This window comes from Amblyomma mixtum, chromosome 9 (assembly GCF_055824585.1).
Source record: "Amblyomma mixtum isolate Tamu chromosome 9, ASM5582458v1, whole genome shotgun sequence".
Classification (NCBI taxonomy): Eukaryota; Metazoa; Arthropoda; class Arachnida; order Ixodida; family Ixodidae; genus Amblyomma; species Amblyomma mixtum.
This window is the reverse complement of record NC_143020.1, coordinates 80146915-80218853: the sequence shown is the minus strand read 5'-3', so window position 1 is coordinate 80218853 and position 71939 is coordinate 80146915. Positions and strand designations below refer to the sequence as shown.

The following is a 71939-nucleotide window of genomic DNA, read 5'->3' as shown; positions in this document are numbered from 1 at the left end:
CAGACAAGATCAAGAACGCCTTGATCCGCAACCTCAGCGACGAGGCGATCGACCAGCTCACGGCGTACCTCAACACGCTGTGGGCAGAGGTAGTGGTGCCGAAGGAGTGGAAGCACGCTGTCGTGGTTATGATACCCAAACCCGGCAAGAAGCTTCAGATTGAGAACCTGAGACCCATTTCCCTCACGTCGTGCCTTGGCAAATTGTACGAGAGAATCGTCACCAGGCGAATTCAACTATACCTGGAAGACGAAGAACAGTACCCGCACAGCATGTTCGGCTTCCGGGCGAACCTGTCGACGCAAGACGTCCTGCTGCAGATCAAGGAAGAGATCATAGACACGGCACCTAGAACTGGCGAAAACATTATCATGGCCCTGGACATCAAAGGGGCCTTCGACAATGTTAGCCACGAGGCCATTATGGAAGGCCTAAACAACGCCAACTGCGGAAGAAGAACCCACGACTACGTAAGATCCTTCCTGTCAGAACGCACTGCGACAGTGGGATTGGGAGACCTGCGAAGCGACACCTTTACCACCCCACGTAAGGGCACGCCGCAAGGATCCGTAATCTCACCAGTGCTTTTCAACATTGCAATGATCGGACTGGCCTGAAGACTCAGCAAGATCGATGGCATCCAGCACGCGATGTACGCCGACGACATTACGGTCTGGGTGAATCGAGGCTCGCTAGGACAAAAGGAAGAGAGACTGCAAGAAGCAGCAACGTGTGTAGAAGAGTACGTGAGGGAAAGGGGCCTAGCCTGCTCCACAGAAAAGTCGGAACTTCTTAGGGTAGGGTCCAACCCTACCAAGGAGGAACTGACAGTAAAGTTAGAAGGCGAAAATATACCAGAAAGGGATATGATACGCATCCTGGGCATGTGGATCCAAGGAAGCAGGAGATGTACCTACACAATTAGCCTACTCAAGAAGTCAACAGAACAAATAAGCCGCATGATAAAGAGGGTATCACAGAACAGAAGCGGGATGAAAGAAAGCGACACGATCAAGCTCGTCAGAAGCCTGATAGTCAGCAGAGTCACGTACTCGTTGCCATACCACCGCATGACCAAGAAAGACAAAGAACAGACGGAGGCGCTGCTAAGAATGGCGTACAAGACGTCACTCCACCTGCCAAGAAACACATCAAATGAAAAGCTGCTACAAATGGCCTAAACAACACATTCGAAGAACTAACGGAAGCCCAGCTAAGTGCCCAAATAGCCAGGCTCCAGCAGACAGCCACCGGCCGCAAGCTCCTAAACAGATTAGGGCACAATGTACAAGGGATCGCAGATAGAACAGCTAGCATTCCAGACGAGGTCCGCCAGACACTGGACATCAGCCCTCTGCCGAGAAACATGGATCCCAACCTCCATGCCGCTAGAAGGCAGGCCAGGGCAGACTATGTGAAGCGGAACCTAGCCACAATGGAAAACACAGTATACACAGACGCGGCCCTCTATCCATGGGACCACAGGACCAGAAAGTTCCGAGTCGCGGCAGCAGGGGTAGATTACATGGGGGAACCAATTAGCAGCGCGACATTAAGAAACTGTACGGTAACGGAGGGGGAGGAAGCTGCCGTAGCTCTAGCGGCGGCCGAAGGTTACCGTAGGAACAAGTCTTTGATAATCCTAACAGACTCCAAAGCAGCATGCAGGAACTACATACAGGGCAAAACAAGCAAGGAAGCGCTGAGCATCCTCCTCGAAGCAAAGCTTCCAAATAAAACCTTAAGACACAGGATTTTCTGGATACCGGCACACACCGGGATGGAGGGTAACTCGAGGGTAGACAGCCTAGTTCGCGAGATCACGAGCCGAGCAGGGCAGTCAGAAACCCTGGAGGACCCCATGACGGTGGAACCAACGTATGCAGAAATATTAAACTACTACAGAGGGCGGAGATTCAAATACCCACCACCCCACACATCATTAACACAGCACGAGGCGGTCTGCTGGCGGAGACTGCAAGCAGGGACTTTCCACAATTTATACATACAACATAAGATGTTCCCTACACAATACAGGGACACATGTCCGTGGTGCGGAGCAACCCCCACTCTATATCACATCACATGGGAATGCGAACGTAACAGAGCATTTCACAAGCTAAATGACCCGAATGCGGAACAATGGGAGGGCCTGCTGACCAGCAGCGAGCTCACGGCCCAAAGGGCACTGGTGCAGCACGCCTGCGAAGCAGCAAGACTCAGCGGTGCCATGGAATAGGGGCGCCGACCTTGTGAAGAGGCCGAAGACATGACGACATCGGCCCACCGCTAAAACCTGATTTTTGGAGCAATAAATGTTTTTCACTCACTCACTTCCGGGATTCCCGGAGTGCGCGGGCACCCATATCAGCTCCACTTGGCGGGGCGGGGGTGCATCGGGCGAGTCCAGTATGCCAAAAGCAGGGACATGGACTCGGCCTCGAGCAAAATTGAGAATCGCAGTTTTAGAATCACTTAAAATGTACCAGGCTTCCGTGCGGGTGATAGCAAGTGCAATGGCGGCTTCCTCTGCAGCTTCTGGGGAGGTGTCTGGAGGGAGAGGTAGTGTGAGGAGGGCGGAAAAAGAGGAGTCCACCACAGCTGCTGTCGCTTCATCACCCGTGCAGGCAGCGTCCACCCATACGGCGTCCGGCTGGGGGCCGTACGCTCGATGGAGCGCTTTCGCACGGGCTCTGCCGCGCTGCTCATGGTGGGACGGGTGCATATTCCTCGGGAGCGGCCTGATGAGGAGCTCTCGGTAAAGGGATCGTGGGATGGCGAGGAGGGTTGGGTCGTTGGCCGGTATTTTGATTCCGAGGGTGTCCAGGATATACCGACCTGTGGAGGTTTGTGTGAGCCTGATGTATTGGGCCTATCGGTTAGGTTATAGCTTTGACTGACTGTGTACAAGTAACTACTAGCTCCCCATCGTTGAAAACGACCGAATAGTTTACTTAAAATTCTTAGTACACAGATCGCAATCTTTAAAAGGTAGTACGTTCTAAGTAGCTACATGGGGGAAAAATACTCATGCCATTATTACTAGTGCCACATTTTCAGAACGTGCCCTCACATCGCACAGCACATAGGCGCCTTTGCTTTCCGCCTCCATCAACACCCGGCCCCGGTGGCCGCGTTTCCATCGAGCCATAACGCAAAGGTGCCCGGGTGCTGTGTGACGTTATTACTCGCTAGAGATCCCCAGGTGATCGAAACTATTAAGCGGAAGCCTTTAATGCCTCATCGTTGCAAGCAGGAGTTGTCGACAGAAAGGTCACCCTCTTCAATTCGTCGAAATGGTAGTGATGTCACTCTGCACGAATTTTAAACGGGGCAAATTGTACTTCGGCTAGTGACCATGCAATCAATTAAAGGGATGGTATAGAAATAAAGCCGAGTAGCAAATTGGTCGAGTTGGGGAAACGAACCAGAAACTCCGGAGTGCCAGACGAGCACGCTAACCACTCCGCCATGCCAGTTCAATGGTTTGGTATAAATAAAGGCGCGTCTAGTGAATACGGTGTCTTCTTTCACTCCCATCTTCCTCCAGTGGGGTCGTGCGGGGACCCTGTGGCGTGCCGCGAATTCCTGTTACATTAAAGTTTTTCTCTCTCTCTCTCCCGTTACGGCGAGGTATAGGTGTCCACCGAAATATTCGAGACAGCACATTTCCTTTCCTCAAAAACTAATTTTCCGACGAGCAAGGCGTAGAGCCGAACGGGCGATGGCATTAAAACGACTCCCTGGCAGCGTTGCAAGACGCTGTGTGGCTAAGAAGCCACACATCAGAAATACAAGCAGCAACACCGCGCCTAATGATTTCGCCTCACCGCCCTTTAGGTCAACAAAGCTCCCTCCTGAATTTTATTCCGGTGTCTTTATTTTTTCACTCCCATCTTTCCACAGAGATGGGAGACAACTACTGGGCCACTCCTTTCCTCAAAAACTTGCACCAATATGGAAGAGGTCTTTAAGAAAAGTTTATTGAACCAAGGACCAAAAAGGGACATCGGTCCCTCTACAAAAACAAACAAACTTTGCGGCGACTGATGTCGCCCGGTGCACACACACACGCGCAGGGAACTTAAAAGAGTCCAAAACCACGAGATGTCCAGAAAGTTCAGGGGTCCATACGCGCGGGGGAAGCACGCCGGATGGAAATACCGCGCACAAACATAACGTGCGAACAACGCACACAAACCTCGCGCACAAACGCGCGGACAACGCACACAGCCCTCGCGCACAAACTCCGGGCGCGAACATAGCACGCACAAACATAACGCGCGAACAACGCACACAAACCTCGCGCACAAACTTCGAGCACGAACATAACGAGCGAACATCGTTTACGAAACACACGTACCACACAGGCGCGCCACACTTAATATGGCAGGAGCCGCATCGACACACGGCCCCTGCCCGCGACGATGAAGCGGGTGGACCAGCGCCGAAGGAACTGGTGCTCCTCCAGCGACACGAGGTCCAAGCACGCCTGGGCGAACATGCGCGCACGTACCCGCTGTAACATAGGGTACATGGCCCTCCGTGGTCCTCCCTGCAGAGCCGCCACACCTCTCTGGCGCCACAGCACGAATGCCCCATCGTGTAGTATAAATAAACGTTTCTTTCAAAAGACGCTACCACACCTCTCTGGCGCCACAGCACGAATGCCCAATAGAGTAGTATAAATAAACGTTTCTTTCAAAAGACGCTACTTACATGCGCATCTTTTCAGTTTAATTAAAAGGGACGACCGGAGTAACGCTAGTTTTCGACACAGCATTAAAATAAAAACAAAATATTTGGTGGAAATGTTGATCCTGAAATAACAATTGAAGCATCCAGTGACTCTATTCGCAAAGTTTCTCAAACATCTGCATGCAACACGTAGAAAATCTCAGGACGAAGGCCCTATTGAACTTTTAGGAACTTCTGTATCTTTTCCAGCCAACACCAGCTCCGAAGGCCGCTTTTTTCTTCACGACGCATATGCGTGCCATACTGGAATAGCGTGTATTCGAACTGAGCGTTTCTGAGGCTCATGTTACTTTTTGTTGCGAAAGCAGCACTACGCTAGTCGCCGAGCCATTTCAAGGAGCTCTGGAAAGGTCAAGCTGCGCATGCGCGAGGAGCGGGTGACGTCACACGGCGCACAGCTAGTGCGCCGGGGCCGCCGCCGGAGCCGCCGCCGCCGCGCGCTCTCCATCGCCTCGCCGACAGTCTCCCTCTCTCTCTCCCTCTCTGATGCACAGTACCGATTGCGCATCGCCATCTGCGTGATTTGTGGTGTGTATAAAAATTCAGGGGCACTTTGACTGTCTAAAGTGTGTAGAGGCGAAACCGTTTTCCGCACCACTTTGCTTATGTGACACAGGTGACGCCACCACTGGATGACGTCACACATAATTGGTTGGTTTATTGGTTTATTGGGGTTTGACGTCACAAAGCAACTGGGGCTATGAGGGACGCTGTAGTGAAGGGCTCCTGAAATTTCGACCACCTGGTGTTCGTTAACGTGCACTGACATCGCACAGCACACGGGCTTCTAGAATTTCGCCTTTATCGAAATTCAGCCGCCGCGGCCGGGATCGACCCCGCGTCTTTCGGGTCCGCAACCGAGCGCCGTAAACACTGAGCCACCGCGGCGGGGCTGATGACGAAGTAATGACAAATTATTAATTAGTAACTAATTACCGATTAATGACTTAATACTAATTAAGTGCTAATTAATGACGTTTAACCTTCGCCTTTAGGAGTGAAACGCGACCGCGTGTTCTAGCGCTGCCAGGCAGTCCACGGAACGCCGCCACCCGTTCGGCGCGATGCCTTGCCCTTTGAAGGCGACGCTTTTTGAGGAAAGGAAATGTGGCAGTAATTCTCTGTCATCTCGGTGGACGCCCGAACCGCACCTGACAGGAAGGGAGGAACGCCACCACCCCTTCGGCGCGATGCCTTACAGTTTGAACGCAACGCTTTTTGAGGAAAGGAAATGGCGCAGTAATTCTCTGTCATCTCGGTGGACACCCGAACCTTACCGTATAGGAAGGGAGGAACGCCACCACCCATTCTGCGCGATGCCTTGCCCTTTGAACGCAACGCTTTTTGAGGACAGGAAATTCTCTGTCATCTCGGTGGACACCCGAACCGCACCGTACACGAAAGGAGGAAGTGGGAGTGAGAGAAGAAAGAGGGGCCGTAATGAAGAAACTCAAAATTGTATTTGAGGAAAGGAAATTATGCAGTAACTGTCCCGCATATCTCGGTGGACACCCGTCTAAACGCGGACACATGTGCCGACCCGGACAAAGACACGGCTGCCGTCACGGACGGAGACACGGCTGCCGACCCGGACGGAGGCACGGCTGCCGACACGGATTGCTAACGACAGCATTAGCATTAAAGGCTTTCGCCTTAAAATTGGCATTGGCTAGCTCTGCTATGCCATGATATACGTAGCCTGAGGTGAGGGCGAGGAGTCCACATCTCGGTGGACACCTGAACCAGAGGGAAGGCGCATAACTGAACTCTTGGAACAGTGGACACCTCAACCATGCTTTAAGCTAATTGGCGGTAGTGACAGGTGTGCGCTGCATGCGTTCGAAAGTCACGGCAGAAACGCGGCGCTGAAGCCACAGGCCGTCGGCGTTCGTGTGTTCATTGGCGTTGGCGTTGATCACGTTTTACACTCCGATCATTTTAAGGAAAGAAGTGCGCATAATGGCTCCCTGGGTCAGTGGACGCCTGAATCGTGCTTATAGGCACGTGAGGTGATGAGAGAGTGATGTGAGCTCCACGCTTGATAAGGTTGTGCTAAAAACGCGGCGCTCAAGCCATAGGCCATCGGCGTTCATTGTGTTTGTTGGCGCTCGCGTTCTCAACGTTTTACACTCCGATCATTTTAAGGCACGGAAGGCGAGCACGCGCACGGCGAGGCACGCCAGCTGTGCGTAGTGACGTCACTTGCTCCCAGCGCGTGCGCAGTATGGTCGTGCAAGAGCACTCGAAACAGCGAGACTGCGCAGTGTAGCTCACGCAACAATGTATGGCTACGCGCAGATGTTGCTTTCGCACCCAGGTTTAACCAGAGCTAAAGCACAGCCAAACTTTTTATGCGAAGCATATTACTAGAGGTACACTACAGCCCTTCGCCGTGGTTACACGCCCTGCACACCACGTGGTACAGTGACGTCACACCACGTGACATACCACGTGACACATGACGTCACGACAGAGGAAGACGGGGGTCCACCTCGCGCCGTCGCTGTGGTTGCACGACGTGCAGACCACGTGGTACAGTGACGTCACACCACGTGACATACCACGCGACACATGACGTCACGAAAGAGGAAGACGGGGGTCCACCTCGCGCCGTCGCTTGGTTGCACGCCGTGCAGACCACGTAGTACAGTGACGTCACACCACGTGACATACCACGTGACACATGACGTCACGACAGATCGCCGTCACGCGCTGGGAGAGGGAGAACGATGCCATCGCACAGACGCCGGAATGTCCTCGAGCGGCATTCCCGTGCATTTCGAACGCGCGTTCACACTCGGTGTAGGTGAAACGCTCGCTCCACTGGGCAGGCAAACGCGGCTTCCGTGGCAATCCAGGCGCTCACCCAACGCGCGTCTCGGGGTTAGTCGGCGTTCCGCTGTAGCCATGCCGTTGTCTTCCCCCACGACGAAGGCTTCTAGTGGTTGTATTAAAATGACCAAGTATTCAACCAAGGAAAGCCATGTATTACCAAGCCTAGCCACCAATATGCTTCGCATCTGACTAGGCTTAACCTTAGCTAAGCCTCAGCCATTTTTTTTTTCGCGCCACGAAAGTAGCAGCCACTTGCCCGTTCGTTGAGCTCATATACTTTATAGGTCTCGAGTTGCAGTGTTCACTACCCGCCACGCTCTATGCGGGATGGATAAAATCCGTCCTGACACGCAGTTTATTCCTACCAGAGCTTCCTAGAGTGCATAAGCGGCGTCACCGCCGGCGCAGTTCTGGGAGCTCTCCAATGCTCACGTTATCCAATGAGAATGAAAGTGAAGTTTCACATCTCTACGCCATGCTTGGTGGGATTGGTTTCTAAGCGTAACCGAAAATTTAACGAACTTCTCAGCATTCTCCCAAGTGACACTTCATATGGACACCTTGGAGAGAAGTGGAAATGCTTGTAACAGTAAATAACAATAAAATTGAAGGCAAAGAAACGGGGAAAATTTCGGTTCAAAAAAGTTTACCAGAATTGCTTGCCTGCTCGGCACATAGCCGCTGTTGCAGATTTGAGTTCACTGTGCCACTCCATTCTGCCCGCGGCTTTGCCTCAGTGGTTGAGAGGCTCGTCTACCGAGCCGAAGAACCGGGGTTCGAACCCGATCGCGGCGGCCACATTAGGTGGAGGCGAAACGTAAAAGACGCCCGTGTGCTGCGGCAAACCACGAGGGCAAGCCAGAATTACAGACTGGAAGACATTCAGGAAGGACACCAAACTAACCACATCCGCACAAATAACCAGCTACGAAGATTGGGCGGCTTCCGTTCTCGACCTTAAAGAAAAGCTCACAAAGTCTCTGGCCACCACGGAGGACCACCCAGCTGTTGACAACCACCTCCTACACCTTTGAGAAGCAAGACGTAGTCTTAAATAACGGTGGAAAAAACAAAGACTCAATCGGAAACTAAGACTTCGAATAGCCAAGCTTACTATTCAAGCAGACCAATACGCATGGGACCTCGCTCGCACCAATTGGCTAACGAAGTGCGAATCCCTCAAAGGCCGCCTAGACACCAAGGCTACATGGAACCTTCTGCGATGCCTAATTGACCCTCCGAAAGTGAAGAGTGAACAATCACCTCTGCCTTACGTCTTCCACGGACGGTTAGCACGAAACGTCTCCTGGCCACTGGTACCCACAATACAGTGCTCGAATTAATAGAGGCTCAACGCACCAATCAATTAGTCCGCCTGAGTCGCACGGAAACAGGACAATGCCTACTGCGACAGCTGCGTCTCAATCCACCAATTCCCACCCCAACAAGTCCTACACCTTACATGATTTCTCTGCGCACCCAGGATCACATATATCAGCAGCCCCTACCGCGCATTATGAGTGCTAGTCTCCATCACGGTAGGCGGCAGGCACGAGCGAGCTATTACACCAAAACATACAGCAACCGCTCCGATATCCTTTATGTCGACGCGACACAAAATTCTAAACCAGGATATTTCACGGCAGTCGCAGCCTATGAAGACGGCACAGTGGGGGCCGCCGCCACTATCCGAACTAATTCGCCTGCAGAGGCGGAAGGAGCCGCCATCGCACTTGCTCTGGCCCACTCCATCATTGACAAAAACATAATCGAAATTTGCACAGATTCACAGGCCGCGTACCGCCACTACCTAAAGGGCGTGGCGACTCCGGCAGCACACCGTATTCTTACCACGGCCACCTCTCTCGACCGAACGGTTACTCTGTCGTGGGTACCTGGGCATGCCTCGATCCCCGGTAATGAGCGCGTTCATGCGCTGGCCCGAGAACTCTCCTCCCGGACCCCGGAGGATCAGGCACCCAACCCTGCGCAAGAAGCCCCATCGGTCCTCTCTACATATCACCAAATCACCACATTTTACAAATTCAGCCGCATGACACTGCCACCACCCCACAGTACCTTGTCGCCCTTATCCAGCGCCACATGGCGGCAATTACAGACAGGCTGCTTTATTTCACCACACCGTCTCTCATGCTTTCATCCCACCTTTCCTCCTGATTGTAACACCTGTGGCGTGCCCAAATCCACACTTTTCCACTACCTTTGGGAATGTCCTTCCCCTAAGGCAGTACCCCCCCATCCCCAATCCCACTCATTCTTCCTGGGAGGCTGCTTTACGGACCGCTCAGCCCGCCGGCCAGAAATGGCTGGTGGATCGGGCTTTACGTGAATCACAAGCCCGTGGACTCCTGGACCAGTAGGGGACCACCCTGTAAGATTTTTTTGTGTGTGTGTGCGTAATAAAGTTGTTTCCATCCATCCATCCAACACAGAAATTTGCATCGAGCCCTACACAGCTTTCAAGGCACGGATCATGAACTCGTGAATGAACTCACGCGTCGCTATAAATGCACCGCGCGAAACCCACAACCCTACAATAAGGAGTACCGTAGGGAACCGAACGAAGACCTAGACAGAGATTTCACTTAAGAGTAAATCATTGCAGCACTAGCAGATATGCGCCGAGGCACAGCCCCGGGACAAGACAAAATTACTGTCGGACTTCTGGCCAACCTCGGCACGGAGGCTCTGCAGCAACTCACGAATTACATAAACGAATGTTGGCGTACCGGCACCATTCCACAAGCATGGAAAACAGCCAATGTACACTTTAATCCCAAACCCGGCAAGAAAATCAGCATCGAAAACCTGCGCCCCATATCCCCCACATCGTGCGCAGGCACACTCATGGAAAAGGCACTCCACACGCGTCTCTCCAATTATCTTGAGGACAATGAGCTACTGCCACACACGATGTTTGGATTCCGGGCATACTTGTCCACCCATGATGTGCTTCTGCAAATCAAACGCGAAGTCATTGATCCCGCACGCACAAACAGTAACCGAGCGCTTCTAGCACTTGACCTCAAGGGAGCGTTTGAAAATGTCAAACACTCCACAATCCTCAACAACCTCCACAGCATGAACTGTGGGCAGCGAGTCTACTCGTAAATCTGCGATTTTCTTACGGACAGAACCGTCAACATCAGCATCGGCACAAAACACACAACGCAAGTGAAGATGGGCACGAGAGGCACTCTGCAAGGGGCAGTACTATCACCACTTCTCTTCAACATTGCACTCCTAAATTTCCCACCTCTTCTCAATCAGATACAGGGCATACGCCACGCCCTGTACGCTGATGATATAACCATCTGGACAACCACGGGAAGTATAGAAATGATTGAAGAACAACTACAAACCGCGGCGACAACTGTTCAAAATTATGCCCGGGCGTGTGGACTAACGTGCTCACCCGAAAAATCCGAACTCATAGTCTTCCGTCAACGCAAGAATCAAGACACCATAAATATCCGCGTAGACAACCAAGCAGGATATATAAAACTAAAAAGGCTCCTTTTTCGACATGTCCGGCAGATTGGCGCCCTATCACCCTACTAAATTCAGATTACAAAGTACTAGCAAAATTACTCGTTCGTCGTCTGCGGTCTCTCCTCCCGTTACTTATTTCCTGCCACCAGGTTTGCTCCATCCCAGGCCGTGAAATACATAGTTTATCTTCTGTAACGCGAGACATCCTAGCGCATACTTTACGGCGGCGCGCACAGGGTCTTCTTGTTTCCCTTGATCAAGAGAAGGCGTTCGACTTTTTAGAGCACGAGTATATTTACGCGACGCTGGATGCTTTCGGTTTCCCAGCTTCTTTCGTGCTTCACATTAAAGAGATGTACAGAGATATTTCAAGCACTCTGTTCCTCGATGGCCGGGAAACTAACGCGTTTGATGTCCGTCAAGGTTGTCCGCTCTCCCCCATTTTGTTTGTCTTAGCATTAGAGCCTTTCCTCTTGGCAGTCAATCGCCACTCCCTTATTAGAGGTCTGGCTTTGCCAGGGAGCGAAGCGGTACGCGTCATCACTCTGTACTTAGCTGATGAACGCAGCCTGCTTGGAACTCTAATGTTTTTCGTGAGTACGCCTCTTTGTCTGGAGCTGCTCTTAATTACTCGAAGAGTCGTTACTTTTTTGTGGGGTCTACCCAGACTCGTATTACATCTGCAATACCTTTGCAGCGGTGCGCGCAGATGCGCATTTTAGGTGTGACCTACGACTGTGCTGGAATATGGGATGGTGTGTGGTCTTCGGTCGTCAACGACATTACAGCTCGTGTGCGAAGGGCGCAGACATTCGACCAGCCTCTGCTTGAGAGGCGCTACCTGGTTCAGTCAGTCATTCTCGGTGCCTTCTGGTACCTTTGCTATACTGTTAAACCACCCCTCCGTGTCATAAGGCGGGTGCAGACTACAGTTTTTTCTTTTATGCGAAGCATACTACTTTAGCTACCACTTCAGCCCTTCACCGTGGTTATGCGCCTCCAAATCACGTGATACATGACGTCACACCACGTGACACGATGATGTCACGACAGTAGAGAAACGGGGGCCCACATCGCGCCGTCGCTGTGGTTGTGCGCCTCCAAATCACGTGATACATGACGTCACACTACGTGACACGATGACGTCACGACAGTGGAGAAACGGGGGCCCACCTCGCGCCGTGGCTATGGTTGTGCGCCCCCAAATCCCGTGATACATGACGTCACACCACGTGACACGATGACGTCACGACAGTGGAGAAACGGGGGCCCACCTCGCGCCGTCGCTGTGGTTGTGCGCCTCCAAATTACGCGACACGATGATGCTTCGCATTCTCCAGGCTTAACCAAGTTAAGCCTCAGCCATTTTTTTTTTGGTCAGGCGGTACCGAGCTTGTGGCTCGTGCTGTTCTTGGACAACCACGGGAGAGAGGAGGTTTTGCCTTTCCAAATTTGTCTGTTACGTCCTTGCTGTTAGCTTTAAAGGGTATTTTGCGTATCCTGCTAGGAAACGCGTCTCCGGCGCGAACCCTGACTCGGTACTTTTTGGGCCCTTCTTTACGCTTTTTGGATCCCGCGGCCCCTGTTAATCATGGACCTCAGTCAGAGCAACCTTCCGCTTTCTATGCCTCGTCAGTAGCCTTTTACAGGCATGTAATAGCAGTAGCACCTGATGTCAACATCGTCGCAGACCGTGTGGTGGACATTATGGGCTCGCTATTGTTGCCTGTTGTGCCGGCGGCTCGCCGCTCACTCATGCGCCGCGTCCAGTGGGCGCGCTTAGCGTCGACACCTCTCCCAGACCATCTACGCGACTTTGTCTGGAAACTTGGTTGGGCAGTGCTCCCTACTTGTGATCGGTTAGAGCGATGGGGTGTTTTACGCTCCAGTACCTGTCCGAATTGCCCGCTCCCGGAATCTAATCGCCACGCTACAGTCACCTGCGTTGTACCGCGTATCTTTTGGCGCGCGGTTCATGCGGGATTCCGTGGGAAGGGCATTTCGTGCTTCGTCTCCCGTGGCCGCTTCCCCAGCGGCCGTTTTGCTCGCCTGTTAATTGTTGCGGGTCTTTTTAGTTTATGGCGCAGTCGATGCGCCGCGGTCGCTGGTGGCTTTCGACGCCGCGCTGTGTGGCCGATTTTCGGCCGTCTCCGACGGGAGCTCATCAGTTTTTTGTCCGAGGAACTCTTTTTCTTGGGTGAGGAAGAGTTTCTCCGGCAATGGTCATGCCCATTCATTTCTGTGCATAATAGTCGTCTTGTCCTGGTTTTTAGGCCAAACTGGCGCTAAGGTCTCCTTTTAAATATTTCAATGTCAAATTATTGCCTTTTCACCCTTGTGTCAATAGGTATTCTATCCTGTTTTGCATCGCCCACGAGCAATTCCTATTGGTTACTTAGAGATGTTTATGGTAGCTGTTTAATTGGCTCGCCTTACATGCTTATTGTCATGTGTTCTTGAAAATGTCACTGTACCTGGTAACCTTGGCATGTGTACATATGTAAATAAAATTTTTTCTAAACATATAAAACTTACTGGAGTGCACGCTGCCTATACGCGCCTATGGGCAAGGATGAAGCCGCGCCGAACGGGCCGCGGCCATCTTACCAGAGGCAAAAAGGAGCGTAGCGCGCAGCCGCGCCTGGCCGCGCTTCTGCTTTTTCGCGCTGCTGATGAAGTTACGCTCATTCAGAAAGCAGTGAAAACAAGTGGTTCTAGTTGTAAGCGCTTATTTCCCATCAACCAGCACCAAACTGCCGTGATGAAGGCAGTTTAACTGCAGAAGTATTAAGGAGAAAAGCATAACGCAGCCTGCAGAGGCAAAAAGCAGAGGATCGCAGCCGTGCTTCTAGTTTTTCACGCTACTCATGAAGTTGCTGGCATTTAGAAATCAACGAAAACGTGTGGCTCTAGTTGTAAACATTTGTTTTCCATCAACTAGCAGCCAACTGGCTGTTGAACTTAGCAAAGCGCAATAAAAAGACAGGGACAAGAAGAAGAAGTACGCCGGACAAATTACCAACTCGCCCAACTTTCTGCATTGCTTGAAGCCAACAGGCGTGAAGAAGGCAGTTTTACTACGAAATATTAAGGGGAAAAGCATAGCGCAGGCGCGTTTTCGAGTTTACAAAGCAACGCAAACGAGTGGTTCTAGTTGTAAACGTCCATTTTTTGTCAACCAGCTGCAAACTATCATGTAGAAGGCAGTTTGCCAGCTGAGATATTAAGGAGAAAAGCTTAGCGCTGCGTCGCTCGTGCTTTTCCGCGCTGCGGATGAAGTTGCTTGCATTTGCGGAGCAACGAATACGAGTGATTCCAGTTATAAACGTTTCGTTTCCATCAACTAGCAGCCAAGTGGCATGTAAAAGCCAGTTTAAGTGCACAAATTTTATGGAGCAAAGCGTAGTGCAGCCGCGCTCGGGCCTTTTCGCTTTGCTGATGCAGCTGCTCGCATTTCGAAAGGAATCCACATGCGCGGTTCTAGGTTTAGACGTTTATTTTCAATCAACCAGCAGCCAACAGATGTGCAGAGGACAGCTCAACTGCGCAGATATTAAGGAAAAATCTTACATGCGGTCAAAAACATCATGACAAATACCGTACTGGTGATTGAAAATAATCACCCTCGACAAAAGTGGGTCTCACTATGTTTTTGATCATTTCACGGTTTCGTTCTTTTGTCATGTGATGTATTCTCACTTTCACATATTCTTCAGCGATTTTTTTGCACAAACTATAAATATTGTTGTTACATGGGTCAAGGTCAAGGATGTGGTCCTCCAGTTTCTGAAACCACTTTTTCTCTGTGGAGGTTCCCAGGCCTTCAAGGATGAGGTGTTTCAATCTTATCGTCACCATTTTAATTGTATCATATTCTGCCTGTAGCCGTCGAAGCACATTTTCAACTGCTTCACAAAAACTAACAACGTCTTGCGCCGGTGAAATAAGTCCACCTAGGCTCTTTTTCCTAATTAAAGGTGGCAGCTCATCCGAATGCAGGGCTGCGATGCACTGTTCACATGCTATCGTTGAACAAACTTTCCGTCTTTTCAGTTTTTATGTGCTGGTCATGCACACAAAACATCCAACAAACCCAGTTTTCTTCAGCCCCTGTATAACTGGACGTCCTGCCGGGTCTCTTAGCCCTTGTATGTAAGTACGGGCCTCGGAAAAGAAAAGCTTCCAACAGCCTTCATTCTCCTTCCGAAGAGGTGCCTTGTATAATTATGCAAATGGATTTTGAGAGTTCTGATGTCGAACAAGTGATCAAAAAGCCTAATGAACTTAGATGTTGCACTGGCACCCTTCAACTGTGGCAGTTTGAGCACTTGTTCTCAGATGTCCAAGGCGTCAGCAACTCAAGCACTCGGGGCTTGTACTGCATATCGTACTTTCATTTCTTGTTTTTCCCATTGGACGTGCACTTTTTTGAGCTTGTTTCCAAGCCGCAACCCTTCGCCACGTTGTAATGCCTCCAATGCCACTATATAAGCCCACTTCACGTGATTTTCTTCAATGTCAATAAGGTGGCTTACAGTTGCCAACGAGTTCCGCTCAAGCTTTATCATGTGACACGCACCTAAAAAAAACTGAATGTTTTTGGTGGAATGAGCGGGCGGAATCTGCAAAACAACTCCGGAAAACAGCGGCGCGAGCCGGCGCCAAGCGCGCTTTTTGCCTCTGGTAAGATGGCGGCAGGCGACTTCGGTCGGAGCGCGCCCCCTCCACTCCAGCAAATTCTATATATCCTCCTTGTAGACAACTCACCCATCAAGGAAGTTCAGACCCTGAAGAAGTCTGTACATAAATAACAACGGCAACAACCTTCTCGCTCTCCAGAAACTACGGCTCGTGAGCGAGCAAGTCGCCAGGATGATCCAAGGATAACGACGCGCAAATCAGGGATGCGAGAAGACGATACTCTGCGACTGGTGCAGGCTTTCGTTGTAAGCCGCGTCGTCTACGTAGCGCCCTACCTCCGCCTTAAGAAGCGTGACATCAAAAACCTCGACATCATCATGAGAACTGCCTACAAGGAGTCCCTGGGACTCCCTCTTACGACATCGACGGACCGGCTCTTGCGACTGGGTGTGCACAACACGATCGATGAGCCGATAGAGGCACACCTTACGGCGCCGCTGGTACGGCTCTCCACAACTCGAACCGGCCGACAAGTCCTGAGTGATTTAAACATCAATTGCCCCCGACAGCTAGACACCAAAACCGACATCCCAGCCTCATGGAGAGGACAACTCAAGGCAGCTCCACTACCCAGGAATATGCACCCTGATTTTCACCAGTCAAGACGACAAGCACGAGCCGAAGCCATGAAAAGACACTACGGCGGGCGCGAGGGCGTGTTCTATGTCGATGCTGCGGGTCCCGAGCAGGGAATGACGGCCGTCGCGGTAGTGCACCAAAATACAACAGTCGACGGACTAGTACTGGCTAGCAAGGACATACTGGCTGCGCAAGAAATGGCGACTGCTCTAGCTCTAACACACACTAGCTCAATATACATTCTCACAGATTCACAGACAGCATATCGCAATTACCTCAGGAGCAGGGTCGCACCGCTAGCAGCTAAAATCCTGCAAGATAGCTACATCCGTGGCTACCAACCCACACAAAAACACTTAATATAGGTACTAGGTCACCAGGGCACCCCAGGGAACGAGAGCGCACATGCCTCAGCCAGAGCATTTCTCCCCCGGGCACCCAGTGCGCATGCCGTGGAACCTCCTACCCAACTACTAACTTACAATGACATACTTCAGCACTTAAGATTATCCCGTCGGGTCTACCCTCCGCCGGCTAAGACACTAGATAAAGGGGAGGAACAACACCTCCGAAAGCTACAGACCAACACTTACAACAACCCACGAAGACTACATGCCATATACCCTGAGTCATTTGACTCACAATGCAAATTCTGCGCGGAGAAGGCAGACCTGTACCATATGGTATGGGCCTGCCAACGAAATCAGGCGATCACTGTTAATAACCAGCCAACGCAGGAGGGGTGGGAGGCAGCTCTGTCCAGCTCGGACGAAAAGAGTCAAAAGTAACTCATCGAAAGAGCCCGGACAGCAGCCTACGCCAATGGGGTTCCGGACTGAGAGCTCCAATCACCGCTACAACCTCCTAAACCATTTCATTAAATTATTTTCACCACCACCAGTGTGCTGCGCGATGTCAGTGCACGTTAAAGAGTCCCACGTGGCCGGAATTATTCAGCAGCCCTCCACTACCGCACCTCCCTCCTTCTTCCTTTCTTCTTTTTGCGACGTCAGTGCACGTTAAAGAACCCCAGGTGGTCGAAATTTCCGGAGCCCTCCACTACGCCGTCTCTCATAGCCTTAGTCGCTTTGGGACGTTAAACCCCATAAATTAACTAACCTTTCTTCTTTCACTCCCTCCTTTATCCCTCCCGTTACGGCGCGGTTCAGCTTTCCAATAAGATATGTGATACACTGGGTCACTTCCTTTCCTCAAAAACTAATTTTCAATTTTTTTATACGGAAAGCTACATCGGCCAAGAACTTGCGATTGCGCTATGGCGGTGCTCCGAGGAGGTAAATAAATTGGTAAATAGGTTTTTGAGGAAAGGTAAATGGCGCTGTATCTGTCTCACATATATCGGCGCACCCCTGAACCGCGCCGTAAGGGAAGGGAGGAAGGTGGGAGTGAAAGAATAGATGTGCCGTAGTGGAGGTCTCCTGAATAATTTCGACCACCTGGGGATCTTTAACGTGCAGTGACATCGCACAGCAAATGGGCGCCTCTTGCGTTGCGCCTCCATCGAAACGCGGCCGCCGCGGTCCGGTTCGAACCCGGGTACTCCGGCTCGGTAGACGAGCGCCTTACCACTGAGCCACAGCGGCGGGTAAAAGGCACAGAGAACGACATTGAGCCGTTGCCTAGCAACCACCGCAGCTGGCGGACGCCGCGCACTCGCTGCGCCATCTGGCATGACGTCAAACCGCGCGCCTCGCCGCAGAGCCGCCACCGCTGTTTGGTATGACGTCACACCGCTTGTCTCGTCGTGGCACTTGCCTCCGCTCGCTTCGCCAGCTGTGCCGCATGCCTGATAAGATGTCGGAGGATCGAAAAGGAGCATTCGCGTGCGCCGCAACCACAGTTGAGGCCTTTCGCTACGTGTATCCTGGCATAGCCGAGCTAAGCCATTGCCAATTTTTTTTGCTCCATCCCGGCTAGCCTAAGTCTGCTTACGACCAAAGAGCGCGAAACTTTAAATGTTCCCTCAAGTGAGGGCTGGCCCAAATAATCTTTTCCCTTTTTCCTCTTATTCTCTTTAGTAGTTAAACAATATAGTTCCATCATAAATGAAAAATATATGGTCGGTGCCAGTGGCAGTAAGCTTACACGTTTCATATATCCCCATATGTGGCAAATAGGAAAGGGGGAGTCGGAGCTCGCGAGTATTTTTTCTTAGAAAAATAAAAAAAATTGCAGCAGAACGAAATTTTATCTCGATAAATTTTACTACCCTACGTAACATTGATCTTCAAAGAACTCTTCAAGAATTCTGTAACTTCGCATCTAAAGTTGCGCAAGCGTTTCTCCCGTACTACGGAAATGTAGCTTGAGATGAAGTGAAGGCCTTGTGCTGTTTCTGGGAGAGAGAGAAAGAAAAAAAACTTTATTTCGATAGGAATTCGGGGCACGCCCCAGAGTCCCCGCACGACCCCACTGCACTCAAGTGTTTATGTTCCTAAGGTCCATAACACTGGCAGCCCGGCCGGTGGCGATGTTCTGCACGGTCGGGTCCTCCGAGAGCAGCAGGGTCTCCCAGTCCTCCTAGGTCTTGAGGTTCTCTAGGTCCCGCGGGGGAGGGTCCACCGGGCAGAGGGAAAGGATGTGGAAGGAAGAAGCGAAGGGTTCTGGGCATAGGGCGCAAGCAGGAGTGCGGAAGGAGGAATGATAGTGGGTTAGGGTAAGGGGCGAGGGGAGAGTGTGTGTCAGTAATCTGCGCCAGAGTGTTGCGTGTCTGTTATCCAGGGAGGGGTGGGGCGGGGGGTAGAGCTGGCGTGAGGCTCTGTATGCCTGGGTGAGCTCACTGAATAAGTGCATGCGCTCCTTCGTGAATCCCCGATCCGAGGCCACCTGAGACCGGTTTAAAGAACCACGGGCTAAAAGGGTTGGCGGCCTCGTTTCCAGGATTCCCGGAGTGCGCAGGCACCCATATCAGCTCCACTTGGCGGGGCGGGGGTGCATCGGGCGAGTCCAGTATGCCAAAAGCAGGGACATGGACTCGGCCTCGAGCAAAATTTAGAATCGCAGTTTTAGAATCACTGAAAATGTACCGGGCTTCTGTGCGGGTGATAGCTGCTTAAACAGTTACTTACAACTTAAACCGCTGCTTAAACAAATAAACTGCTTAAACAGTAAACACACTTCGAAATACGTGTCAGAATTTATTAACCACTCATTTAGGAGTGAAAGTAGGGCAATAAATCTGAATGAAGATGGAGCGAAGGACAGCCACACATAAAATACCAGCACTTAATGGTCTCAAATGAAAAAACGCGGAAGAAGATATTCTTATCTCTACAGTCCAGGAATGAACAAACTTGCTTTCGAAGTAATTATTGAAACTAATCCACAAAGCAGGTTATTTAAGGCACACGAAACAGTGTCCGAAGCGAATTAAAGGAGCTGACCACATTCTAGAATAAATACGGTCGTTCAAAAGAAAAAGTACAAAACAATAAGAAATTCTTTCGGACGAATACGTTAACGTCTACTGCATATAGCCGGCTACTGAAAACTGTAAAACGAAAATTCAAGCATTTAAATGAAGTAATAAGGTACTGGGAAAACTTTTTAACCGATACACCCGTCACACTGGCATAGATAATGGGCTGTTCATGCTTGCATAATACATAGAAGTACGACAGAGAGCGAGACTCTCTATTAGGCCCCCTCCACATTAACGCTGCTCATATATTTGTAAAAAGGCAGTTCCTTCAGAACTTACTGCAAGATAATTGCGGCAGTTCTGGGATAATACAACTTTGAAGACAAGTTTACGTACAATATAAAATCAAAATAACAAAAGAAAGGGCAAGTAGGGAGCGACAGTTATGGCTTACAAGGGATTAAGAAAGCATTTTTTGTTATCCCCACCACTGCCCAAAATGTATACGATAAATATAAAAATAAGGCTGCATGAAAGTCAAGTAGCGTGAATTAATTTGTATATATTGCCCGGAACAGTGATTCAGGAGCGGCTTCCACGTTCACTGCCTTGTGACGACATTGTACAATTAGGCAGCTATGCTCTGCAGACCATTGTATATATTTGAGACCAGGTTCAAGATGCTGCTGGTGACGCAGAGACCCTATAGGCTTTGGTTTGGGTACAGAATAACATTTTCTGATGACATTCAACCATGGCAGTCACATGGCAGTCAGAAGGCGGTCACATTATACCCTTTGTAAGAGAATAAAAATATCCCCGCGTTTCAGTAAACAAAGATAAATGCATAAACTGGAGCTCATGAACGGGTTAACATCCTGAAAGAAGATAGATAACGTGATAATCAAGCATTCAGCTCTATGGATACAGAGTAAGCATGAATTACTGACACTTCTTCGGTAAGAAATATTCGTGCCAGGGCTACTAGGAATGCTGTTAGGTTTCCCAGAGCGGAGGCTCAGTCGAGGCAAGAAATAAGTCTGAGGGCTGTTTGAAGAAAACGATTAGGCGCTCACGGCGAGACCAGAAACGAGGCAGTAGAGAAGGGCAAGGACTGGATATCGTTTGAAGCAAGGGAAGAACAGAGAAATGTATTGAATAAAGAATGGCGGAGGAGCCTACAAGAGAAGAGGTGGAAAGCTAAAGTATTTTCGCGCATATAAAAAAGTTCGTTGACTCACAATGGTCGAAAACAACTGGAAAAAAACAGTGAGAATGCCGGAATCATGATTATCGAAATAAAAAAGTGGCAAGGCTTTAACGTAATTAAACCTAGTATACGTGCGAAAGAATGTGTTTGCCCTGTTTGGCTCATGGTTTTCTTTACTGGGTTGTCGTCACGTCTAGCGACGATACCGGACTCAAGTTAAGCTCGGATCGAGGTTAATCTGATCTTATGTGTCCCCGCCGATGGAAATCGATGAAGAAGGACGATGTGCAATACACAGCGCGAGAGAATGTTGTAGTTTGACCAGGATTGAAGAGAGCGTTCTGTTATCGCGCAGCGGCCAGCGGAGCCTATCTGTTCGCGCTGCCACAGATTCAAAACGAAGTGGCGGTTATTCTATTTCTGCGTGGGCTGTTGCTATGTTAAAGATTGGCCGAGGTCACCCTTAAGGTCGCCCTTCCGTTGGCTACAGCTGGCACGATGCTCCTCCGAACTAACCCGAGTTCTGTCATGTTACCCCAAGGCGTCACGCATGATTCTTTCTTGGACCATTCAAGTAGTGCTTTCGCATTTAGATCTTGAGACAGGGGGTTAAGAGGCATATTAGATCGAAGAAAAAAAAGCTCTCTGGCAGGTGCATTATTATATAGTAGGGAAATCAGGAATGAACCATTCCATGTAAAAGCAAAAATGAATGAGCCCGTGTGGACGTGGTGTTTTAAGCGCCGCTAATACTATGAATCATCACAAAGATCAAAGCCACGGCCATTCCGATGGTAAACTACCGTAGAGCACCATCGACGCTTTCTTTGTCTGCGCAGGCAGGGCGGCCTACTGAATCGTTCTGTCTCGTTGGCAGGTCTACATACGTTAAAGTACCAGATTTTTAATTCAGAGGAGTCAAAGAACACCCCTTTTCCTTACTAAGTTCCACTCTGGGCACCAAGGTGTGCGCTGCCGCCATTATAAGAAGCATAACAATTGTGTTCTCATGTGTATGCAATGGTAGAGAGGTCGGTAAAATATTTCTTGATAATCGCAAAGTGAACAAGGGAGAGAAAACCTCAGGGTGCTGTCAGCGCTTCGACAAGTGTACTCGTCTTCGTCTGGCCAATACAAGTTCACTTGTTGCAACGTTGGCAAGCGCCCCGAGGTTTTCCTTCCCTTGCTCACTTTGTGATTATGTATATGGAAACCACACATCAAAGCAGGTGCCCTTTCAATTTTACCAGGAGGAATTCGGCTTAGATGCCATAAGTAGAACGACCAAGAAGATACTACTACCTATCTAAATTGAAAAGTATGGGGAGAACTTCGGGTACACCCCGTCTTTTTTCTTAATAAAGAGCGACATTTCATTAGCGTTGTGACCGAACGACTGTTCCACAGCTATCATTTTCATGTATTATTAGGCATGCGTTCTCTTTTGTGGCCGACCGTGTGGTTTTGGTGGTAATCTGGGTGTTTACAGCGTTGTACAGCTTTACATGGGCAGTTTAAACTCCAGCACGATTCTGGTTGTATCTTTTTTGTGTTCGTATACCCGCTGACATATCCGCGCAGTGCACGAACATAAATAATTTGAACTCAGTGCAGTTGTGTAATCTTCCGGTTGTCGGTGTCTATCATTCCATGCGGTGTGGTGAACCCTACGTTTAAGAGGAAGTTAAGTGACATCAAATCTGAGCAGCTCACTTACTGTCACAAATCTGTTTTAGGAAACGGCCTTTCCGATAAGAGAAATCTCCCTTCGTGGATTACATAAGGAAAGTAAAGATATAGCCTATTTACTCCATGTTGCTTTCGCTGTAGTTTTCTAACGCGGTCGAAGTTATACACCCTTCTGTGTTAGGCCTCACTAAACAATCGTTTTTGTTTAGACGGATCCCAAGTAAAGTGCGAGGGGGTAGGGTACACACGTGCGGCCACTTTAGCAGCGATATCTTTCAGTTAAACCTTATTTCGGTAACTTCTGCCAATATTTTCGCACCCCTTCTTGTCAAAACCAGTACGCGAACCTGCCACGAGACTCTACGAGGGAAAAGCTTGTGGTAAAGAAGTTTCAACGCACCCGTCAAATGAAGTGAACATCTTGACAGCTTCGACAACAGGACATCACTGCAACAAAAATTTCATTCCACAAAAAAAGACATCTGTGCCGCTAAATCTCTCGACCAAGTTTAGACTCCTGAAAGCTCGTTGTCCTTCAATGTGCTTTAAATTATATCACGTTTGCTAGCAGCGTCCACATCGCTTTCACTGCACTTATTTCGTTAAAGCCTCCCGCTACGCGGCTGCCTCCTCGGCCAGCAAAAAAGACTCCAGAAGTGAATGGTTGGTTTATGGGGTTCAACGTCCCAAAGCGACGACTCCAGAAGTGAACCCGCAAAGTGAAAACAAAAAGCGCTGGACGGGGGCCATGAAACGGGACTCGTCTTTTTACGTTTTCGGCGCGGTGAGAGGGGTGCTGTAAGAGGAGTGTCTCGCGAGTGCAGTCACCTGCGTCGTGATGTTTGACCTTTTCGGAGAAGTGTTTTGTCGCTAACGTTTCTTTTTTTAATTTTTAGCCCCCTTCTGGCAATGTTCGGGCACCAAATTTCAAATTTACTGATTTTCTGTCGTTTCCGTGTCGGCTCTGAACACGCCATGGCTGTTATCACTTTTTTCGTGTCTACCGTGCTTAACTTCGTATTTTGTCACAGACAGGACTGCACTAAAATCCGGTCACCACGAAGCCTATGTCGATGTTCCACTTCATTTATCGACTACGTGTTCATTGGACTTCTGAAATATAATTCTGTCCAAAGCCTCCTGTGTTCTTTCACTTTTTCTGCTCTTTTGTCGTTGTGTTTTGCGGCGCATATTCAGCAGGCAAGAGACGTTAATATGTAGTCCATGAAGGGGTCAAAGGAAAAAATAAAAAAAAACGCAAAAAGTACTTAGCCGGACTACAAGGCGAAACTGTTAAGCTCTTTGAGGCGTGTGTTTAGCATATCGGAATGGAACTCCCGGCTGAAGAAGAAATGTGTGGTAAAACTCAGAAGAGTTTCGATTGCAGAAAGAAATCCTCTCAAAAACTCCGGAATGATAACCGGAAATGTGAACATGTTAGTTCGATAATTTGAAAGCGCACTTCGCGTTTACTTAAGCTCATCAAAACCCTTTATATCAAAAAGTTCCAAAGATAGATATCGGGAAATATTGATCACCTTACTGTGTGTTAATTTATGTACAGATTCTTACTTCAGAAAGATCTGCTTAAAGGGAAACTAAGAACAAATTGAAGTTGGCCCTTAAAGAGAGACATCCGCGTTCTGATAGCTAACAGAGCACTCTCGTAAAAACTGGGATTTTTAACGGGAGAAAGAAAGTAAAATAGAGGTGTTGCTACCACCAGTCGATTTTGCAAGTAAATTTCATGCGTGAACACCGGTTTTTGGGCAAGGATCACTAAAGTCTAGCGACAAGGCCGTTCACATGGAAACGCTTGTAATCCACTCTTCTCGCTAAGGACAACACCGGTGCGAATCGAATACTCGGAAATATCTCAAAACCGAATTTTTCGTCTACAAACGGACAAACATGAGCATTTTCAGAAAAAAAATGCTTTTTTTTTTTGCTGAGACTAAAGATTTGAATTGTATCACCTCAGTTTCCCTCTGAAGCTGAAAGTACTAGGCATTTTTAATGGTTAGCCATGTGGTATAAATCGGGATGCGGAAAGTGTGGTTCCTAAATGTGCTACCAAGTCAAAAAAAATGTATTCACGTTCCTATCGGCGGTTGAATTTCTTTGGAGGAGAAATTCTAGAGGCCCGTGTACTGTGCGATGTCAGTGCACGTTAAAGAACCCCAGGTGGTCGAAATTTCCGGAGCCCTCCACTACGGCGTCTCTCATAGCCTTAGTCGCTTTGGGACGTTAAACCCCATAAACCTACCAAACCAACCAACCGTACACTCTTGAACATGGTTTGGTTTGGTTTATGGGGTTTAACGTCCCAAAGCGACTAAGGCTATGAGGGATGCCGTAGTGAAGGGCTCCGGAAATTTCGACCACATGGGGTTCTTTAACGTGCACTGACATCGCACAGTACACGGGCCTCTAGAATTTCTCCTCCAAAGAAATTCAACCACCGCGACCGGGATCAAACCCGCGTCTTTTGGGTCAGCAGCCGAGCACCATAACCACTGAGCCACCGCGGCGGGTAGTAGAGCATTCACATAGAATTTAAGTCTAGGGAGAAGCACCGCGGCCGAATTTCGATGGAGGCGAACTTCTAGAGGGCCACGTGCAGTGCGATGTCAGGGCACGTCAAAGAACCCCAGGTGGTCGAAACTTCCGGAGCCCATGACTACGGCGTCCCTCATAGCCTGTGCCGCTTTGGGACGTTAAACGCCAATAAACCAACCAAACCAACACTTTTTCCATGACCATTAATTAGTCCGTTATTACAGCTTATTTTGTTACCATGAAGGGAAAGCTAACACAAGGCACAATAAAAGCGCAAGGTTTTTACGCCACCGTCTTGTTTATTTGGACAAACACTACAATGACCATTTTGTATACTGGAGGGGCTGCTGAGCGTAGTAACAGAACACCAAGCGAGTGATGGGGCAATGTTTCCAACTGATGTTTTATTTAAAATATCACCCACTAGTGGCATGCAAAGTGTTGTTCTTTTGAACTAGAAATTTAAAGAAGCTTCCTATGTATTTACAGAGAGCTTTATATTGATATTAAAAAAGCTGTTGTTCTTTTCCTGCTTCAGAATGCTATCAAGAGCTATAAGAATCCATGGTCGTGTTTTCAAGTTCTGTAGCTTTTTAATTATCAAAGGATCGTTGATGCAGCTAAGTACTTACGATCTATGCGTAGGTAATAGAGCTGAACTAATTACGGAGAACTCACGCACCAAGAAGTGGTCACGTAATAATCACATTCGAATTGCTCGTAATCGTACTAAGGGCATCGAATGTTTCTGTCTTTAGTTGTGTCACGGCATGTTAATCTACTAGAGCTATATGCACCGTGAATCTACTGTGGCTATACGCACCGTGACCGTCAAAAACTGTTAGCGGTGTGTTCCTTGAAGAGGAAAAATGCGTGAAAAATAACAAGGAGTCTGTAATTGTACAAATATGCCTTGCTCGAATTCTTTTTCTCCATCTATCTAACAGCTAAAGCTGATGAGCTTCGCTCAATTTCGCATCAGGAAGTAACTTAATCATCGGCAATTTTTCACTACCGCCACATTTTCAGAACATGTCATTATATCGCACAGCACATGGGCGCCTTCGCGTTCCGCCTCCAACACCCGGCCTCGGTGGCCGCGTTTCTATGGAGCCGCAATGCAAACTTGTCCGGGGAGAGAGACAGAAAAAAAAACTTTATTGTACAAGGAATTCGGGGCACGCCCCAAGGTCCCCGCACGACCCCACTGCACTCAAGTGTTTACGTTCCTAAGGTTCATAACACTGGCAGCCCGGCCGGTGGCGATGGTTTGCACGGCCGGGTCCTCCGAGTGCAGCAGGGTCTCTCAGTCCTCCCAGGTCTTGAGGTTATCTAAGTCCCGAGGGGGAAGGTCCGCCTGGCAGAGGGAAAGGATGTGGAGGGAAGAGGTAAACGGTTCTGGGCATAGCGCGCATGCCGGAGTGGGGAAGGAGGGATGATAGTGGGCTAGGGTAAGTGGTCAGGGAAGAGAGTGTGTCTTTAGTCTGCGCCAGAGCGTTGCTTCTTATTATCTAGGGAAGGGTGGGGCGGGGGGTAGAACTGGCGTGAGGCTCTCTAGGCCTGCGTCAGCTCGCTGAATGAGTGCATGCGCTCCTTCGTGAATCCCCGATCCGAGGGCACCTAAGCCCGGTTTAAAGAACTTCGGGCTAAAAGGTTGGCGGCCTCGTTTCCGGGATTCCTGGAGTGCGCGGGCACCAATATCAGCTCCACTTGGCGGGGCGGGGGTGCATCGGGCGAGTCCAGTATGCCAAAAGCAGGGACATGGACTCGGCCTCGAGCAAAATTTAGAATCGCAATTTTAGAATCATTTAAAATGTACCGGGCTTCCGTGCGGATTATAGCAAGTGCAATGGCGGCTTCCTCTGCAGCTTCTGGGGAGGTGTCTGGAGGGAGAGGTAGTGTGAGGAGGGCGGAAAAAGAGGAGTCCACCAGAGCTGCTGTCGCTTCATCACCCGTGCAGGTAGCGTCCACCCATACGGCGTCCGGTTCGGGGCCGTACGCTCGATGGAGTGCCTTCGCACGGGCTCTGCGGAGCTGCTCATGGTGGGACGGGTGCATGTTCCTCGAGAGCGGCCTGATGAGGAGCTCCTGGTGAAGGGGTCGTGGGATGGCGAGGAGGGTTGTGTCGTTGGCAGCTATTCTGATCAGGATATACCGACCTGTGGAGGTTTGTGTGAGCCTGATGTATTGGGCCTGTCGGTGGGCCTCCACCAGTCCCCTATCGTGTTGTGGAGGCCCAGGCCTAGTAATCTGTTTGTGGGTGTGTTGAGGGGAAGATGAAGTGCTACCTTGAATGCCTTGCGAATCCAAGCATCCAAAGCATTTATGTCATGTTTGGATAGTTGTAAGTATGGAGTAGTGTACAGCACACGGCTGAGGACAAAGGCGTGAATGAGGCGACATAGGTCGCGCTCTTTCATGTCTCTGTGATGTCCCGAAACCCTTCGGATGAGGTGCGATATCGCGCCTACAACCTACTTGAGTTTCTTGAGGGTGGTGGCGTTTTTGCCATCGTTATGGATGTGCTGGCCCAATACACGGAGGGTGCCAACCTCAGGTACCGGGTCACCATTCAGTTCAATGACAATGGGAGAGCGGGGACAGCGGTGTTTCTTAGGACGGATGAGGAGCAGTTCGGATTTCTCTGGGGAGCAAGACAGTCCGATGGTCCCTGCATAATTTTGGGTGAGTGTGGCTGCTTCCTGTAACGTGTTCTCTATGCCGCCGTCCCTGCCGTGCTCTAGGACAAAACATGCTCTAGGACACAACATGCTCTAGGAGCTTCCCGAGGCATGAGGTTAGCGAAATCGGGCGAAGGTTTTGAAGTGTAAGTGGCTTGTTGGGTTTAGGTATGAATATTACCTTCGCGTGGCGCCAGGACAGCGGGAGGTTACCCTCCCTCCAGCAATGGTTGAAGTATTTCGTAATGGGGGTGATCGATTGGTCATCCAGATTACGGAGCATGGAGTTTGTGATTTGGTCTGCACCTGGTGCGGAGTTGGCGCGGAGAGTCAGGAGGGCCGCTCTGACTTCCGTCTTCGTGATGTCGGTGTCGAGTGTTGGATTTGCTTGTCCTTTGTAGTGCGGTAGAGGTATAGGGCCACCTGCAGATGTGTACATGGTTTGAAGTGTGTCTAGAAGGGAGTCGGGATCGTCAATGTGTTCATGTGTGAGGCGTGTCACGTGGTGTTTTGTTGCTGATTTGGTGTGTGTCGGGTCAATGAGGTATCGGAGGAGCTGCCATGCGCGTTTGCTGCACAGGTTTCCTGCTATGCCGTCACATATCTGTCCGCAGTTTAACCGGCAGAGCTCCTCAGAGTGTTGTTGGATTTGTGTCTGCAGCGCGGCCAGCCGCTTTTCAGGTGCCCTGTTAAGTTTGTTGCCTTTTCAGCGTTCCAGGAGGCTGTGATCAGCCTCCCAGAGGTGGGCTAGGCGTGTGTCGAGTGTAGGGATTTCGGTTGTAGTTTCAATGTGTCGCGTGTTGTGGTGAACGTCATGCGTGAGTGATTGCACCCATGCGTCGATGTCCACGATGGGAGTGTCTGGGAGGGCGGTGCGTACAGCGCGAAAGGCATCCCAGTTAATGAGTTTGTGTGTTGTATTTGCGTGACGGGGTGGTTTGTATGGGACAGTGATTTGTATAATGTAATGATCACTGCCCAGTGTATGTTGTGTTCTGTTCAAGGTAACACCGCGGATGTAGCGCCTGAGCGTCAAGTCCGGAGAGAGAGAGACAGAAATATTTGTTTACACAGGAATTCGGGGCACGCCCCAGGGTCCCCGCACGACCCCACTGCACTCAGGTGTTCATGTTCCGAAGGTCCATAACACTGGCAGCCCGGCCGGTGGCGATGGTCTGCACGGCCGGGTCCTCATGCGCAGCAGGGTCTCCGAGTCCTCTCAGGTCCTGAGGTTCTCTAGGTCGCGCGGGAGAGGGTCCGCCGGGCAGAGAGAAATGATGTGGAGGGAAGAGGCGAAGGGTTCTGGGCATAGAGTGCATGCCGGAGTGGGGAAGGAGGGATGATAATGGGCTAGGTTAAGGGGTGAAGGGAGTGTGTGTGTTTTTAGTCTGCGCCAGAGTGTTGCGTGTTTGTTATCTAGGGAGAGGTGGGGCGCGGGGTAGAGCTGACGTAAGGCTCTGTGCGCCCTGGTCAGCTCACTGAATGAGTGCCTGCGCTCCTTCGTGAATCCGGGATCAGAGGCCACCTGAGCCCGGTTTAAAGAACCTCGGGCTAAAAGGTTGGCGGCCTCGTTTCCGGGATTCCCGGAGTGCGCGGGCACCCATATCAACTCCACTTGGCGGGGCGGGGTTGCATCGGGCGAGTCCAGTATGCCAAAAGCAGGGTCATGGACTCGGCCTCGAGCAAAATTTAGAATCGCAGTTCTAGAATCGCTTAAAATGTACCTGGCTTCCGTGCGGGTGATAGCAAGTGCAATGTCGGCTTCCTCTGCAGCTTCTGGGGAGGTGTCTGGAGAGAGAGGTAGTATGAGGAGGGCGGAAAAAGTGGAGTCCACCACAGCTGCTGTCGCTTCATCACCCGTGCAGGTAGCGTTCACCCATACGGCGTCCGGCTGGGAGCCATACGCTCGATGGAGTGCCTTCGCACGGGCTCTGCGGCGCTGCTCATGGTGGGACGGGTGCATTTTCCTTGGGAGCGGCCTGATGAGGAGCTCTCGGTGAAGGGATCGTGGGATGGCGAGGAGGGTTGGGTCGTTGGCTGGTATTTTGATTCCTAGGGTGTCCAGGATATACCGACCTGTGGAGGTTTGTGTGAGCCTGATGTATTGGGCCTGTCGGTGGGCCTCCACCAGTTCCCCGATCGTATTGTGGAGGCCCAGGCCTAGTAATCTGTCTGTGGGTGTGTTGAGGGGAAGGTGAAGTGCTACCTTGAATGCCTTGCGAATCAAAGCATCCAAAGCATTTATGTCATGTTTGGATAGTTGTAAGCATGGAGTAGTGTACAGCACACGGCTGAGGACAAAGGCATGAATGAGGCGACATAGGTCACGTTCCTTCATACCTCTATGACGTCCCGAAACCCTGAGAATGAGGTGCGATATCGCGCCTACAACCTGCTTGAGTTTCTTGAGGGTGGTGGTGTTTTTGCCATCGTTCTGCATGTGCAGGCCCAATACACGGAGGGTTCCAACCTCAGGTACCGGGTCACCATTCAGTTCAATGGCAATGGGGGAGCGGCGGCAGCGGTGGTTCTTAGGCCGGATGAGGAAGAGTTCGGACTTCTCTGGGGAGCAAGACAGTGCGATGGTCCGTGCGTAATTTTGGATGAGGGTGGCTGCTTCCTGTAAGGTGTTCTCTATGTCTCCGTCACTGCCGTGAGTGGTCCACAGGGTGATATCGTCGGCATAAAGAGTGTGCTTCAGGTGGGGGATAGTGGCCAATTTTCAGGCGAGGGGGGTGAGGGTAATGTTAAAGAGAAAGGGGGAAAGGACGGACCCTTGAGGGGTGCCGATACTCTGAAGAGTGTAGGGGGGAAGACAGAGGGCCGAAGTGTATCTCAGCTGTGCGGTCAGTGAGGACTGCTTGAATGTAGGCATACGTGCGCGCACCCACATTCAAAGGGGATAGAGCAGTCATGATCGCCTGATGTTCAATGCGATCAAAAGCTTTGGAGCGATCCAAAGCTAAGACTGCCTTGGTGTGACCCGGAAGAAGCGGGTCGAAAATGTCGTGTGCGAGTTGCAGCATGGCGTCCTGTGCAGATAGATGGGGGCGAAATCCTACCATGCTATGCGGGTAAAGATTGTTGTCCGCCATGTGACTTGTGAGTCTCGCTAACACGACATGCTCTAGGAGCTTCCCGAGGCATGAGGTTAGCGAAATCGGGCGAAGGTTTTGAAGTGTAAGTGGCTTGTTGGGTTTAGGTATGAATATTACCTTCGCGTGGCGCCAGGACTGCGGGAGGTTACCCTCCCTCCAGCACTGGTTGAAGTATTTCGTAATGGGGGTGATCGATTGGTCATCCAGATTACGGAGCATGGAGTTTGTGATTTGGTCTGCACCTGGTGCGGAGTTGGCGCGCAGAGTCAGGAGGGCCGCTCTGACTTCCGTCTTCGTGATGTCGGTGTCGAGTGTTGGATTTGCTTGTCCTGTGTAGTGCGGTAGAGGTATAGGGCCGCCTGGAGATGTGTACATGGTTTGAAGTGTGTCTAGAAGGGAGTCGGCATCGTCAATGTGTTCATGTGTGAGGCGTGTCACGTGGTGCTGTGTTGCTGATTTGGTGCGCGAGGGGTCAATGAGGTGTCAGAGGAGTTGCCATGCGCGTTTGCTGGACAGGTTTCCGGCGATGCCGTCACATATCTGTCCCCAGTTGGATCGGCAGAGCTCCTCAGAGTGCTTTTGGATTTGTGTCTGCAGCGCGGCCAGCCGCTTCTTAAGCGTTCTGTTGTGTTTGTTGCTTTTCCATCGTTCTAGGATGCTGTGATAAGCCTCCCAGAGGTGGGCTAGGCGTGTGTCAAGGGTAGGTGTTTCGGTTGTAGTTTCAATGTCTCGGGTGCTGTGGTGAACGTCATGCTTGAGTGACTGCACCCATTCGTCGATGTCTGCGATGGGAGTGTCTGGGAGGGCCGTGCGTGCAGCGCGAAATGCATCCCAGTTAATGAGTTTGTGTATTGTATTTGCGTGACGGGCTGGTTTGTACGGGACTGATTTGTATAATGTAATGATCATTGCCCAGTGTATGTTGTGTTCTGCTCCAGGTAACGCCGCGGATACAGCGGCTCAGCGTCAGGTCAGGACTGGTGTCTATGCTGACACTGTTGCCGATCCGCGTAGGCGTCTGAAACGTGTTGTGCTCAGTGAGTTGGAGGTTCTGCAGGAGCAGCCAGAGCCTGCGACCTCGATGTGTCGTGGTTGTGTATCCCCAGTCAGTATGCTGACTGTTGAAGTCCCCACCGATGAGTAGGGGATGTTCCCCTGCTAGATGGTGTAGCTTTCGCAGAAGTGATTCTAGCGGAACCATCGGCAGAAACGGGGGGGTGGATTATGTTTGCTATAAATATAGAAGGAAGTGAATGTGTGTGATGTATAAGTTCTGTTATCACGCAGGGCGTCTCAGACGTGATGTGATGAGTTTTGTACGTGAGGCTGCGGTGGATGACTGTGGACGCCCTGGGTGTGTTAGTGGTATCCGAGTGTGTTGATGTGTAGCAGGGGAGGGTTGCCCGGTGTGCAGTCTCCTGTAGAAGTAGTATGTGCGGCGTGGGTGTGATGGTGGGAAGGAGAAGTTGCAGAGGCGCGCGCTTTGCCCGGAAGCCGCGGCAGTTCCAAGTTAAAATGGGTAGATAGTTCGTGTCCCCCCCCCCCGCCATATTGGATGGTGGGGGAATTGAGGATGGAAGTAAGACGGGTGTCAATTGGTATGTATGGCTCAGGATAGGTGGTTTGTGCTTGCGGAGGAAGGATGGGGGGAGTGGAGGGGGTTTGAAGTTGGGTGAAGCGATGGTTAAGATTATGTTCCAAGAGCACCATCATCTTGGTAAGCATAGCGTCCATGCGCTGCTCAAGTTTTTCGGTGAGGGTGGCGGCAAGGTGATTGAATCTGACCTCGAGGCGTGTGTCTAGCTCTTTTAGTTTGTGGTCAAATTTGGCTTCGAGTGCTGCTAATTTAGCGTCTATTTCTAAGGGCAGGGGAGGGGGTGTGGCGTCTGTGGTGCGTTATTTCTTTGCGGGAGGGGTGCTCGAAGTGTCAGTGGATGATGGGGTCGAGTTAATGACAGCGGGTGCGGGTTTAGGGAGGATGGAGGGGGCGGGGTGCTTAGGAGGGAGGAAAGGCGGCTTGCCTCTTCACGCAAGTCCTTGAGTTCCTGGTCTCTCGGATCTGCCTGGGAGGACTGGGGTGGTGGGGGATGACGGGTAGCCTTGCCAGAAACGCGGTCTGCCCAGGTAAGACGCGAGGAGTTGTTGATGTCATTCCGTCTGGTTCTAGACGATGACCGGGAAGGCGTCGAGCTGCGTCCGATGCTTGTGCTGCGTGTATCGCAGCGGGAAAGCCGCGATGAATGGGGAGAGAGAGCGTTCCTCGGGGACGCTAGTTTACCGCCCCGTGCCTTGCAGTTGCCAGTTTCGGTCAAATGAGGGCCTCCGCAGAGAATGCAGCTGGGGGTGTTTGGGGGCACATCTTCTTTGGGATGGGACTGCTCGCAGCGGCAGTCCCATCCCATCTGCGTAGGCGTCTGAAACGTGTTGTGCAAAGTTAGTTGGAGGTTCTGCAGGAGCAGCCAGAGCCTGCGACCTCGATGTGTCGTGGTTGTGTATCCCCAGTCAGTATGCAGACACTTGAAGTCCCCACCGATGAGCAGGGGATGTTTCCCCGCTAGATGATGTAGGTCTCGCAGAAGTGATTCTAGCGAGGCCATCAGTTGGGAGGGATGGTGGTATATGGTTGCTATAAATATAGAAGGAAGTGAATGTGTGTGATGTATAAGTTCAGTGATCACGCAGGGCGTCTCAGACGTGATGTGATGAGTTTTGTATGTGAGGCTGCGGTGGACGAATGTGGACGCCCTGGGTGTGTTAGTGGTATCTGAATGTGTAGATATGTAGCTGGGGAGGGTTGCCCGGTGTGCAGTCTCCTGGAGCAGAAGTATGTGGGGCGTAGGTGTGAAGGTAGGAAGAAGTTTTTGCAGAGGGGCGCGCTTGGCCCGGAAGCCGCGACAGTTCAAAGTTAAAATGGGGAGATAATTTGTGCTCCCCCCCGCCATATTGGATAGTAGGGGGATTGAGGATGGTAGTAAGACGGGTGTCAATTGGTATGTGTTGCTCAGGAAAGGTGGCTTGCGCTTGCGGAGTGTGTGCGGGGGCTGTGCGATGTCACTGCACGTTAGCGATGGCCAGGTGATCGAAAGTATTCCGGAGTCCTCGGCTACGGCGCCTCTTTCTCTGTTAAGGCGAAAGCATTTAATGCCTCATACTGTCGCTAGCAGACGCGTCGGCAGCCGTGTCGACAGACGCGTCGGCAGGAGTGTCGACAGACGCGTCGGCAGAAGTGTCGACAGACGCGTCGGCAGGAGTGTCGACATACGCGTCGGCAGCAGTGTCAACAGACGCGTCGGCAGGAGTGTCGACAGACGCGTCGGCAGATTCGTCCGCCTTTCGGCGTCACTGCTTAAAAGGCTCAAGGTTCCAGCATGAATAAAGGCGCATCTAGTGAATGCATGGCCTTCATAAACAAAATAAATGGAGTAAAGTCAAGAAAAAGAAAATAAAAATAAAAATAAGAAAATAAATAAAAATAAAAACAACATAAAAATAAGATGAGGAAATAAAAAAACAATAAAATTAAGAAAATGAGCAAAAAATAAATAAATAACAAATTATGAAAATAAAAACGTCTAGAAAAACGAAAAGTGGCCAGGAAACGCTTTCGCCTTGCAGCACTTCAGAGAGCCAAAGTGCCCCCTGAATTTTTTTTCCGCTCTCAATTTCCTCCCTTTCGTCACGGTGTTATTCGGGTGCCCACAGAGATGCGAGACAATTACTGCGCCACCCCTTTCCCGAAAACTAATTTTTAATTTCATTTTTATGAGTAGTTAGTAAAATACCCATGTGCGTTCCAATGATGCACCCTCAGTGCATTGCACTGACGAGAAGTTTATTTGGACCCACGAGCATAAAATGGACGGCCGTCCCTCTACAAAACGAAAAAACACATTACGGCGACAGATGTCGCCCGATGCGCTCACATACAATCACAGAAACTTGTGTGTCCAAAACAAAGTGTACACAAGTTGCGAAGACTTTAAACGTTTCTTCCAAAGCACGCTACTCACATGCGCCCCTTTCCCACTGAAATAAAAGAGACGACCGGAGTAACGCTAGTTGTCGAAGCTTTATTAAAATAAAAACTAAATGATTAGGCGCAAATATTGATCCTGAAAGAACACTTGAAGCATCCAGTGACTGCCTTCGCAAAGTTTCAAAAACATATGCCCGTAATATGCAGAAAATCTCAGGGCGAAGGCCCTATTGAACTTCTGAGAATTTCTGTATGTTTTCCAGCGAACACCGGCTGCGAAGGAAGCTTTTTGCTTCACGGCGCATCTTCGTGGCATACTGGAATAGTGTCTGTTCGAACTGAGCGTGTACGATGGATGGATGGATCGATGGATGGATGGAAAACTTTATTAAGCAAGTGAGTTTGGACCGTACAAGGTCTCAGGGCCACCGCACAGCCCTCACATTACGCGCATGTGTCCAGGCCACGTAGGGCCATGGCACTGGCACCCCGGTTCACACAGCGAAGTTGCGCGTCCGGGTCCTGCGACGCAAGGAGGGCCTCCCATTCCTCCCATGTACCGATGGCGGGCTGTCCCTGCGGGGGAGGATCGGCAGGGCAGCCGAAGAGGATGTGGTCTAGGGTGGCGTGCGGTTCTCCGCAGAGAGTGCACTCGGGGGAAACATGGCGGAAGTGGGATAGAAGCTGAGGGGTAGGAAGAGTACGGGTCTGGAGTCGCCTCCAGAGGATTTGTTGGGAGTGGGATAGGCGGGGGTGGGGAGGGGGATAGAGTCGACGGGCAAGTCGTGCTTGTTGAGTCAGTTCTGAGAACGTGTGTGCCCGCTCCCTCGAGAAATCCCGGCTGGGGTCGCCATTTGCCCGGCAAATAAGTCCTCGGGCTATGTTATCGGCGGCCTCATTTCCGGGATTGCCAGAGTGAGCCGGCACCCACACGAGCTCAATACGCCTATCGGGATTTAGGGTGCACATTCTCAATATCTGCCACGCGGGGGGATGGACGCGTCCGCGGGCGAAGTTAAGAATGGCTGTTTTGGAATCGCTTAGTATATAAGCCGCATTGGTTTGGGCAATGGCTATTGCTATAGCTGCTTCCTCTGCTTCTTCCGGGGTACAAGGTGGGTCTATGAAATGAGTAAATGGGGGGGCTGCTGGATGATAAGCCACAGCTACTGAACGGTCTGTACCACACGCGGCGTCCACCCAGCGCACATCCTCTAAAGTGCCATATTCTTTATGGAGAGCTTTGGCTCGCGCGACTCGGCGGGATTGATGGTATTCAGGGTGGACATTCTTAGGAAGGGGTTTCAGGATAAGCGCGGAGTGTATGGCTCGAGGGAGAGAGATGAAGTCTGTCGTGTGTGCCGGTATGCGAATTCCCAGAGAATCCAGTATATATCGTCCAGTTTCCGTGCCAGCCAGACGAAGGTACTGTGTGTAGCGATGTGCATCTATAAGTTCTTGTATAGTGTTGTGCATTCCTAATTTTAAGAGTCTGTCCGTGCTAGTGCTCTTTGGTAGGTTTAGCGCTGCTTTGGTAGCCATGCGCATAAGAGCATTGATCTTGTCTTTATCCGAACAGGAGAGGTTCAGGTAAGGAGTGGCGTAAAGAATGCGGCTAAGCACAAAGGCATGCAGCACCTTGAGATTATCTGCTTCGTCTAGACCGGCTCGTGAATGTGAAACCCTTCTAAGAAGATGGATGACGGAGTAAGTGGACTGTTTTAGTGCTTTCAGGGTAAGGTTGTTTTTCCCCGTGTCCTGTAAACGCAGGCCAAGAATGCGGAGGGTAGGTGTTTGCGGTATGGGAGTGTCATGCAGGTAGATAGTGATGGGGGAGGTAGGGACGCGCCGCGGGCGGATTATGAGGAGTGCTGACTTTGTGGGGGAGCATTCAAGCCCAATGTTTGCCGCGTGAGTAGCGATAGTTGTAGCGGCTTCCTGAAGGGTCGATTCTATGTCGCCATCCGAGCCGTATGTGGTCCAAACCGTTATATCATCCGCGTAAAGTGTGTGTCCTAAGTGCGGGATGCGGCTGAGAGCCTTGGCCAGGGGGATGAGGGTGAGGTTGAAGAGGAAGGGAGATAACACCGCCCCTTGCGGGGTGCCAATGTTCCCAAGCGTGAAGAGGGGGGTCTGTATATCATCTATATGCAGTGAGGCTGTGCGACCGTTTAAGAAGGCCCGGATATAGTTGTAGGTCTTAGGCCCCAACTGCAGCTCTTGGATGCCCTGCAGGATGGCGCTGTGTGTAACTTTGTCGAATGCTTTGGTGAGGTCGACTGCCAGGATTGCTCTGGTGTGATGTAACATGTCATTGAGGATAGCGTGTGAAATCTGCAGTAGGGAGTCCTGTGCCGAGAGGTGGGATCGAAATCCTACCATAGTATGGGGATATAGTCCATGGGATTCCATGTGTTGCGTGAGACGGGTGAGGATGACATGCTCAAACAGTTTGCCCAAGCACGAAGTCAGCGAAATGGGACGGAGGTTTTGGGCGTTAATGGGCTTGTTTGGTTTAGGAATGAAAATTATTTTCCCGTGCTTCCATTCAGCAGGTAGCGCCCCCATTTCCCAGCACTCATTGAAGTAGTCGGTGAGAAGGGAAATTGAACGGTCATCTAGATTTCTGAGCATGACATTTGTGATTTGGTCCTCCCCAGGGGTTGAGTTTCGGAGCTTGATAAGGGCTGCTCTGACTTCAACCTCCATAATGGGGGCGTCGAGGGACGGTTGATCGGGGCCTACATAGTCGGGATATGATACAGCTTGGCCCATAGTGGTATAAGTTGATTGGAGTTGGCGTAACAGTGCTTGTTGATTTTGACGATTTTTATGGGTAAGTCTTTTTAGTGCGAGCCGAGTTTGCTTTTTAGCTTGAGTGGGGTCTATCATATGTCGCAAAAGATGCCAGGCCCTGGTGGAGGAGAGATTACCTCGTAATCCGTCACATAATTGGTGCCAGTTAGATTTACTGAGTGCGGCACTGTGTTCTTCTATTTGTTTCTGTAGTTGCGCTAATTTTAGTTTAAGTTTCCGATTTCGCTTCTGGGTTTTCCAGCGTGTGAGGATACTGTTTTGAGCTTGGAGTAGGTGCGCTAAGTGACTGTCTGCAACGGGAGTCTCGGGGGTGGCGTCTAATGTTTGCGTGAATGCCTGGACATCCTGTTTCAGCTCTGTCATCCATGTGTGGAGGTTAAAGGGGGATTCTAATGTTTTGGCCTCTCTGTGCTTCCAAAGATTATCCCAGCTGGTAATCCTGACACGGTAATTTTTAGCTTTTATGGCGAAATCAAGCTGTATATTTATGATAGAATGATCACTGCCCAGGGCCTCATTTGAGTTTGTCCACACTGGTGTGGGAAGGTTGCGACCAAAAGTAAGATCTGGGCTTGTGTCGGCAGTGACACTATTGCCGATTCTTGTAGGTGTGCTCAGATCATTATATATGGACAGGCCGTGCATCTGAAGGGTGTTGCGCAAATCCGCTCCTCTCTTGTTAGTGCGTGTGTACCCCCAGTCTACATGTGAGCAGTTGAAATCCCCTAATATAATGAGGGGATCCTTTTTTGCAGCGTTGGAGGCGGCTTTAATTAGAGAGATTAAATCTGAGACCGGTTGCCTCGGAAGGAGGTAACAGTTGAGGATGAAGAGGGGTTGAGATCTGTGAGTGGAGGGGATTAATTCTAGGAATGTGTGAGCTACCGGCGAGGTTAGTACATGACAAGTGTATGGTACGAGATGTTGGAGATACTGGTAACCCTGGGGTTTGGAGTGGTGTCGGAGGGTACCAGAGCGTATCCTGGCAGCGATAAATTTGTGCCAGCATCCTGAAGTGCTACTATATCAGGGGGTGTGGAGGAAGCAGTGAGGAGCTGCTGCAGGGGGTCTCGTTTGCGACGAAACCCCCTGCAGTTCCATTGTAGGATGCTTAATTGGAGATCATTGCCCGTCAACTGGGCCATGCTGGAGGGTGGGGGGGCGGAGGATGGGAGCAGCTATGGGGTTGCTAGCTGGGATATGTGAAGACATTCCAGCAATTATTTGTGGAATTTGTTGTAGAATAGCAGAGGTTACCTGACTGATAATAGTTTCTGTAAGCTTAGTGATGGCGGCTTCAATGTAATTTTGAGTCTGAGCCAGAATACTGGCTTCGAGCTGTTGGGCAAATTTTTGTAATTTAGAATCCATGTCTGGAATGTCTTCTGGTCTGCGTTTCTTTTGTGGAGGGGGTGTGGAGGGTTGGGGTGTAGGTGAAGAGGTTTGGGGTGTTGATGAACGAGTGGGTGGAGAAACGGTAGGAGGGATGGAATTAATGGCTGCCCTCAGATGCCTTACCTCTTCCCGCAGGAGAGCTATCTCTTCCTCCCGCTGTGAGGTTTGGGGTGTACTGGTGGGTTTGGTCCAGGCTCGCTGGTGATCTTGATGAGGCACTAGCGGTGGAAAGTCCTTTGGCGTGGGCACTGGTTGCTTGGGTTTCGGCGCGGTCTGTCTACGAGGTGGAGGGGTCCTGGCTTTGCACGAGCCGGTACCGGTAAGGTGGGAACCACCACAAAGAATGCAGCTTGGCGTGCATGGGGTCTCTTGAGGGGTGTGCTTCTCGCCACACCGCGGGCAGAGTCCAGCCTTCGGGAGAGGGCACACGTCGTACCTGTGTCCAGGCTTCCTGCAGTTTGTGCAGGCATCGGGGCTTCCCTTGTATTTGGCGCAGCGGTGTACCACACACATATATTTAATTGTGTGAGGCACGGGACCTGAGGCAAAAGTTATTAAGATCGACGTTGTTTTACCCATGCGTCGGGCCGCTATAATGTTAGCGTCCGGGTTTCTGTACTGTAAGTCAGTTAGGATTTGTTCTGGTGTCTCGTTCCAGTAGGCCCGGGAAATGACGCCCTTGACTGCCGCTGGAGGGGCCGCGATGTACGCGGCTACCGGGTATTGTAGTCCATCTAAGGTAATTTGCTGGATTTTGACCAAAGCGAGAGCTGTCGCTTCCGCTACCGTCGCCACTGTAAAGGTGTTGTTAGTTGGATGGATCCTTATGTGCAACTCGCCTATCACTGAGCAGCTGAGCGTCGAGTGAAGTGCCTGCAGGATACTGGGAGCCGGGATCTTCTCCAGGGAGAGGCCGCCTCGCGGGCGAAAGACGACTCTGATGGTACCCGCCGGCAGTGCGGCGAGTTGCTTGCTTCTATGGACGACGGCGCGCGTCATGCATAGGAGCTGTGGCGTCTCCTTGAACGCGCTTCGGGTGTTCCCAGATGCAGCGTCCGGTGGCGCGCCGGCGTTGCTGGCGCTTGGTTTAGGTTGAACGGTGGCCGATACCGGGTGTTTTGGGGGCGAATTCGAATCCGTGGTCCGATTACGGTATGCATGGAGCACAGTTTTCCACTCACCAGGGTGGCAGTCCGATGGGTTTAAGGTCTCTCCATCCACGGGCTCCTCCATGGCTGTTGGGGAGTGAGGAACGCGGCGCGCCGGCGAGGCTCGCCTCGATGAGGCGAGGCTTAGCGCAGCGGCGTGGCTGCCAGAGATATTTTCAACAGGTAGCTCACCGAGGTCCTTGGACACATCCAAAAGATGGTAGCGATTGGGGTCGGTGAACCTTCCAGGATCCGTTGAGGGCCTTGGTGGGTCCTAGAAAGGACTTAGCTGGGCACAGGAACCAGAAATTGGCGGAGCCGATAATAAACGCGTCCGCTCACTCGGGCCCCCTAGCGGCCAATCCGCGTGTACGAGGCTCATGTTACTGTTTTCGCACCACGAAGGTAGCAGGCCCTCGCCCGTTCTTCGAGCTCACAGAACTTTATAGCTCTTAGGCTGCAGTGTTCACTCCCCGCAACAAACTGAGCCACAGAAGTTTAGAAGCTCGATGCAGGATGGGTAAAATTTCGTCCTGATACGCAGTTTATTCTTGCTAGAGCTTCATAGGCTGCATAAGCGACGTCACAGCCGGCGCAGCTCCATGAGCTATGTACGTTGATGGACTCTCTTTTCGAGCCCCGAATTCAATGCGAGCCGAGGAAGTAGCGATAGCGCTTGCTGCCGCCCACGCCGATTCGAGAATCATCATTACGGACTCCCGAAAAGCATGTGAGCATTACTTTGCAGGGGAGATCTCCCCCTTAGCTCCTTGCATTCTAAGACGGACTGCCATTGATCCAACGCCCAAAAGAATCATTTGGGCTCCTGGCCACCAGGGCTTACGAGGTAATGAGGCCGCTGACGCGGCTGCCCGAGCGCTTACTCACCCGGCTCCTCATCCCAGCTCTTCTGGCTCGGAGACTGACCAGCCGCTGCTACGATTCAAGGAAATTATAACGCATTATAGCGACATCCACCGCCTTTTCCCGGCCCCTGCAAAAGGGCTGAGTAAAACGGAGGAGCGAACTTTAAGGCGCCTGCAGACAGGTACTCTACTCTGTCATGCAATCTTAAAGCATTACGATCCGAACACGGATGGGCGATGCCCGCACTGTGGGGAGACCTGTGATATCTTCCACATGGTGTGGGCATGTACTCAAAATCCCCACCTCCCCCCTTCCCCTACCCCTTCCAGAGAGGCATGGGAGACTGCCCTCCTCAACTGCTCCTCGCTTGAGTCCCAAAGGGCTCTGGTGAAACGGGCGAGAGACGGGGCATTGTCATGCGGTTTCCCGGACTAGGGACGCCGACCATGTAGCGGGGCCACTTTGTGGCTCCCAAACTCTATTTCAGTAATTAAAAGTTTTCACCACCACCACCTGCAAGCTCACATTATCCAATCGAGAAAGAACGTGAGGTAAAGCTTCAAACATCTACGACATATTTGGTGGGATTGGTACCCAAGCGTAACCGAAAATTTCACGAACTTCTCAGCTTTCTCCCGAGGGACACTTCATATGAACACATTGGTGAGAAGTGGAAATGCCTGATACATTGAATAAAAATAAATCCAGGGGGGCACTTTGTTGACCTAAAGTGCGGTGAGGCGAAAGCCTTTAGCGTGGTGTTGCTACTTGTGTCACTGATGTGTGGTGAATATGTTAAGCTTCGCCTGTAAAAGTGGAACGCGACAGCGTTTTACAACGCTTCCTGGGAGTCCACATAATGTCATCGCCCTTTCGGTTCTACGCCTCGCTCGTCGGTAAATTTGTTTTTGAGGAAAGGAAATGTATCTGTCTCGCATATCTAGGTGGCCACCTGAACCTCGCCGTAAAGGGAAGGGAGGAAGATGGCAGTGAATGAAGACACCGTATTCACTAGACGCGCCGTTGTTCATTCCAAACCATCGAGCTGGCATGGCAGAGTGGTTAGCGTGCTCGTCATGCTAAGCACTCCGCCATGCCAGCTCGATGGTTTCAAATGAACAAAGCGCGTCTAGTGAATACGGTGTCTTCATTCACTTCCATCTTCCTCCCTTCTCGTTACGGCGAGGTTCAGGTGTCCATCGATATATGCCAGACAGATACATTTCCTTTCCTCAAAAACAAATTTATCGACGAGCAAGGCGTACTGCCGAACGGGCGATGGCGTTCTCCGGACTCCCTGACAGCGTTCCACTCACAGGCGAAGCTCTTAACCACACAGCAGTGACACAAGCAGCAACACCGCGCTTAAGGCTTTCCGCTCACCGCGCTTTAACTCAGCAAAGTGCCCCCTGAATTTCCTTTATCTGGTATGACTAGAAAGGTAAATTAAGATAAATGGTTAATTAAGCAATTAACTCAACTAAGTCCCACTAACTTGGGGCATCACTAGATCATCTCTTTAATTGGTTGCATGGTTACTAGCCAAAGTACTATTATCTGAACGAACAAACTTAGCGTTTAAACAGGACACAGAAAGATGAGGACAGGACGGGGCTACAACTTACAACTGAATGAAATCGATAAACGAAAGAGACATCCCTTCTCGAGCAAATACACGCATGCGCAAACTTGAAAGAACGACAAAACTGTGATAAACTAGAAAAATCCGGTAAAAGAAAAAGAGACGAAAAGGCGTGGAATAGCCACCGGCCATGAAACTGTTTACAAACATTAAGTGCGTCTTAGAAAGTTTCTTTCTTTTTCCATTAGATAAATAGATGGTGTGCTAATGCACGTGTCACTACCGCGTTCTGATATTTCATGAGCTTCCAGGATTTCCCTCGCCAATTGATCTTTACCCCTTCCTAAAATCTTCGTGCGGTTCAAAGAGGGAAAGCAACCTGGGCAGCTCTTGCAATGCTTTGGCAAGTGTTCATCAGTTTGCTGACGAAGCGAAGATGCGTGTTCACTCAGCCTCACGTTTAGGCATCTGCCCGTCTGCCCGATGTACACACTTTCGCAGCGTAGAGGGATCTGATAAACAATATCTGTGGCGCATGAGACGTGCGGCTTCTTGTGTTTTGTGCTACACCCTGAATTCTTGACGCTCTGATGATCTACCAGAGCGCAAAGCTTTGCAAGCTTGAGGGGAGCTGAAAATACCACATCAATACTAAATTTTGCTGCCACTCTCTTCAAGTTGTGCAAAAGCCTTTGTACATAGGGCATAGCTTCAAACTTCCTTTTCTGTTGTCCGGGTACATTTAACTTAGATAACTGTATGTGTTCTCTTGCTTTGTGCAACTTTTTCTTTAGGGTTTCTGCGACAGCCACAAGAACATCGCCAGGAAAGCCTGCTTCTTTAAGTCTTCGAACCTGGTTGTCAAAACTACTACCAACTTTGTGCGGACATGACTTGAGGAGCGCCGACCTGAGACATGTGGCTGCTATGCCTCGCTTAATGAGCTTCGAATGAGAAGAGTCGTAAGGTAGTAGCGCTTTCTTGGACCGTGGCTCGTAAGCCCAGCAAAAATGACCAACAGAATTAAAATACTGGTGAATATCTAAAAACTGAATGGAATCGTGAGCCGGAAGTTCTATGGAAAAATTCAGTGACTGCATGATACCTTTGAATCGGGTTAAAATCGAGTCTGCAACTACACTCAAGTCATCTCTAGACGAAAGGTTGAGAAGAACAAGGAAATCATCTACATATCTAAAGACACGTAAACGCGCTCATCGTTCAACTGAGACTGAAGCAAACGTCCAAACTTGGCAAGAAAAATTTCACATAGCACAGGGGCGACACTTGAGCCAATGCATATCCCAAGTTTCTGGACATAGAAATGTTCTTTGTAGCTTATGATTGTAGAATTGAGTCTTGAATTGAATTGGTGTCTTTTCAGAATTCATGTGGTGTTAGTATTGAATCATTTCTGGAACTCTTGGCCCCGTACCTCAATTCTACAATCATAAGCTACAAAGAACATTTCTGTGTCCAGAAACGTGGGATATGCATTGGCTCAAGTGTCGCCCCTGTGCTATGTGAAATTTTTCTTGCCAAGTTTGGACGTTTGCTTCAGTCTCAGTTGAACGATGAGCGCGTTTACGTGTCTTTAGATATGTAGATGATTTCCTTGTTCTTCTCAACCTTTCGTCTAGAGATGACTTGAGTGTAGTTGCAGACTCGATTTTAACCCGATTCAAAGGTATCATGCAGTCACTGAATTTTTCCATAGAACTTCCGGCTCACGATTCCATTCAGTTTTTAGATATTCACCTGTATTTTAATTCTGTTGGTCATTTTTGCTGGGCTTACGAGCCACGGTCTAAGAAAGCGCTACTACCTTACGACTCTTTTCATTCGAAGCTCATTAAGCGAGGCATAGCAGCCACATATCTCAGGTCGGCGCTCCTCAATGCATGTCCGCACAAAGTTGGTAGTAGTTTTGACAACCAGGTTCGAAGACTTAAAGAAGCAGGCTTTCCTGGCGATGTTCTTGTGGCTGTCGCAGAAACTCTAAAGATAAAGTTGCACAAAGCAAGAGAACACATACAGTTATCTAAGTTAAATGTACCCGGACAACAGAAAAGGAAGTTTGAAGTTATGCCCTATGTACACAGGCTTTCGCACAACTTGAAGAGAGTGGTAGCAAAATTTAGTATTGATGTGGTATTTTCAGCTCCCCTCAAGCTTGCAAAGCTTTGCGCTCTGGCAGATCATGAGAGCGTCAAGAATTCAGGGTGTAGCACAAAACACAAGAAGCCGCACGTCTCATGCGCCACAGATATTGTTTATCAGATCCCTCTACGCTGCGAAAGTGTGTACATCGGGCAGACGGGCAGATGCCTAAACGTGAGGCTGAGTGAACACGCATCTTCGCTTCGTCAGCAAACTGATGAGCACTTGCCAAAGCAATGCAAGAGCTGCCCAGGTTGCTTTCCCTCTTTGAACCGCACGAAGATTTTAGGAAGGAGTAAAGATCAATTGGCGAGGGAAATCCTGGAAGCTCATGAAATATCAGAACGCGGTAGTGACACGTGCATTAGCACACCATCTATTTATCTAACGGAAAAAGAAACTTTCTAAGACGCACTTAATGTTTGTAAACAGTTTCATGGCCGGTGGCTATTCCACGCCTTTTCGTCTCTTTTTCTTTTACCGGATTTTTCTAGTTTATCACAGTTTTGTCGTTCTTTCAAGTTTGCGCATGCGTGTATTTTCTCGAGAAGGGATGTGTCTTTCGTTTATCGATTTCATTCAGTTGTAAGTTGTAGCCCCGTCCTGTCCTCATCTTTCTGTGTCCTGTTTAAACGCTACGTTTGTTCGTTGAGATTATGTATGACCAACTGGCCCCACAGTGTACTCTGTTAAAGTACTATTAACCCCGTTTGAAATTCGTTCACTGTGACGCCACGACCATTTCGACCAATTGAAACAAGGTAAGCGTAGCTACGTCGGCCACCTCAGGTCTCGCTTTGGCTGTCGGAGTGTTCCTTTGGCAACAAAAGTTGAAGGGAAAGAAACAGGGAAAATTTAATTTAGGTTCATGAAAGTTTACCAGAATTCCATGCCCGCTCGCCACATAGCCACTGTTGCAGATTTGAGTTTACTGTACCACTCCATCCTACCCGCAGCTATGGCTCAGTGGTTAAGAGGCTCGTCTACACGGCCGGAGCACCCGGGTTCGAACCCGACCACGGCGGCCGCATTTAGATGGAGGCGAAACGCAAAACGCCCGTATATTGCGCGATGTCAGTGCACGTTAAAGATCCCCAATTGGTTGAAATTGTTGCGGAGCCCTCCACTATGGCACATCTTTCTCCCTTTCTTCTTTTACTTCCTCCGTTACGGCGCATTTCGGCTGCCCAACGAGACATGCAAGGCAGTTACTGCATCATTTTCTTTCCTCAAACACTAATTTTCAATTTTTTCCGCTCCATACCGGCTAGCCTAAATCTGCATAAGACCAAAGAGCGCGAAACTTAAAAGGTTCTCTCAAATGAGGGCTGGCCCAAATAATCCTTTTTCCCGTTTTCCTCTTATTCACTGACCGACTGACCGACTCGCACTGGACGGAGAGGAGCGGTTTCTGCAGCGCTGGCATACAAGGTTTTATGTTGTGCGGGATGGCAGAGTCGGCCTACCAGCTCTGCTTTATTAGTGCAGTATGTGTCCTTTGGTTGTACCTTGATGTTTGTAGCATGGGTGAGAGGCTTCACACCCCCTCCCCCCCCCCCCCTATTTTTTTTTTCATGACCCCATCTTAGTGTTTTGACAATGTCAATTTGGGTCTCCAAGTGTGAGAATGTACTTGATTGATTTTCCATGCAACTGTTTTGTGTACCCACTCTTGTATCGAGATTCATTTTCAACAAATTCTTTGTGAACTTGTAGCACGTGCCGGTAAGACCGTGCGGATGATATGCACCTGTTTGTTATAGTCATTTCTTTGTGCCCCCTATGTACTATACGTGTATACTGTTGTTGAGGTATTAGCGGGGTCGCAGCGGAGCACCAGCCAGAGAGACGACCAGCGTGGCAGGCTTCTAGTTCCGGACTGCGCGTGCCGGGCGTGCGCTCCGAGCACGCGCTGTCGTTCTTTATTTTCTTCTGTCGCGGGAACGCCGATCGCAGCGCCTGCGCTTTATAGCGTCGCCGGGCGCTACAGGGCCCCCCGCCTAGACGGAACGTCGAAATATACGCGCCGACGGGGCAGAGATGGAGTAGCCACGGCAGGCAAGCAGGCAGCTGGAGTAACAGTGTCCCCACGGGGTCGCTACAAGGTCCGGTAAGTTGATGTCAGGGTCCGGGAAGAGCCGTCGGGTGGAGGGCGCGGATTCAGGTGGACGAGCCTGGCTGCTGCGCAATGGGCGAATTATGCAGGGTGCCGAGCTGACAAAGGACATGGGGGCAGGGAAGACCATGGTCGGGCCGTCACTGTTTGCAGTGCTGCACGCGGACACAAGCGTCATCGGTGCTGGAACATTGCAGCTGATGTCGATGGGGATCCGACGCGCCGTGTACGCGGTCACAAGCAAGGGAGCGGTCGAAACGGCTCCGTGGACAGATGTGGTCTTTAGCGTGGTGTCATGTCGCTGCTGTAGCGCCAGCTTCAAGTACTCCAAATAGGTGGAAATGGCTGGCTTACATGGCTCAGGTGCCCCTGATGTAGGGCGCGAGCAGTGCGGTCCGGCCACTAGGGTTGGCACAGGTGTGCCCGACGAGACAACGGTGACAGCTGTGACGGAGGAAGTTGCTGGGTGCAATTCCAGGTGCTGGGGTAAAGCGGGAGTGGCCGTCCGGAGCGACTGGCCAGTGCTGATGCGCGTGTGGGCATGGTCGGGCTTGAGAGCAAGCGCTGACACTGGGTCAGGAACTGTTTCAGGCAAAGTGGGGCTGGAGGCGAACGCCGTGCTTGTTACTGCTGTCATCGGGTTGGCTTTCTCATCCTGCTCCTGATGACGAGTAGTGCTCTGCGGACCTTCTGAGGGGCTGGGAGTGTGACAAGCAGGCTTGGTCGTTGTCGAGGGCTCTTTAGCATCAGCGGGCGACGGCTTCAACCTCACAGAAGAGGCCTGCAGAACTGTTGGCGGTAGTGACGAGGTAGATGGAGATGCCGGAAGCCTCGGCACGGCTGCTGCCGCAGAGTCGTCTTTGGCTGCAGGAGGCTCTGGCGACAAGGCCACTGAAGCGCAAGGAGGCAGAGCCAGAGACGCGGGTCGGATAGAAGTGGGGGCAGGACGCGAGGCGGAGCTCGTGCGGATCCCACCTGGTGTGGCGTCGAGAGAGACAGTCGGGCTGGAGACGCTGGACGGGAGTGGCGGCGATGCGGCGAGGGGCTGCTGAGGCGGGCCGGGTTCTGATGAAGGCTGCGTGGGCGCGAGCGAGGCCGGTGCAGGGCCAGAGGCTGGCGGCGGCGAAAACGGGTCCGCTGCGTCGTAGAGCGGCGGCGGAACGTAGTAGGCGCCGAAGTACGCCAAGACGGCCGCACGCAGCTCATCGTATGGCCGGCCGCCGAAAGCAGAGTAGGTGAGCCGACGCAGGAGGTCGGCCGGGAGGATGTCACAAAGGACTTCGTGTTTGAACGGCTGGATGGTGATGCCGTTCAGGTACATCGCAGCCTCCAGTTGGGCGAACCACCCGCCGACGCCTGCAGGCCGGAACGCCGGGAGCGGCGGGTCGAAACTTGGGTGCTGCCAGTACGCCATGCTGGAACGCCGCTGAGATAGAAGGCACGGTTCGCCAGGTCACCACTGTTGAGGTATTAGCGGGGTCGCAGCGGAGCACCAGCCAGAGAGACGACCAGCGTGGCAGGCTTCTAGTTCCGGACTGCGCGTGCCGGGCGTGCGCTCCGAGCACGCGCTGTCGTTCTTTATTTTCTTCTGTCGCAGGAACGCCGATCGCAGCGCCTGCGCTTTATAGCGTCGCCGGGCGCTACACTGTTTTCACTGTTTGTCTGTTACAATAAACTTCCCTTCATGCCTCGTGTGCAGTACTGTCCCATGCTCTCTATCTGATGGATGTGTAGGGCTAGGGTGTATGTATGTATATATATATATATATATTTATATACATACGTGTTTGTGCGTATACCTGTTTGTGCGTATGTACGTTAACGAGAAATTGCAGCAATAAATATGAATATACCGCCGAAAAATGCATTGGTAGTCGGTCCATCTGGCGCAATACGAATGTATTCCAGGATTTTTTTTGCTTTTTACCCCAGCAAAAGTTCAAAATGGCGTGTTGATTCACTGCCGTAATTCCAACATGAATTCAATATGAACGCAAAGCAGAAATTTCATTGAGAATGCTCAACTCTAGCACAGTGGCCACTTTTCTAATGAGTTTCAACTCGGCCTCAATAACTCACCAACACTAGCCCATCCTGGTCACAACAAAAATTCAACATGGCGTGTTGAGTCTGCTCATGAGAACTTCAACACTGTCTCAAGGAGCATTTTTGTAAGGGTAAGCCGCGAGTTCCATTTTGATATGCTAATCTATAGCCCCAAAAGGGCTTAACTGTTTGGCCCTGTAGTACGGCTGAGTACTTTTCGCATTTATTTTGGTGCTTCCAGGCCTTCATGGACTACCTGTCAACGTCTCTCGCCCTACGAATGTATGCGGCTAGAGACAACGACAAAAGAAAAGAAAAAGTGAAAGACACAGGAGATGGCTGACTTTGGACCGAATTTTATTTCGGAAGCACAATAAATACGTCGTCGAGGAAGGGGGCTACATAGCGAGATAGGGTGTGTGGTCACCGGAATTTTAGTTAAGTCCTGTGTGTGACAAAATACGAAGTTAAGGACGGTAGACACGAAAGAAGAGATAAAAGCCGTGGGGTGTACAGGGCCGTCGCAAAAACGACAGAAAATCAGTAAATTTGAAATGTGGTGCCCGAACTTTGCCAGAAGGGGGCTAAAAATTAAAAAAAGAAACGCTAGCGACAAAACACTTCTTCAAAAGGTCAAACATCAAGACGCAAGTGACCGCACTCGCGAGACGCTATTCTTACAACACCCCTCTCACCGCGCCGAAAAAGTAAATATACGAGTCCCGTTTCATGGCCCCCGTCCAGCACTTTCTGCTTTCACTTGGCGGATTCACTTCTGGAGTCGTCGCTTTGGAACGTTAAACACCATAAACCAAACATTCACTTCTGGACTCTTTTTTGCTGGCCGAGGAGGCAGCCTCCATCGAGAGATCGAAGCGCGCGGCCCTCGAAAGCGCCTGTGTCGTCCGCTCTACCGCCTCATCCCAAGTCCGAGGCGACACTACTCCACTGCTGTCAAAGAGGACGCCCAGAACACGGACGCCGTCCACGAAGGGAATGGGAACTGGGAGCGGGTCCCGGAAACTCCCAAAGCGAAGCGCATGGCTCTTCTCCGCGTTCAGTTGAACGCCTGACAGAGACGCGTAGGCGGCGAAAGTTGCGAGGAAGCACGCCAGGCTCGACGAGTCCCGCAGAAGCAATGAAATGTCGTCGGCTAAGCCGAGACGACGACCGTCTCTTGCCCTGCCATGGGGAAGCCACGGATGCGATGGTTAGTGGCTACGCTCCGCAGCAAGGGGTCCAGCGACAGGGCGAAAAGCGCCGGTGATAAGGGGCACCCCTGACGTACACCGCGCGTTACCCGGAAAGGTGCGCAAACCGAGCCGTTCACCACGAGCTCCGCGGTGAGGCCCGAGTACATTTCCTCCACCCTGGCAACAAAGTTGCTCGGCAACCCAAAACAGCGCAACACGGAAAACAAGTACTGGTGCTCCACCCGGTCAAAAGCCTTGGCTTGATCTAAGGATATAAACACCCCGTCAGTCCCCATTGCGTGTGCGTAGGCAAAGGCGTCTCGCGTGAGTGTAAGAGACGCGAAGATAAGAACAAATGCGCAATAAAAATCCGAAGACTTTAGATTGCAGAAAGAAATCATCTCGAAAACGCCGGAATGATAACCGGAAATGTTAGCATGCCAGTTTGATAATTTTAAAGTGCACTTCGTGTTCACTTAAGCCCCTTTCAAACCCCTCATATAAAAAGGTTGCAAAGAAGAATATTTGGAAATATTGATGACCTCACTGTGTGTTGTTAATTGGTAACATTAATGTACAAATTTTTACTTCAGAAAGATCTACTTAGAGGGAAATTAAGAACAAATTGAAGTTGGCCCTTAATGAGAGACATCCGCGTTCTGATAACTAAAAGAGCAATTTCATAAAAACCCGGATTTTTAACGCGAGAAAGAAAACAAAATACAGGTTGAACTACCATCGGTAGATATCGCAAGTTAAATTCATGTTTCAACACCGGTTTTTGAGCACGGATCACAAAGGCTTAGCGACATGGCCGTTCACTTGAAAACGCTTGTAACCCGCCCTTTTCGCCAATGACACCACGGTTGCGAATACAGTAGTAGGAAACGTCTTTAAACCCAATTTTTCGGCTATGAATGCGTCTCTTACTCACGAACAGACATCAGAGTTTTCAGAGCGGAAACATTTTTTTTTTATTGCTGGCCAAAGATTAGATTGAGTTTACCTCAGTTTTGCTCTGAAGCTGAAAGTACTGGGCAGTATTTGGTTAACCAGTGTGGTATAAATCTGGTTGCGGGAAGTGTGTTGCCTAAATGTGCTACCAAGTCAACAAAATTCATTCACGTTCCTGTCGTAAACTCTTGAACATTGCAGAGCATTCACGTACAATTTAAGTCTACAGTGAAGCACCGCGGCTGAATTCCGGTGGAGGCGAAATTCTAGAGGCTCATGTGCTGTGCGATGTCATTGCACGTTGTTGAAGGACCCCAGGTGGTCGAAACTTCCGGAGCCCTTCTCTACGGCATCCCCCATAGCCTGAGTCGCTTTGGGACGTTAAACCCCAATAAACCAACCAAACCAAACCAACACTTTCGCCATGACAATTGATTAGTCCGTTATTACAGCTTGTTTTGGTCCCATGAAGGGAAAGTTAATACATGGCACAATAAAAGCGCAAGAAGTTTACGCCACAGTCTTGTTTATAATAGCAAACAATACAATGACCATTTTGTATACTGGAGAGGCTGCTTGGCGCAGTAACAGAACACCAAGCGAGTGATGGGACAATGTTGCCAACTGCTGTTTTATTTAAAATATTGCCTACTAGTGGCATGCAAAGCGTTATTCTTTCGAACTAGAAATTTAAAGAATCTTCCTATGTATTTACAGGGAGATTCACATTGGTAGTAAAAAAACCGCTGTTCTTTTCTTGCTTCAGAATGCTATGAAGAACTATAAGAATCCATGGTCGCGTTAAATTATTTTCAAGTTCTTTCGTTTCTTAATCATCAAAGGACCATTACAGGCGCTAAGTACTTAGGATCTGCGCGTAGGTAGCATAGTTGAACCAATTTTATAGAACTCAAGGACCAAGAAGTGGTCACGTAATCACATTCGAATTGTTCGTAATCGTACTAAGGGCATCGAATGTTTCTCTCTTTAGTTGTGTCACAACGTGTTAATCTACTGGAGATATATGCACCGTGATGGGGCTATATGCACGGTGAATCTACTGGAGGTATACGCACCGTGACCATCAAAAACAGTTAGTAGAGTGTATCTTGACGAACGAAGATGTGTGAAAAATAAAGAGTAGTCTGTAATTGTACAAATGTGTCTTGCTCGAATTCTTTGTTGAATCTATTGAAAAGCTAAAGCTGACGAGCTGCGCTCAAATTTCGCATTAGGAAGTAACTTAATCGTCGGCAATTTTTCGCTAGCGCCACATTTTCAGAACGTGCCCTTACATCGCACAGCACATGGGTGCCTTTGCGTTCCGCCTCCATCCACACCCGGCCTCGGTGGCCCGTTTCCATGGAAGTGGAAGGCAAAGATGCCCGGGTGCTGAGCGATGTGATTGTACGTGAGAGATCCCCAGGTGATCGAAACTATTCCGAAGTCCTTCGCTACGGAGCCTCTTTCTCTCTTTATTTTCCCACTCCCACCTTCCTCCCTTCCCTCACGGTGCTATTCGGGTGCCCACAGAGATGAGACAATTACTGTGTTTGCGAGCCACCCCTTTCCTGAAAACTAATTTTTAATTTCATTTCTACGAGTAGTTAACAAATGCACTCACACTGCACTCACAAAGAAAAATTTATTGTGTACAAACCAAACAAATAATTCAGTACACACATATATACACTGGGAACCTGCTCCGAACAAAAGATCATACATTGAGACAAATAACCCTTTTGGGGTGGAGCATAGTCCAATTCACAAAGTATCAGAAAGGCACAGTGTGGTGCCTACACAAAAACGGGGGGAAAACCTCCTCTCAACGTACACGTACAAGGTGGAGGCCGCCTACAGACAGTTGCATCGCAAGGCAGCAAACACAGCTACAAAACCGTAAATAATTCGAAGAAACCCAAAGCAACATGTGCTAGAAAAGAACGGGGGGGGGGGGGGGGGGGTATCAATTTCCCCGGTCCCAACACCAGACCCTCAACCAGGGTCTACAAAACCATACAATGGGAAAGGAGTATGTTCAGAGACATCCACACTAAAAGAGAGGGGCTGGTATCATCAGCCTTCCGTCGCGGACAACACAGAAACGCGTGAGCTAATGGAGGTTTAAGCGTTTCACCCAAGGTACGCTACACTCAAGTGCCCCTTTTGCATTGTAATAAAAGGGGCGACCGCGGTAACGCCAGTTTTCGAAGCTTTATTAAAATAAAAACGAAGTGATTAATGGAAATATTGACCCTGAAAGAACACTTGAAGCACCCAGCGACTGTCTTCGCAAAGTTTCACAAACAAATGCGCGTAATACGGAGAAAATCTCCGGACGAAGGCCCTATTGAACTTCTGGGAGCTTCTGTATGTTTTCCAGCGAACGCAGGCTGCGAAATCAGCTTTTTGCTCCACGACGCATCTTCGTGGCATACTGGAATAGTGTCTGTTCAAACTGAGCTTGGGTGAGGCTCATGTTACTGTTTTCGCACCACGAAGGTAGCAGCCGCTTGCGCGTTCCTTGAGCTCAAAGAACGTTATAGGTCTTAGGCTGCAGTGTTCACTCCCCGCAACGAACTGAACCACAGAATTTTAGGAGGTCACAGAATTTTAGGAGGTCACAGAATTTTAGGAGGAGTGTTTAGCAGAACGCTAAACACTCCACCATGCTAGCTCGGTGGTTTGGAATAAACAAAGGCGCGTCTAGTGAAAAATTCAAGGGGACACTGTGCTGACCTAAAGTGCGGTGAGGCGGAAGCCTTAAGCACGGTGTTGCGACTAGTGTCACTTATATGTAGTTAAGATGTTAAGCTTCGCTGCCCGGTATATATTAAGTGACTCCAAAACAGCGATTTTAAATTTTGCTCGAGGCCGAGTTCATGTCCCTGCTTTTGGAATACTGGACTCGCCCGATGCACCCCCGCCCCGCCATGTGGAGCTGATATGGGTGCCTGCGCGTTCCGGGAATCCCGGAAACGAGGCTGCCAACCTTTTAGCCCGAGGTTCCTTAAACCGGGCTCAGGTGGCCTCGGATCGGGGATTTACGAAGGAGTGCATGCACACATTCAGTGAGCTGACCCAGGCATACAGAGCCTCACGCCAGCTCTACCCCCCGCCCCACCCCTCCCTAGATAACAAACGCGCAACACTCTGGCGCAGACTACAGACACACACTCTCCCCTCACCCCTTAACCTAGCCCACTATCATCCATCCTTTCCCACTCCCGCATGCGCCCTATGCCCAGAACCCTTCGCTTCTTCCCTCCACATCCTTTCCCTCTGCCCGGCGGACCCTCCCCCACGGGACCTAGAGAACCTCAAGACCTGGGAGGACTGGGAGACCCTGCTGCGCTCGGAGGACCCGGCCGTGCAGACCATCGCCACCGGCCGTGCTGCCAGTGTTATGGACCGTAGGAACATAAACACTTGAGTGCAGTGGGGTCGTGCGGGGACCCTGGGGCGTGCCCCGAATTCCTGTGTAAATAAAGTTTTCTCTCTCCGTCTCTCCCTCTAAGAGTGGAACGCTGCAGCGCCTTGCTATGCCACCAGGATTTCCACAGAACGCCATAGCCTGTTCGGCTCTACGCCTTGCATGTCAGTAAATTGGTTTTTGAGGAAAGCAAATGTATCTCTCTCGCATATCTCGGTGCACACCTGAACCTCGCGTAAGAGAAGGGAGGAAGATGGATGGATGGATGGAAAAACCTTTATTGTTAATAAATTGGTGTTCTTGACCCTTACGGGTCACTGGGCGCCGTGGTCGATCCTTGGTCCAGGATGCCGCACTTGACTGCTGCCATCGTGGCTCGGCGCACAAGGAATCGTTGCGCTTGCTCGTCCTCGCTGGCCAGCAAGTGCTCCCACTGCATCACACTCGGGTTGTTTATTCTTGGCTCTAAGTCTGCCTTAGGGCAGGTCCATGTGACATTTTCTAGTGTAGGTTTACCCTGACACCACGGACATTCGTCTGCATATTGTGTAGGGAAAATCTTGTGTAGTTTGTGCAGGTGTGGGTAGGTACCGGTTTGTAGTCTGCGCCAGTCTACCGCCTCCTCTTTGGTGAGCCTTTTGTGTGGGGCTGGGTAGCGTTTCTGCTGACCCCTGTAATGATCGAGTATATCTGGGTACGTGTAGGTACCTGGGCCAAAGGTGCCTGTGGTGCAAAGTGCTGAGTCTGCTCGGTTGACTTACCCTCGAGCTAACTCGTATGCTGCCACGTTGCCCCTCATCCCCTCATGTCCGGGAACCCACACTATACTATGTTGAGTGGTTTGGTTTGGTTTATGGGGTTTAACGTCCCAAAGCGACTAAAGGCTATGAGAGACGCCGTAGTGGAGGACTCCGGAAATTTTGACCACCTGGGGTTCTTTAACGTGCACTGACATCCTCCTCGTCGTGTGTAGAATATGATTGGCGATGCTGTCGATCCTCCCTCTTGTGTAGTTTCTACATGCTTGTTTGGAGTCCGTCACTGTAGTGGGTTGTGTCCTGTTGCGTTGCCGTGCGATTTTGCCAGAGCAAAGGCGGCTTCTTCAGCTGCTTCTATGTTTGGGTTGTTTATCGTTGCGCTGGTTATTTTTTGCCCTCCTTCGTCTGTTACAACGGCGATCGTTTTGCGTTGGTATCGGTACTTTGCTGCGTCCGTGTAGACTACGTTGGGATTGTCGCTGAGGTCCCTGGTGAGTGCTCGGACTCTGGCTTGTCGTCTTTCATGATGTAAATTCGGATCCACGTGTCGGGGTATAGGTCTTACCCGGATGTTGTTTCTGTCTTCATTATTAATCTGTTCCTTGTTTCTTTGTGTACCTAGAGGTAGCCGTAATTTCTTCAGTAGGTGTCTTCCCGTTCTAGTTTGAGTGAGTCTAATTGCGCACCACGTTGCGCTTCTCGTAGTTCGTCGAAGGTGTTCGATACTCCCAGGGCCATTAGTTTTTCGGTTGATGTGGACATTGGAAGTTTGAGCGCCGTTGTGTACGCTTTGCGTAGTATGGTGTCGATTTGTAGAGTCTCTTGCTTGTTTAGTTCGTGGTAGGGGAGGCTGTACGTTACCCTGCTCGTGACGAGGCTGTCTATGAGTCTTAGGGTGTCCTGTTCTCTCATCCCCTTCTTTTTACTGCTGATTCTTCGCGCGATTCTGGCGGCTTGCTCTGTTGTATTCTTAATAGAGGCAATGGTTTTGCTACATCGTCCTGTGTTTTGCAGCCACATTCCAAATACCCTGACTTCCGTTTTCTCAGGTATTGTCTCGTTTCCGAGTTTCAGGGTGATTTGGGAGTCGTATTTTCGTGTACCTTTTTTGATTCTTACGTGTTCTGATTGAACGATGACACCGTTTTCACTAGGCGTGCCTTTGTGTGCTTTGGTGAGGAGTGTATATGCTGCACGCGAAGAACCACCAAGCTGGCTGCCGTGCCTAGATGCATGTGTGTGCCTCCCTGAATTTTTATGTTTTGATGGGGATGCAGTGTTGAGTTAGGGCTATGGCGGGCTCCTATTAAGCAGCCCGGTAACTTGAGACGCGAACCAGTCTGCTGAAGTTTTCCTACTTTCTACGGAAGTTCTTCCATGCAATAAAGAAAAAAAGAGCTGGCATGGCGGAGCGGTTAGCGCGCTCATCTTGCACTCCGGAGACCCTGGTTCGATTCCCCAACTCGACCAATTTCCTTCTCGGTTTTCTTTATTTCTCTGCTCGTACTTGAAAGGTTAATTAGGCAAATTAGTTAATTAATCAAATTAACGGAACTCCGTCCCACTTGTTTCGAGCATCACTATACCATTCCTCTATTTGGTTGCATGGTCACTAGCCAAAGTACAATTGGCCCCGTTTGAAATTTGCGGACTGTGAAGTCACGACCATTTCGACCGATTGAAAAGCGTGACGTTTCTGTCGACAACTACTGCTTACAATGATGAGACATTAAAGGCTTCCGCCTTAATACGGTGTCTTCGTTCACTCCCATCTTCCTCCCTTCCTGTTACGTCGAGGTTCAAATGTCCACCGAGATAAGCGAGACAGATACATACATACATACATACATACATACATACATACATACATACATACATACATACATACATACATACATACATACATACATACATACATACATACATACATACATACATACATACATACATACATACATACATACATACATACATACATACATACATACATACATACATACATACATACATACATACATACATACATACATACATACATACATACATACATACATACAGGAATTTTATTGCAAGATATATATACACAGTACATAGCGTGTGCCCGCAGAAGCGCAAGCGCTTGTGGGCGGGCCACGGCAGTCACAACAGCATGCGGTGAATACAAAACGCTGAAAGTGCACACTTTACAATCCATAAAGAAGAAAAAGAAGAAGAAAGAAGAAAAAAAAGCAATAACACAAAGTCGAAATATTACATATAGTTCAGTCAACAAATTTAGCGATTGGGAATTATGTAAAGCAAAGAAAATCTGCAGTTAATAAATGGAACACAAATTGAAAAACAAGATAGAAATTACAAAGCAACTCAGTATTTCCTTTCTTTGAAACTTTCAAACCACGCTTGCAGTCCAGATTTCACAGCCGTCAACGAATCACAACCAAACACCTGAGCAGGTAGTTTATTAAAATGGTAGGGTATATAGAACTGTCGTGTCCTATTACCATAATGTGTGTAAACCCTGGGAACTTTATAACGCGCTATATGCCTAAGTGACTCTGGTTTTTTATCTGGCTGTTTAAACTGTGCTGAAAAGTAATTTCTGAGAACTACCACCTGTAAGTACAAGTCATGCAGAGGAATAACTCCTGCTTTAGCCATTCTGGTGTTATGGTCGGACTTCTCGTGAGCAGTGCCATACAATAAATTAGTGGAGATTCTGCACAGGAAACTATCTACCTTCTTAATCTTACAAGGTGCACAAGAACCATACACTGAAACGCCGTATCTAAGGATAGATTCTCCTAAAGATCTATATACAGTCTGACGCAAGTTTATAGGTGTAGTGTATTTTATACGATAAAGCTGGACAGAAAGAGCACGGAGTCGTTTTAATAAATAGTCAATTTGGGAAGACCAACACATGTTGGAATCAAGATATAGGCCAAGATATTTAACACTGCCCGAGTAGGGTAGTGGCGAACATTCGCAATTGGCACAGTTGCTACCATGCAGTAGAACCGACTGGGTAAGATCTACATTCTTGTGCGGATTTCTGAAACATATTAACACAGTTTTGTTTTTGTTGATGTATATTTGATTTCCAGATAGCCAGTCTACTATTTTATTGATATCGTACTGAAGGAATTTCAGTGCGAGTGGGCTAGATTCATAGGATATCACTAAAGCTGTATCATCAGCATACTGAAATAATTTTGCATTTAATGTAAGGTTAACCATATCATTTACATAAATATTAAACAAAAAGGGTCCCAAAACAGAACCTTGTGGAACGCCGTACTGAATATCAGAAAAAGTACTAAATGATTCTTTAATTTTCACTACTTGCTTACGCTGTGACAGGTAACTTGCAAAAAAATTGTTGGTATGGACCACGTCCCACTCTTAGAGGCGAAGCTTAACATCTTAATCACACATCAGTGACACAAGCAGCAACACCGCTCCTAAGGCTTTCGCAGCATCGCACTGTAGGTCAGCAAAGTGCCCCCCTGAATTTTTGAAGCGAAAAGCTTCACGAGGCTAGTCAACACCGAGTCTGGCGTATGCTCCGTGACCAGAATTAGCCGCAGCTGCGCGTGCGCAGAACCGAATTACGTCACAGAAGAGGCGCAGGTGGTCGGAGTGGCCGCCGCCGTAACCGCCGCGCGACTCCGCCGGCTGACCTTTCGGCGCAGGCGCGCTATACTGCGCATGTGCACCGCCTCCTCACCGCCGCTACCACTGCGCGCTCGCCTCCTCGCCACCGTTTGACCTTTCGTTGCAGCCGCGTGTTTACCACAGTTACTACGCATGGGGAAGGAGGGCTATATAAAGCGCTTGCCTACACCGTTATCGTGGTGCTCCCAGTGCATTGTGCGCGAACTGCGACAGCCATGACGTAAAACTAGGCATAACTGCGGCTTTTCGCTTGTATATCTAGGCTTAACCAGAGCCACGCCAGTGCCAATTTTTTGTAGCGAAAAGCCACACTACGCGTTCAGCGTGTGCGGGAGCCGCCAGTTCTGTCCATGCGCGAAAACCAAGTGACGTCACGAGAGGCGCAGGTGCGTCGCCTCCTCGCCACGGCCGCCGCCGCCTCACCTTAGCCGGTCCGCGTGTTTACGACAGATGCTCCGCGCGCTACTGCGCATGCGCGAGGAGGGTGGAATGCTTCTGACGGAGAACTGGCGGGCGTTCGACATGGACGTCAAGGAGAGTGCGGCCGATCCAGAGGTTGTCGCCTGGGAGCTGGCCGCCGATCAACGGAGGAAACGTCGAGCCAAGGCGAAACATGCATCTGAAACGCCGGAACAACGCGAGGAACGCCTCGCGAAAAGACGTCGCCAAGAAGCCGAACGACGCGCTATGGCCACCGCTGTGGCCACTGCTAATCAACAAAGTGAGGAGGAGAAGTAGCAGAAGGAGGAAAACATGGAAGAAGGTTTGGTTTGGTTTATGGGGTTTAACGTCCCAAAGCGACTAAGGCTATGAGAGACGCCGTAGTGGAGGGCTCCGGAAATTTCGACCACCTGGGGTTCTTTAACGTGCACTGACATCGCACAGTACACGGGCCTCTAGAATTTCTCCTCCAAAGAAATTCCAGCCGCCGCGGCCGGGATCGAACCCGCGTCTTTCGGGTCAGCAGCCGAGCACCATAACCGCTGAGCCACCGCGGCGGCTAAAACATGGAAGAAGATTCAAAGACTCACCCTTACGCTGAACGCGTGTTAAGACTGAGTGAAAGCGCGTGTGCCTCCAGAGTGTTTACGTCGGACTTTGTGAACAACTCGTTTGGCCATGTTTGTGATGTGCCTGAGAGGCTATGGCACTTTTAGCTACGTATATCCAGGCCTAACCTTAGTGAAACAGCCAATTTTTTATTCATCTGGTATGACTAGAAAGGTTGATTAAGCTAATTGGTTAAGCAATTAACTGAGCTCTGTCCCAATTACTTGTAGCATCACTATACGATCCCTTTAATTGGTTGCATTGCTAGCCAAAGTACAACTAATCCCGTTTGAAATTGACGCACTGTGACGTCACGATGAGTTCGACCAATTGAAACAAGGTAAGCGTAGCTACGGTGGCCGTCTAGGTGGCTTTGTGAGGTCTCGCTTTGGCTGTCGGAGTGTTTCCTTCGAAACAAAAGTTGAAGAGCAAGAAACTGGGAAGATTTAGGTTGATGAAAGTTGAACAGAATAATTGCATGCCTGCTCGCCACATAGCAGTTGTTGCACATTTGAGTTTACTGTGCCACTTCATCTTACCCGTCGCTTTGGCTCAGTGGTTAAGAGGCTCGTCTACTGGGCCGGAGTACCGTGTTCCAACCCGACCGTGGCGGCCGCATTTAGATGGGGGCGAAACGCAAAAGACTCCCGTGTGTGGTGCGATGTCAGTGCACGTTAAAGATCCCCAGGAGGTTGAAATTGTTCCGGAGCCCTCCACTATGGCACTTCTTTCTTGCTTTCTTCTTTTACTCCCTCTTTTATTCCCACCGTTACGGCGCGTTTCGTCTGCCCAATGAGACATGTGAGACAGTAACTGCGTCATTTCCTTTCGCCAAAAACTAATTTTCAATTTTTTACGCTCCTTCTCGGCTAGCCTAAATCAGCATACGACCAACGAGCGCGAAAATTAAAGGGAGACAGGCACTTTTTTTGAAAATCACGCTCGCAGCGGCGTTCTATAGTTTTTCATACTGTATGCTCGAATATCGAACCCAAATAAGTCAAAACCAAGCGCGAATTGCCTTCTCTAGCAGAAATATGCGGTCTGTGCCGCGGGGCACACCATGCGGCGCGCCGCCGCCCGTGATTCGTCAAAGAGGTCGTGACGACACTTTGAGGACTGGAGAAGCTGCCGATGCGGATTCGGCTCTGCATTGAGTGCAGATCGCAGCTTTCCGTGGTACTGCAAAAGCGAGGAGGAGGAGGAGGAGGATAAACTTTATTTCCGTCGACAAATGTATCTGACGGTGTGGGGTTACAGCCCCATCAAGTGGCCATGAGCCCGTGGCGTTCGGCGACTTCTAGGGCTGTTGTCACAATTGCCCGGATCGAAAAAGTCGGGGGGCACTTTGACTGTCTAAAGTGCGTAGAGGCGAAAACGTTTTCCGCACCACTTTCGCTGCTTCTGTGGCACTGGTGACGTCACATATAATTGAGTACTAATTACCAAGTGATTACAAATCACGAATTAGTGGTTAATTACTGATTACTTCCTGAATACTAATTTTACTGCTAATTAATGACGCTTAAGCTTCGCCTTTAAGGCCCATCTCCATGGACACATCCGAGGCGCACCAGCGCAGCGCTTACGCGCCCAGCGCCACACCGCGACAAGCGTCGGAAAACATATGCAACTCGATGACCTGTCGCTGCTACCGCGTTCAGCTCGGTCGGCGAAGCCACGACCGGCTTGGGCGAAGCAAACGGCGCGAAGGGCCGTACCGGATGCCGAGAGAACTGCGTTCTCTGATTGGTTATACCGACCGCAAACCAGCGGCGACTTCCGGCGCCGGTGCGAGCGAGGCGCGAATATCTGACATGGACAGATATTTGCCAAGTGCCAGCGCCGGCTCGCGTCGGCGCGTCGCGCATGCGCAGACCGGCTCCGGCGTACGCTGGTACGCGCAGGCGCTGCGCTCGTGCGCCTCGGATGCGCTCATGGAGATGGGCCTTTAGGAGTGGTACGCGACAGCTTGTTGTAGCGCTGCCAGGGAGTCCACGGAACGCCACCACCCGTTCGGGCGCGATGCCTTGCCCTTTGAACGCAACGCTTTTTGAGGAAAGGAAATGGCGCAGTAATTCTCAGTCATCTCGGGGGGGACACCTGAATCGCACCGTAGAGGAAGGGAAGAAGTGGGAGTGAAAGAAGACAAAGAGGGCCCGTAATGAAGAAAATGAAAATTGTACTTGAGGAAATGAAATTACGCAGTAACTGTCTCGCATATCTCGATGAACAGACGTCAAAATTGAGGCGGGGGGGGGGGGCACTTTTTTGACCTAAAGTATGGTCACTGATGTGTGGTTATGTTAAGCTTCGCCTCCTAGAGTGGAACGCGACAGCGTCTTGCAACGCTGCCAGGGAGTCCATAGAACGCCATCGCCCATTAGGTTCTACGCCTCGCTCGTCGGTAAATTGGTTTTTGAGGAAAGGAAATGTATCTGTCTCTCATACCTCAATGGACACCTAAACCTCACCAGGAGGAAAGGGAGGAGGATGGGAGTGAGCGAAGACACCGTATTCACTAGACGCGCCTTTGTTCATGCCAAACCATCGAGCTGGCATGGCGGAGCCAATACCTTCATAAAAATTTTGTAGTCCAAATTTTGTAGGTATTGGCGCGAAGACTGCAGACAGTGATATTGTTGGACCCCACCAGACATGTGGAATCAAAGGGCGCTCAATTCTTTCCAACATTCACAAAGCGCGCAGTGTGCTTGAAAGCTGTGACGACATCATTGGGCGAGTAGCGATGCTTCAGATTGATCTCGAAAAGGCATTTGATTGTGTTTCCCATGAAATTTTGTTTACCGTTTTAGATCATGTGAACGTCGGTTCAGTTATCGGTAAGGGTGTAGCCCTGGCGTATCGAAACTGCACGACCAGACTGATTGTTAACAAGAGTCTGGTTTTGGTTTTATGGGGTTTAACGTCCCAAAGCGACTAAGGCTATGAGAGACGCCGTAGTGAAGGGCTCCGGAAATTTCGACCACCTGGGGTTCTTTAACGTGCACTGACATCGCACAGTACACGGGCCTCTAGAATTTCTCCTCCAAAGAAATTCTAGCCGCCGCTGCCGGGATCGAACCCGCGTCTTTTGGGTCAGCAGCCGAGCACCATAGCCACTGAGCCACCACGGCGGCTTGTTAACAAGAGTCTGGGGGCCCCCATTATAGCGTGCAGCGTTCGGTGCGTCGGGGCTGCCCCCTCAGCCCTCTCTTGTTTTGTATTTACATCGAAACGCTGTGCATGAAAATCATAGAAAACAATAGTATTAATGGCTTTAGGTTACAAGCAAATGAAGTTAAGCTGCTGGCCTAGGCAGATGGCGTTTCAGTATTTACGGTTGATCAGGGGAGCATAAGTGAAGCTGTCGGGTGTGTACGCGCGTTCAGAGAAGTCACAGGTAGCGGGGTTAACTGGTCGAAGTGCCTTGGGCTCTGGCATGGATGGTGGCCATCCCACCCGGACCATTTCGCCAACGTACCGTCGGCGACGACCCCGGGCAAGTATTTGGGCGTTCCGCTCGATGCTTATCGCGATAGCGAGGAGTATTGGAAAGAGCAAACTAAAGACGCACGTGACCGAGCTGGGAAATGGAAAGGCACCAGCCTTTCAATTTTCGCCAGAGCTACAGTCTGCAATCTTTTTAAGCATGAAATGCTTTTAGCTCCCGTTTTCGGCAGTGTGGTGACGTCACGCCGAGACCGAGAGCCATCATCCGGGCACTGAAATCCACTCATCCGGGCACTGAATTCCAGTCATCCGGGCACTGAATTCCAGTCATCCGGGCTCTGAAACGAGAACATCTGGGCACCGTACGAGACTTAACGAGATTTAACGAGACTCTCTAAGCCCTCCTACGCGACCGGCATGCAAGCGCCGGTTGGTCTCCAAACGAGACAAAAAATAACTGCTGCCAGTGCCTTCCCAATGTTTATCAAGATATCAGTGGAGCTGTGGGTTGGATAATGCACGGAATTATAATTTCCGATTTCTAATAACTCGTGCAAAAAGCACATAAATGCCACGTTACACTTCGTTGTCATACGTAATCTCTTAGGGTCTTCGCGCATCGAAGCAAAGCCGCGCAGGCGCACAGGGGCCCGGGGGAGAAGCGCTGCGTTCAAAGGGCAAGGCATCGCGCCGAACGGGTGGTGGCGTTCCTCCCTTCCTTTACGGTGCGGTTCGGGTGTCCACCGAGATGGCAGAGAATTACTGCGCCATTTCCTTTCCTCAAAAAACCTTGCGTTCAAATGGCAAGGCATCGCGCTGAACGGGTGGTGGCGTTCCTCCCTTCCTGTACGGTGCGGTTCGGGTGTCCACCGAGATGACATTAGGCCCGTAAACATTTCATGCTTACTCTACTCTCGGTTACGGGAGAGGCAGAGATTTTTTTTATTAGCAAACTCTGGTATGTGATGCAGGTTTTGCATCGCTCGCGTGTGAACGTTCAGAAGCTACACAGGATTTTTGCAGTTTTCTTATGGGCGTCCGAATGGGAACGTTGTAGCAGAACGAACCTGTTCCGGCGGGTAAAAGACGGGGGGCTAGGGCTAGGGCACCTCTTTTTTAGGCAGCTGGTGAACCGTTTTTTGTTTTTTCGCGACGTCACATACCCGTTCTTGCGCACCGTGTGCCAAGTGAAGCTGCGGCGACTGCTGCCGGAGTTTGTGGCATCCACAGAAGAGCTCTCTGGTGGAACTTTTGGTTACTACAAAGAGATTGTAGCAAGCGTTCGGTTTCTTTCGGCACGTTTTTCCACCGATTATTTGTGGAAAACTAAAAGGAAAAAGTTGTACAATGATCTTTGTGATATTGTTTTCCCAGAGCCCATGTACAGGGCCTTGTACAGTGGAGGCCCGGGAGGGGATGTTTTAAAAAGGGTGAAGAAAATGCAGGTGCCACAAGGAGTAAAGACTTTCTTTTTTAAGTTACACACCGGGACGTTACCAGTTAAAAAGTTTCTAGAGGGAAAGGATTCATTTTTACCGTGGGGATCGAACTGCTTAATTTGTAAACAGCCTGAAACAATAGACCATGTTTTTTTGCATTGCTGGGAAGGGGTTTATTTTTGGGACGTGTTACAAAGGACCATAAAGAAAGAGCTACCACTTTACGCGCACGGAATTCGCTATTTAAGCACTGATAATGAGGATGGGGCACCTTTTGATCTCATAATGCTCTTGGGCCTCCACTGTATATGGCGCTCCAGAATGGCTAGCCTGTCAGAATGGCAGGCTACCATTGTGACAAAGACGCACGACCGGCCCGAATTTATTTTCGGGAAAGAATGGACTGGTTTCTTGCCATCCAAAAAGCAGCTGCGGAGCCTCCCGAGGGGCTCTCAAGACTAGAGCCGTTGTGTATGTTGCGAGAATTTTAAGCTGACGAAGCCAGTCTCGTGCTGGCTGACCACGACAGTGTCGTATGTATATAGCGTTATGTGTATTTTTGTTGTGCAATGTCATGATAAAAAGCCAGGCAATAAAGAAAAAAAAAGCTGGCATGGCGGAGTGGATAGCATGCTCGTCTCGCACGCCGAAGACCGGGGTTCGATTCCCGAGCTCGACCAATTTCTTACTCCTTTTTATTTATTTATATGGCCTGACTAGAAAAGCTATATAGGCTAATTGGGTAATTAAGCAATTAACTAAGCTCAGTCCCACTTACTTGGAGCATCACTATACGACGCCTTCAATTGGTTGCATGGTACAATTGGTAAAGTACAATTGGCCCTGTTTGAAATTCGCGCACTGTGACGTCAGGACCGTTTCGACCAATTGAAAAGCGTGACATTTCTGTCGACAACTGCTGCTTACAACGATGAGACATTAAAGGCTTTCGCCTTAATATGGGGACAATTTTTTACTGACCACCAAAGAAAAGGGTACTACAGTTTGTTCACTCCTCGTATCACCTGAAACCAAAAAAGCGCAAACAAAAAATTCTCCGCCTAGCACGTACTACAAGCATACGCCAGCGTGAATGACGCGTATGCAGTCCATGCGTAAAAAGTGCCAGCACAACCTCGGCTAGTATTCTCGGAAAGGAAGGAGTGCGAACAATACTCGTCAGTTACCACCACCGGAAGTATCTTGGCTCGCCCGAAAGAGCGCCATTCAACAGAAAAAAATATCTGCCTCTCCCGTAACCGAGAGTAGAGTAAGCATGAAATGTTTAAGGGCATAACGTGAAGCGTACTCGGACACGACGAGACGCAGGCCTGAGAAGCGTGTTCGAAACTGTCTAAAGTGCGTAGAGGAGAAAGCGTTTTCCGCACCACTTTGCCTATGTGACATTGGTGCCGTCACAACTGGATTACGTCACACATAATTGACGAAGTAATGATAAATTAGTAATTAATGACTAATTACTGATTAGTGACTAAAAACTAATTAACTGCTAATTAATTACGCTTCTTCGCCTTTAAGAGTGGAACGCGACAGCATGTTGTAGCGCTGACAGGCAGTCCACGGAACGCCACCACCCGTTCGGCTCGATGCCTTGCCCTTCGAATGCAAAAGCTATTTGAGGAAAGGAAATGGCGCAGTAATTCTCTGTCATCTCGGTGGACACCCGAACCGCACCGTAAAGGAAGGGAGGAACGCCACCACCCGTTCGGCGCGATGCCTTGCCCTTTGAACGCAAGGCTATTTGAGGCAAGGAAATGGCGCAGTAATTCTCTGTCATCTCGGTGGACACCCGAACCGCACCGTAAAGGAAGGGAGGAACGCCACCACCCGTTCGGCGCGATGCCTTGCCCTTTGAACGCAACGCTTTTTGAGGAAAGGAAATGGCACAGTAATTCTCTGTCATCTCGGTGGACACCCGAACCGCACCGTACAGGAAGGAAGGAACGCCACCACCCGTTCGGCGCGAAGCTACCGGCGCTTGTATGCCGGTCCTGTAGCAGGGCTTAGAGATGGTTTGGTTTGGTTTATGGGGTTTAACGTTCCAAAGCGACTAAGGCTATGAGAAACGCCGTAGTGGTGGGCTCCGGAAATTTCGACCACCTGGGGTTCTTTAACGTGCACTGACATCGCACAGTACACGGGCCTCGAATTTCTCTTAGAGAGTCTCGTTAAATCTCGTACGGTGCCCGGATGCTCTCGTTTCACTGCCCGGATGAGTGGAATTCAGTGCCCGGATGTTGGCTGTCGGTCTCGGCGTGACGTCAACACACTGCCGACAACGGGAGCTAAAAGCATTTCATGCTTAAAAAGAAAAGGCCCAAAGTGTTGTGTACAAAAAAATCATGTTCTCAGTACCAGGCGTTGTGGGTTGTTGCAAGAAAGTATTTCAAGGAAACGGTGAAGCAGCACAAAGTTGATGTCAAAATGAGTGAAGCGCAGTGGCCTAGCACTGCGAGGCATGTGACCACAGGATAGTGACGCAATCATTGTGCGCTAGAAACCAAGCCAAATACGCGCACAACGCTGCTGCTTCACTCAGGGCGCGTCCAGCAGATGCCAGAAAATATTGTTACGTAAATGTAGGCACACAAGGAGTAGTCACAGAGGAATGCTGACAGCAGCTCACAGCAGCTCAATCGAACCACTGCCCGCCAACGGCGCACAGATCACACTTCGTCCTCTTCGCGCTCATTGCACGAGCACAGCACTGTCTTCTTCGTTGTCCACTGACACAACTCCCGGCGGCGAAAGCATCGTCCCGATGCTAAGTGGAAGACGGAGCAGGTGCACGGTATGGCTTGAGGCGAACCACGTGAACAACGTCAGTGGTAGGGGGGGTGGATGACGACGGAGGGTCGAGGGGGGGCAATCTCATAAGTCACGTCGGTCACCTGACGGAGCACGCGATAAGGGCCCTTATACTGATGTAGGAGTTTCTCTGAAAGGCCGACACGGCGAGAGGGATACCAAAAGAGGACGAGTGATCCTGGCGTGTAGTGCACTGGGCGATGTCGGCGGTCGTAAACTGACTTCTGGTAGGCCTGGGAGGCGGTGAGACGGTCGCGGGCGATTTCGCGGGCCGAGGTTGCTTGAGCGATTGCGTCACGTGCGTACTCCGTGGTCGAGGCCGAAGAAGGCGGCAGGAGTGTATCCAATGGCAACGCAGGATGCCGGCCATACAAAAGATAGAAAGGCGAATAGCCCGTGGTGTCATGCCGCGATGAATTGTAAGCAAATGTTACATAGGGCAAGGCAATGTCCCAATCACGATGGTCGGGTGCGACGTACATGGATAGCATGTCAGTGAGGGTCCTATTCAGGCGCTCGGTAAGCCCCTTCGTTTGAGGATGGTACGCTGTAGTGAGTTTATGCTGCGTGGAACAGGACCAGAGTATGTCGTCAACTACCCGGGACAAAAAGTAGCGACCGCGGTCCGTCAGCAATTGGCGTGGGGCACCGTGATGAAGGATGACATTTTGCAACAGGAAATCGGCGACATCGGTGGCGCAACTGGTTGGTAAGGCACGTGTGATAGCGTACCGAGTGGCGTAGTCAGTCGCGACGGCGATCCAACGGTTGCCGGAACTGGACGTAGGAAAAGGGACGTAGGAATCGCTGCCTCGGTTCGCCCTTGCTAGATCTGCAATTTAAGTTCAGTGACCTGGCGGACAACTATTATGTGTGTTTTAAGCCAAACTGCAACTCGCCCGCTGCCACAACTTGATGAAGAAACCGAGTAAGGTTGCGAAACATCATGCTTTTCAGCAAAAACTTGGTTGGCGTTCATTTCTGTCAAATTTGCATCCGAAATCAGAAAGACATTTGTCTAACGCTTTCATTTTAATCGCTTAGCTACGATTAAACGAGATGCCGCTATATGAAGAGCGCCGATGCTTGCTTGCTTGCTTGCTTGCTTGCTTGCTTGCTTGCTTGCTTGCTTGCTTGCTTGCTTGCTTGCTTGCTTGCTTGCTTGCTTGCTTGCTTGCTTGCTTTTGCTTGCTTGCTTTTGCTTGCTTGCTTGCTTGCTTGCTTGCTTGCTTGCTTGCTTGGACACGTCGAACCGAGTATAAAGTCACTAATCTAGCCTTGCTGAGAACGCATCAGGTGGTCTGGCAGCGCCTAGCTGAGCCTCTATAAGGTTTCTGCAGGGGCTAAGTGAACATGTTTCTACATTTAGAAGAGGCGCTTCTTGGCAGTGGTGACACGCATCTCATAAGCGAGAAAATCGAAGGAACTGTGTAATGGTTAAGCCGTGCCTCTTTGACAGAAATAAGAAGAGATCACACTAAGGACAAGCTCTGTATGCAGCCGCTCTGACGAAAGTGTTTCAAGCAGAGTACGCTTGCTTTGGTCCACTTGAATTCTCCCTCGTCACAGCAGCGAGCGCCTGCGCTGCGACCTTATGATCTTGTGGAAAACAGTGGAAGACGACACAGTCGCGGCCGTAGTTGTTCGTGGACACGAACGAAGCGCAGTACCTCGTGTCGAACCTTACGCTCAAGGTCGGCTGACACGCTTTGTATGTCACAACGCACGCAATATGAGGAACAACGCACGCAGCACGAGACACAACGCTGGCTGAAAGCTCGCTCGGGTGCGTCGAAGTATCCCCGGCTCCTCAACATGACGTCACGTTGGCCGACATCATGGAGGAAGGAAAGAACTAAGGAGAGGCCCTGACGTAACTTTTTGTGAAGCCGCCCCGCAACCGGAACTTGGCTCGGCTCTCGATCCTCACTATCTTCTTTCTCCACCGAGCTACGGGGCGGGGATCGCGCGCGGCTCGCAAGCGCTTCGTAAAAGAAAGGTACCAAAAAAACCGCGCCGCTCGCCGCTACACTCCTACACCTCCCTCCCCGCAAACACGCACCTAGACACACACCGGCACACAGGTGCGGTGAACCTTTTCCGACGCCAGGCGAAGAAAGACGACATTGCGCGCCGCTTATAGCTCAGCTCACCATCCTCCTCGGGCTACCGTACACCCGCCGTGTGGCCTCCGAAACGCAGCTCAGCATCGCCGAGAGCGGCTTTATGTTTCTGCGCTGTTTGGTGAGGTGCGATAGTTCGCTGATCAAAACAATCAACGCTTCTTTGCGTGTTGAAGCGCGGTTCCGGAGTGCCACCTTTTCGCGAGATTCATTTCAATGCATCGATCGCTACGCGTAACGACACCAAGTTTGACGAACAAAATATGAAATGAGCGGTTATTTGCTGCATTTAAAAGCAATCATAGATGCGTGCGTAACGTCACGACGCAGGCATGTAGACTTTAACACCCAAGGCCGAACACACCGTGCCGAAAGCCCGTCCACCGCCACCGAGAAACACTTGGGCCCCTAGCAACAACAACGCTAACGACGCCGTACGCCGTTGCTAGTGGCCCGAGTTTTCTTAGCAACAACGACAACGTTGCTAGTGGCCCGACTTTTTAAGCCTAAATTTTGACGTCACTTCCGCCACATTCTTGCCAATGCATTGGGAATACGAAGGGCCTCTCCTTAGTTTCATAGACGCGGTTTCCCTCTCCGCTGTTCTCCTCTATTGCGCTCGCGCGGGACGCGGGAGATTGAAACATCGCGTTTTCAATTGGTGATTACGCCACTCTCTTAGCCAAAATAGAAAAAGTAACTTCACAGGAAGTCCTTTCGAAATTTGCCACTGGTGCGCCTTCTCGCTAGAGGTGATGATTTCTGTCGCGAGTCTTTTGGACGTGGGAGGATACGTGAGCGCTGCCACCTTCAGTCACATTGCCCGTCGTCGGCGATGGGATTTACTACAAGGGCGTGGTTTTATGAGGACAGATCTCTGCTTCTCTAGAAAGACCAAGCAAACCTGCGAGGCAGCGTTTTCTGACACTTCGCATTTACTGCCCGCCTACTATTATTATATACCCTGCTTTTGTGGGAAGCTAAAAAGACTTGGAACTTTACGATGAACAAGAATAAGGAGAAAATTACAAAAAGTGGAAAATATACCTACCGTATGATAAAGCGAAAAAAAACTATCTGCGTGCTAAAGCAACAAAAACAATTTCTAGCTCGCAATCAGTGCACATAACTTTACTGAAAGACATAATCACTTTCCTTTATTCTTACGACCTGTAAAGGATTGCTAGATGCGTATGCGAACTGTAATAAGAAAAAATGAAGTCGCGTCTGTAAGCAAAAAATTGAAGTTCAACAGCACTACCTGAGATCACCGCTAAGACGGCCAGAAAACTAGCCGGAAAACTTAAGGCGGTTTTGTTGCGACTACAAAGGGAACAAATCTGAATAGGTAAAGAGGTGACACAAAAAGTTTAGACAAGTCCGCGGAAGAGGATTTTACGATTTGAATGAACTTCGCAGGTGATGCAGCCATTCTGGCGTTGGGCGAGCAGAAAAAGCGACAGAACTCAGCTGCCTGAATATTGAATGCAGCGAAAGCATCGAGATGGCATGCTGCATTCCACATGGGTGAGGACGAAAGCATTAAGATTGCACTTGCTCTCATGAAGCCAAGTATTTAACTTTCAGCATGAAGGAAACAAACCAGTAATGCACTTGCTTGGCCCAGTGGTAGAGTTGCGCGTTATAACGTTGCAACTCATCAGGAATGTTTATCGTTGCGATGTTGCTCAGACCAACTGTAGGCTTCGAGCGAACAAAAATACTTAAGCCGCTTAGAAGCTCGGTGTGAGTAGTGCGGAAGGATTGGAATTATATTAGTATTCTCCCCTACTTTCATTTAAATTCTATTGTTTTGTAGTTGGCATAGTACTAGTACTATTACTGGTTAGCATTTAGTACTTTCCCGCCTTTGATGATGTCACACCGTTTCGACAAATGGCAAGCCAATTTTTTTACGGC

At 50.1% G+C, this 71939-nt stretch overlaps 1 protein-coding gene across 1 annotated transcript; it reads right to left on the bottom strand.

Annotated features, from left to right (window-relative positions):
• Window positions 1–18929: 18929 nt before the first annotated feature.
• Window positions 18930–40730, bottom strand: LOC149329861 (uncharacterized). The gene is made up of 2 exons (XM_089560605.1): window positions 39317–40730; window positions 18930–19010 (listed from the first exon to the last, which is right to left on the bottom strand). The coding sequence occupies exons 1-2, from the start codon at window positions 40424–40426 to the stop codon at window positions 18945–18947; spliced, it is 1176 nt and encodes a 391-aa protein (XP_089416731.1). The 5' UTR covers window positions 40427–40730; the 3' UTR covers window positions 18930–18944.
• Window positions 40731–71939: the final 31209 nt, after the last annotated feature.

Bases quoted from the DNA above. Each gene is read 5' to 3' on its own strand.
- LOC149329861 (XM_089560605.1), bottom strand. From the start codon at position 40,426: ATGGAGGAGCCCGTGGATGGAGAGACCTTAAACCCATCGGACTGCCAC. The intron at 19,011-39,316 runs GTAAGGCATCTG...CCCTATGCCCAG, and splicing joins TAGCTCTCCTGCGGGAAGAG to AACCCTTCGCTTCTTCCTTC.